Source organism: Hibiscus syriacus, unplaced genomic scaffold, assembly GCF_006381635.1.
Source record: "Hibiscus syriacus cultivar Baekdansim isolate YM2019G1 unplaced genomic scaffold, ASM638163v2 tig00110745_pilon, whole genome shotgun sequence".
Lineage (NCBI taxonomy): Eukaryota > Viridiplantae > Streptophyta > Magnoliopsida > Malvales > Malvaceae > Hibiscus > Hibiscus syriacus.
Genome location: NW_024062847.1, coordinates 1,406,937 through 1,479,025, shown reverse-complemented (window position 1 = coordinate 1,479,025; position 72,089 = coordinate 1,406,937). Strand labels below are relative to the sequence as shown.

The following is a 72,089-nucleotide window of genomic DNA, read 5'->3' as shown; positions in this document are numbered from 1 at the left end:
ACAATTACTAAGGATATAATTTTGCTTATTCACTCTATTTTATCGGAGAGAAAAATCGATGTTGGAAAGATTATTTATGCCAAAATGTGTGTTTGTGCCCAGAAGACGTTAGGTTATTTATACTTATGATTAAATATATAGTAATTTTGATTATTTCTAGATATAGGTGTGGTTGATTTGCTATATACCTTTGATAGCGTTGGTGTTACTGAGTAGCAGAATGTGTGCTGAAAAGCATAAACTAATCGAATTGTGTTGTTAATATTTTGAATCTTTAGTTAATGAAATTAATAAGTTCAAAAGGTCTTAATCAATTTTGATTGCATAAATTTAGCTGCTCTGTTCACGTAGAGTATGATGTTCAGAATATTTTCTCCATTGATTTGATAGTTAACTTAGCGCTTTCTGGATAGTTGTAGCATGAACTGGTGTTTCCTCTATTAATTTTACTATCTTTTACTTAACATCTTTTCATAAACAACATTTTTTATGCTTACAAACTCTAATGAAAATACCCTACTTCTTGTGGGTTCGACATTCGTAGCATTCATTTGCTATCACTTTATTACTTGATACCGACACGTGCACTTGCATAATTGCTATAGCATTTTCATAGCATCAAGTATAGATAACAAATTTTGCTTTGATGTTTTAAAAAATAACTCAATAATGATACCTCTAATGAGGGTATTGATACCCTACCATTAGTAAAAGTACTCCAATGAGTACGGATACCAAAAAGGGCTACGGGAATATGTGACTAAAATATGGTATATAAACCTTGTCCTTTGGTATCAATACCTAACAAACAATATTGATACTTTATGAATAGAGTACCATTACTACCTAGAAAAAACCCTAATATTAGTCATTTGAATTACTCTTACTGAGTTTACATGAGCAAGCTCTCGTTATAGAGCTAAACGCCTCACATTGTTATTAATCCAATTCGCAACTTAAACTATTACTCGTATAGGTTATTTCATTCCCCAAGGCCCATAAAGGTAATTTAGTAATTTCACCCCCAAGGGTTTTCTAGTAATTTACCCTATTCAAAAGTATATCGAATGTTTAAATATTGTGGAAAGAGTACTTAATAAATTTCTAGTCTTAACAATTTTTTTTGTGTGTTCTTAAGCTTTTCGTATCACTTATTATGACTTAGAGTATCCTGATTTTATCCATTGAGGGTATACCAGTCTTCAATACAAGTTTAATGAGAAATCACAAATATCATACGACATTTATTTAAAGTCTTACATTTTTAGAGATAATTTTGGTTCCTTATAGGGCACTTTTCACAACTAAGGTTAAATTGGTAATATTAGTCCTCTAAGGGCCTTTTAGTAACCTTTGTCACTCGAGTTAGATGCCCGATCTTGATTGATATTAAATTCCTCACTCTTGAGTTTATTTGACATCTTGAAGTTTCCAAACCACTTTTGGTATTGATACTAAACCTTTGGTATGGATACCAGTTCATCCGATATGGATACCAACTTACCCGATATGGATACTAGTTTATCCAGTATGGATACCGACCCACTACTCTCGATATAAAGAATTTGGTATTGATATCGAGACTATAGTATTGAGACTACAACCCTCAGTATTGATAATAAAGGACTGGTATAGATACCAGTTCATCCAGTATCGATACCGACACCTAGAAACCTAGTTTTCACCCAGAATATGAATAATATCGATATTGTTACCCAAAACATAATATTTTGCTTAGAAAACACCCTAATTTATATTAAACACTTGTTTTAGGGTCTAAGTTGGTTATTAAAGCTTATGAAAGTTATTAAGTGTCATTATACATCATTTTTACACCTATCTAACATAAAAAAGTCTATAACATCAAATCATGCACCCATCCCCCACATGTTTCACCATCCTCATACAAGCAAGTTATTCTAAATTTTATGTACTACAAGTATTAAGGGAGAGTTATAGCGTGTTACCTTAGCTACTAGGTATAAAAGAACCTCTCCAGCTTACGCAAGAATTAACTTTTCCTTTACTTAACTCTTTGGGGGTTCTTGGACCACTTTTTTTACCACCAAAAGCCAATATATGATTCCAACATGAAAAAAAGAATATTAGTTTTTAAACAATAATTAAAACACATGAAAATCAAATTAAAACTATGGGAGGATGTTTTTCGAGCTTAAACCCTCCTAAAACCTAAAATGGGTTCATGATCACCATTTAAGAAGATGGTTAGCTCATCTTAGAGCTTATAATTCAAAGATCGTGAATCTCAACTTAGATTTTTGAATGAGGCTAAGAAGATGGAGAAAGGTGTAAGCTTTTCTACTTTTCTAGCTTGAAAGAAAAAGAGATAGTGAAGAGGAAAGATAAAGAGGAATTGGAAGTGTTTGGGAAGAAAAAGAGAAAAGTGGTCTACCCAAACTCCACCAAACCCATGTGAAAATAAACAACAAATCCTCCCAAATCATCCATGTTTTTATTCAATGGGTAAATTACATTTTAAGTCCCTTTATTTTCCTTCTAAGCTTAAATATTTCATTTGTATCTTCCACAAGACTGATTTTACCTTATTAAATGAACCTTCATGCTATAATAAATCTATTAAATAAATTATTGAGTCAATATGAAACTAATATATTGGTATTAGGGGCCTTACATGTTATCTTAGTGTAAGTTTGTCTTTAAGTTGTTAATGAAGGTCAAGATGGAGAATGCCATTTTAGCGTCGACCCTATGGTTCTGTCTAAGCTAACTCAAGTTGAAGGTTGAATTGTTTCAAGATTCTCGTGAGTATTGTAGCTTGGTGGGAGTTCTTCTTTATGTCTTCCACACTTGTCTAGACATATTTTTTAGCATGAACAAGGTTGCATAGTATATGCATACTCCTCGAACTGGTCACATGGTGGTTGTAAATAGGATTTTGAGATATCTTATAGGAACATTGAATCACATTGTTGTTGTGTCTCCTACCTCAACTACATGAAGTTGCCAACATTTACAGATGTTGATTGGGGAGCCAATTTAGATGATAGACGATCAATCATAGGTCATTGTGTTTATTTAGGTGATAATTTGATTTCATGGGCCTCAAAGAAGCAGAAGTCCGTGTCGAGATCCATCATGGAAGCTGAGTATAAAAGTGTGGAAGACACTACAACCGAGGTAGTTTAGGTGAGTGCTTTGTTTCAGGATTTGGGTGCTGAGTAGCTTGGCGTTCCTAGGATCTGGTGTCATAATAGTAGTGCAGTGGCTATGACTGTTACCTAATTTATCATGCCAAATCCAAGCATGTTGAGCTAGATGTCCACTTTGTTCGAGAGAATGTGGTAACTAAGCAAGTGGTTGTCAATTATGTCCCTACAAGCCATCATATTACAAATGGTTTCACCAAACCCTTTGCAAGAGCTGTATTTAAGACATTTCATTCAAAAAGTTTGTTCTTAGTATTATCTAGGGGAGGAAAAATAGTAGGAGAATATTAGAGCTATTAAATGTGTGTGGTTGTTCATGTGGTTGTTGAACAGTTAAGTGGTTAGGGTAGGTTTTCTGTTATTGCAGGTTGTTGTAGTAAGGCTATATAATGATGTACTTTGCTGCTTGTATAATACATGTGATGAAATACACTTGTTAAAAAATTTCTATTAAACTCCTCTCTCTTTGATACTTAAAAAGTCATAACCGTGAATGGATCAAAAACTATTCAAAGTCTTATGTTTAACCAATGTTTACAAGATCTTTCAAACATTGTTTCTCTTGCTCAAAGAAAAGCAACTTGCAACAAGGGTGGCTCTAATAAAAAAAAAGACGAGTTAATGAAAGTATCAAATAATTCCATGATGTTAAATAAAGAGGTAGGAGATATCTTTTAAAAATCATCTTGGTTGACGTTGCCATTTTTTAATAAAGGCAACAAGGTTGAGGTTGAGGGAAATATCAAACAATTTATGGAGCGTATGTATGATGTTTGAGAAGGAAATGAGACAATCAAGAAGTGAAAGTGGTATTGAAAAAAATACAAGACATAAGATGTGGATTGTGGAAGATGAAGTAGAAAATGAAAGTATTTTTTTAAAGATTATGAGTGTTGTCATGAAAAATAGAAATGCATGTACAAAAATTATTAGTGGGGCACAAAAAGCGGCACCCAAAGGGGTAGAGGTTTTATTCAGTTTATAAACTAGGCTTAAATTTTGAAAATATACATAACAATTTTTTTTTGAAAAACACATGTGTTTGAGAATTATTTTAGGATTTAAGTTATTTTTTATAGTGCACTTGGAAATCGTCACAAGAAAATAACGAGTTCAATAGAATATAGTAAAAAATAAAACTCATCATATGAACTGAAAAAAATGTATATAACTCATCATGTCTTCATTAAGAGTTCCAATTATTTATTATATTTTATGGAACATGTCGTTCCCTCATGATGAGATTCACGATATTGTAGTAACTAGCCTAGATTTTAAAATAATTCTCAAACATTTCTATTTCTTAAAAAAAATCCTACCTAGATTATTTAGCAAACGTAGTCTTGTGAACTACTTGTATCAAGCTTTGAATATTAAAATTAGGTGGATTTGTTTTAGGAAATGTAAGATTACTTTCGGGAATATGATTCTCATAATATAACATTACTTGTAGTATTACTTGAATGTTACATTACCTTGTTTAGTTTATTTAACATGGATGTACGGTAACAATTTTTTGTTAATGAAATATATGATTACCTTAATATATATATATTATCAACTTGTCTTTATGATTATTTTTTTCTAATAAGTTAAAATTTCATATACTTGGAATAGATTTTACCAAAAATCTAAAGTAAATTTTTGGAAATGATAAAAATTAAAATACATAACAAAATTATTTATACTAGAACTATTATGAAAAAGAATAATTGTTTATGATAAATTTTATCATTGAAGCTTTTGCTAGTTCAGAGTAATTAAATTAATTTATGAAAATGATAAAATTAAAATACATAATATGCTAAAATTATTTATAAAATAAGGTTTAGAGATTTTTTTATTATAAACTATGCAATCACAAAATAAACAAAAATTTGCTACTATTATTGTCCTTGCTTAAAGAGACAACAACAGAGATAAAAAGACATTAAGGTCCAAAACAAAGATAGTAACATAATACCTAAAGAATCAAAGGGAATAATATTCTCATCCTAAACCTAAAAGCACGCTCCTGTTTGTAATATATTACTTCCTATTGGGAATCTTTCCAATCCAAACATAGGTATTAGATTCTGGAAAAGTTTTTTCTTCTTGTAATCATCTACTCCATCGTTCAAACAACCCCTTAAGGTTTCAGGTTCAAAAAACCCCTTAAGGTTTCAGGTTCAAATATTGTATATATAGGATATGAATGTTTATTGTCAAATCATTAAAAGTTTTGAACAAATACTATATTATATTCACCCCAAATTTAAAAAAAAAGATGATTTTTTCTTTCTTGCAACCAAAATCCAATTATTTGTATTTATTAATGTATCATTTGCAATCTGATGGCTTGTAGGGACATAATTGACAACCACTTGCTTAATTACCACCTTCTCTCAAACAAAGTGGACATCTATCTCAACATGCTTGGACTTGGCATGATAAATTGGGTTAACATTTATAGCCACTACACTACTATTGTGACACCAGATCACAGGAACACCAAGCTACTCAACACCCAAATCCTGAAACAAAGCACTCACCCAAACTGCCTCAGTTGTAGTGTCTACCACACTTCTATACTCAGCTTTCATGATGGATCTCGACACGGACTTCTTCTTCTTTGAGGCCCATGAAATCAAATTATCACCTAAATAAACACAATGACCTATGATCGATCGTCTAGCATCTAAATTGGCTCCCCAATCAACATCTGTAAATGTTGGCAACTTCATTGTAGTTGAGGTAGGAGACACAACAACAATGTGATTCAAGGTTCCTGCAAGATATCTCAAAATCCTTTTTACAACCACCATGTGACCAGTTCGAGGAATATGCATATATTGCACAACCCTGTTCATGCTAAAAAATATGTCTGGACGAGTGTGACAGACATAAAGAAGAACTCCCACCAAGCTACAATACTCACTAGAAGCTTGAAACAATTCAACCTTTAACTTGAGTTAGCTTAGACAGAACCATAGGGTCGACGCTAAAATGGCATTCTCCATCTCGACCTTCATTAACAACTTAAAGACAAACTTACACTAAGATAACATGTAAGGCCCCTAATACCAATCTAGTATTATTTGAATCTTTATCTTATGAAAATAATAATTATAGAAACCATCTGATAAGCTATGATAAAGGTTACTTTTGTTTGAGATTTAACTTTTTTTATTATTAAATGTTTAAAAATAACATTTTGATCATATATGTTATCTATTTATTATATTTTGATCGTTAAATACTTAACTCATGTTATATTGATGGTATCAAACATTAACAAAAAAAGGTTAGTTTCTAATTTGATACACGAACTTTCGATAAAATATTAATTTGACTGATAAACTCTCTCAATCTCTCTCTTAACCCACGTTATCATCGTTTACTATTAATGACACTCCGACTACCTTCTCTTACCATATATGATGGAACCAACAAAATTTATCTCTTCCCTGTTTTCTCCACTCTCTCAACTTATTTTTCTTCTTTCTTTTTGGTTCATTTCTTATAAGAACTACTCATTATCGTTATTTCACCCACTGCCGTTTAGTGTTTTTAATGGAAAAAAGAGGCTAATGCCAGTACATCATATCCTTATTCGATTATAAAGGGGGCCAAAGACATCTCTTACTAAACTGACAAGTATATCAGTCATAGGCGAATCAAAGAGCATAAGAGAATTTTCAATTGAAAGTGACATTTTAGCCATGAAATCGACGGATGTATTAGCTTCTCGTTGAACAAAGACGAAATCAACAGACCAAGCATTGGTGCAAGAAAGCTATAGATCGATCCAGGTAAAAAGGACTATCAGACGAAGGATGAGAGAGCAAACATCCGCATTATCAATTTGGATAATTATCTGCTCAAAAACATTTGACCAAGCAAGTTTAAAGCCCTTGTATATGATCCAAAGTTCGAAATGAATAAAGAAGAGAAACCAAAGAACTTGTTAAAAGTAGACATAAAGGTACCTGTGTGATAAAAAAGAACTCCACCAGCCGATCCATTGCATGAGGTATAAGAAACAACTCCATCACAATTGAGACTAACCAAACCAAGGGGTGGGGCTGCCATTGAATGACTTCCACATAGACTGCATGAGCCGTAAGTGAGACAATAGGTGGAGCATAAAAGTGTTTAGTCCATAACATGCTCAATCGTAGAACGGTGTCAAGATTAGTGTTGCAGGACTGAAAAATAAATTAATTCCGATGCTTCCAAATTTGCCACACATTGGAGACAAAGAGAATATTCTAATTAACTCCTAAATCAACGTAAAAATGGGAAGAAGATAAGTTATCATGGAACCAATCTGCGTGCATATAGGAGTAAACATGATCATTGAAAAAATGACGCATAGCGAGGCCCAAAGTTACCACTCCACTGAACAGTCACGAAGAATGTGAGTCGTAGATTCCTCGGAGCTACCATGTAGATAGAACACGAAGGGTCTTGGCTTAAACCACAGAGGTAATTGTTGTAGTTGGAGAGGATTTTATCCCTCCGAGCAGAATTGTCGTTTAGTGTTTTCTCCGACTAAGTATGATACCAAAATGTTTATTTTCTCCACTACAGCAAAACTGGCGTTTTACGGCTTTTTAAGCGCCGCAAAAAACACCTGCGGCGTTATGACAAACGCCGTAAAAAGTGCCGCTGAAAATAGCACCGCTAAAGTTCGCAGCTTTTTTTAACGGAAAACGCTACAATAGGTAACGATATAACGCCGCAATAGGTTCTGATATTTAACGGGTTTGTTCTAAAACGCTGTAATAGGTTTTGAAATTTAGCGGTGTTTTTGGATACAAACGCCGCTAAAGGTCTGGTATATAACAACATTTTTAGGATACAAACGCCGCTAAAGGTTTGGTATATAGAGGCGTTTTCAGTATATAAACACCGCTAAAGGTCTGGTTTATAGCGGCGTTTTTATAATACAAATGCCACTAAAGATCTGGTATATAGCGGAATTTTTAGGATACAAACGTCGCTAAAGGTCTGGTAGATAGCGGCATTTTTAGAATACAAACGCTGCTAAAGGTTGCTATATAGCGGCGTTTGTTAAAAAAATACTTTAATTGGTATTAATAATTTGCGGCGTTTTTTGATACAAACGTCGCTAAATGTATGATATATTGCGGCGTTTTTATTACAAACACCGCTAAATAACACAGAATTTAACAAATTAAAAAATATTGTCGACTACCCTAAATCTGTTTTTTCAACCTGTTCCATTATCCAACAAACATGACAACAATAACATCAAACTCTATATCTATAAAAATCAAGGTCAAATCCAAAATAATAAATAAAAGTTTTCATTAATGTAATATAAGTTCAGTTAAACACAGATCAATAACATTAACATAATGCTGATAACATAAAAGAGACTATGATGGTTGATTTTGAGGTTGATTTTTCTGTATGATATGCATCATATCATTGAGTCGTTTTTTAAACTCTTCACATATCTATTGATATGTTGCTTCTCTCTGTGCTTCCGCTACTTTTCTTGCTTCATTTTTCACTTTCAAGTTAGCCATTTGTTGATCCATCTCAGTCAACTTTTGTTTTAAACGACTAACTTCTAATTGGGAAGATTGAGACTGTGATGAACTGGATCCAAAATATTTGGTGGGAGTAACAAATAATCGTTGACAATGCACTCGACCATATCTTTCAAGACCCAAAACGTCATTAACAAGACCTTGACTCGAACCAGTCGTATAATACTCCACCCTTTTCTCCCTCAATTTATCCTAGTAATAAGGTGAATAATTAATTAAAATAAAACTGTCATGGTACAAATATAAATAAAGTCAGGTAAATTTAAAACATCTACCCAATAAGCATACCATAATTTCTGCAGCTTCAGTAGTCATAGGAGTGTCATCCTTCTTCGTATGTGTCATGTCGAATAATTGGATGCGACCAACTTTAGAACCAGATGTATTTTCCTACAATATACCATAATATAATTACCATGAGTTAGTATGTACATGGAATACAAAAAACAATGTCAATAATCTATAATATCTCCTCATTAGCTATACAAGAAAAACTCTTCGATCCAGCCGTGTGCGTAAACTTTTGATGTTGCCTGCTAGCAACACCAACATGCTCTCGATCCTACAATGTCAAACAACCACTTTTAATGATAATTTATCATTCCTTACAATTATTTCTGAAAAATATATCATACATGTCCTTTTTGTGAACTCCAAAATCTGACTGTATCTTCTCATTGGTACCTGAGCATTCCAGGTGGGACTGTTTGCAGCTTCTCTTCAAGGCTGAGATCATTCTTGAAGTATTTCTTCTTTAAGGAGCTCTTGTGGTCCCTCTATCTCTTCCCTAATGCTTGCTTCACATAATCGTCAGAGACCTCTAAAGAAAATTTCTCCTATACAGCAAATAAGTGTGCACCGTAAGTATACATTAGTATTAAATTTCTATAGAGTATATAGTAATAATGACATTATTACCTTAAAAAAATCCAACATTTTTGTTACTATTAGGCATTTCGCGCCATGACTCATAATTGATCGGCAACAGATTTGCATTACGTCCAACTATGACTAAGTAACCTGCTAGAAGACGTGCTTCTGGGCCAATAGGTTGACCGGCATCCTTTCTTGAAACTTTGACACGATTCCCAAGAGGAAGTTGATATAATTCCTTCAAAGTTGTACGTCTTCGAGTCTTGCGCGTTCCAGCATTTTCAACTATATAAGAAATTATTAAGTGTCAGTTTTGAAAATGAACAATGTAGCAAATAAAGTTTCAAAGATTACCTTGAATTTCTACTTCTTCTTCAATAGTTTTAGGAACTTCGGAAGAATTTGGTGCATTTGATTCATCGTTATTTCTTTCTTCATGGTCTTCAGAAGCTTGAATGACCCGCAAATCAGTTATTTTTCTCCTCGGCATGATATCTGTAATAAGCAAACATATGTAATAAAAAATGAATTAATTAATGAATATATTGAAAGACAACATCTTAAAGGTTATAACATTATAAATAAATAAATGAAGATATAAAATTGTATGACATTCTTATGTAATGTCAGTTGTCATAAATATCTTCATCAACGTCCTCCCGAACCCATTGAAATTGTGTTGTATTTATGATAGTTTCATCTAAGTTTTGTGGTAGTAGAGGTAAACATTCTGATCTTGTTTCAATTTCATCCCTACTTCTATCCCCGACGTTTATCAAGTCTCTGAGAGTATTTCGGATCACAACATACCAACCGTCATCCATTGGATCGTGATAATAAAATACTTGTTTCACTTGAGAAGAAAATACATATGGTTCATCCATCAAACGTTGACCCATATGAATTAATCGAGAGAAATTCACCTTTATAAACCCGAATTTATCTCTTTTTATGTATCTGTTTACATCAACCCAGTCACACCGAAACTAAATTAATGTTCTTTAGTTTTATCATTTATGTCTATATTACTAGGCCACGACTAAAATTTTAAAATTCAAGAATTATCGTGACTAAATTAATCATTGATACTAAATTAATCAAATCAATATTATATTAATTCATTACGCATCCTATGCATGAAGACATCTACCTTTAAAAACTATGTAGAAGTGCAACTAAAATAAGCCCTCATAACTCATATCTATGTCAAGAAAAAGAGGAACTGAGTATGTTGGATATCTGTGCGTTGTTATTGTTATAGACTAAGAAAAGTTTAATAGTAACCTGGGTTTCACGTTCAAGCGTATTGTCTTGAAGAACAAAGCAGTCACGCTGGTATCGTCAAGGGTCTTGTTTGTACTGCCAAAGAACAAAGTAAATGATGAAGTTGCATGCAAGGACTTGAGAAAGTAAAAGAAAATTCTTTCAACGCATGCCTTAAATGTTTGATCGTGTACTACTATTCAATAATTATTTAACTTTAACCAACTGGCGCAAAGCAAGGTTCAAACTTTACTGCAGACAGCATAAATATTTAATTTTAGTTCAAAATATAGCTGTGAATAAAATGATAATAGATGGTATACATGTTGTAATTCTAGATGACCAAGAAGTAAAATGATACCCCATTTTTATAATCCAAATCAAGATTCAAATATCTAATTCTGCAATATGTATCAGTATCATAAATACAGATAATATATGTGGTTTCGATTCTACAAAGCATAGTAATTTTAACAACTTAATCTAAATATTATTCGAATATTCAAAGACATATCAAATATCTAATGACATCCAAATCTACAATCCGAATTACACTTCCTTTGAAATTAAAGATTAACCAGAAACTTCGCTCGGATTAGAGAAACAAAATGAAAGTAAATGGGGATAAATTTTCCAATGTAATCAATGTTTTAGCGCAGTTCTAGCATTTCCTAGACAAGAAAGATTTAGAATCGTTATAAATCAATTAACCATGAAAAATAACATTCTAAATAACTAGCAATGGAATCATGCTCCCAAAGTACATGGTTCCATAATATTAAATGAATCTACACTATTCCTTTCTCAGATAAATTTGAAAGCTAAAGCTAAACAAAAGATTCAGATTTCACCAAAGAACCTAAAATTAGCGATCTCAAGTCCTATGTGCTTCATTTATCATGTGTACAAATTACTAATATTTGGTTTAACAAATTAAATGAAATAAAAGGGAAATCATAGTGATTGACAGGGCACTTAAGAATCAGAATTGTCCCGGAAACATTTGTCTCTTAAGATATCACAGCTATGGTAATATGAAAATGCAGACACATAAGCACAAACAGTATACAACTTAAGTTTATTAAGTTTTACAATATCAAACTTTCAGAAAAGGTTTTATGCATTGATTAAATTAAATCACAAGAATTTATTATATTCATGAACCATAATAAATGATGACTATTTTAGTTTAAGGTTTGAGTACCTGGATGAGCCAAAGCCTTCCAGTCACCGGCTGAGCAGACAACTTGTACGATGAAGGAGGCAATAGGAGGATTATCCCTTGTCATATTTGAAATTTCTGGGTATAATCTAACGTGCAACAATCTGTTTTTCTCCACAGATAAATGCCTTCATATCACAGAACAAAAACAAAAAACAAGATCAATCTTAATGAAAAAGAAACAAGTTTGTCTCCATAGCAATCAAAATTTCACTCAAACCCAGAATTTTGACAGGGTCATAAACGAAGGTTAAAGTTCAAATAATCAACCAAGAAACAAAATTTTCTACATGCTTATTAAAATTCAGATTCTTTAGTGCTTTAATGCATACATACGTACCATTCGTTCAGTACCAAAAAATACCTTGTTGAAAGATGAAACCCATGGCGTAATTACAAACGGTGATATGGATGAAAGCAGCAGGGGTTTTGTTTATGGATTGATGGTGGCGTGAGAGTCAACGGTGATGGCGCGACACTGGAACCGACGGCGTGAATGGTGGCCACTGCAAGGCCGATTGCGGCGTTTTGTTTGTGAGGGAGAGCGGAGGAAGATATGGAGGATAGATGGAGACGAGAATAGGGCTCAGGATTCGAATATCTAATTTGGGAATTTAATATCAATTTGCGGCGTTTGTAATCCAAACGCAGCTATAGTTATATTATATCGCGGTTTTCTATAAATGCCAGTATAGTCCATATTGCGGCATTTTTGTTTAAAAGTGCTCTAAAAGTACAAATATATTGCGGCGTTTTGTGAACAACCGCCACTATATCTTACACCTATTGCGGCGTTTATATAAAAATACCGCTAAAGTACTATTCTATGCCAGCGTTTGTTATAAACGCCACTACTGTCCAAATATTTTATGGCGTTTGTGTTTAAAAACGCTACTATATATTACAACTATTACGGCGTTTGTATAAAAACGTCGCTTTAGTACAATTTATTAGTGGCGTTTTTATACAAACGCCACTATAGATTAACTATATTACGGCCCTTTTAGATATAAACGCCACAAAAAGTTAATTATGTAGTCGCATTTTTGGATTCAAACGCCACTAAATACCTTTAAATAAATAAATATTTGATTTCTTCTATACATAAACTAAAATTAATAACATGTTTTTTATGTAATTAACAACAACAATACATTTTAATTAAGACATAACTGATGCATAAAACTACTTAACAAAAAATACATTATAATTTATAAACATGAATTAAAGTTATGCATAAACATTTTTCACCATATTACACCTATTATGGCGTCTGTACTTTAAAGTTATGCATAAACAGTCTTCACCATAAAATTAATACTTAACAACAGAATACATTAAAATTTAGAAACATTAAAGTTATGCATACAAAGTCTTCACCATATTGTTCACTTGAATTTATTCTTCACTGCTCATTCGTGGGAAAGGACATAAGAAAGTTGTTTTCCTTGTTTGACGATGCATCATTGCGTTTTTCCTCTGTGTAAACTATATATGGAGAAACTCTTCGTCCATTTCACCAAATAAATCTCGTACATCCGGTTCACCAAGAAGAGTCCTTACGCGCTGTAGTGCTTCACTTGAAACAGATAACAACCTTCCACCTACAGTATGAAACTTGATTGGACTATCAGTAGAGGCAGCGTCGTCTTCAATGAGGATAGATATTGCTTTTGAAATTGAAGATTCTTTCAACGCCATAAATTTAGCAATTTCGGTTCTAAACATCGGGTCTTTATCTACTTCTCTGTCATCGTTCTCAATAAGCTTTGAATATCCTACATGCGTGCGATCTATGAAATTTCAGAGTACAAAAAAAAATATAGTGGCATAAACTTTCAATGATTAATTATTACCTTTAATTAGGAGATCAGCCATGGAAGGGTATTTTGCAATATGAGGGCCTTTCAGGTCATCATCGACTTTCGACGGCAAGTTCGGACTGATAGCCTCCCAACGATAATTCGATCCATCGTCAGAGCAAAGACGCCACATGGACATTCCGACGATAATTTGTCTTACAGAATGAAACACCTGCTATTTGTACCACAACCATTTGTTCACGTTTTGAAAAGCTATTATTATCATATTCGAAAGCTATTATTTTTGTATTCGAAAGCAAAAAAACACAGCTCCCAAGTAGTAAACCAGTAAAACAATATGTATAGATATTCTTTTCCTATTCGAAAGATATTATTTTTCTCCATTACACCAGCTTTCTGGGTTTTCCCCATTTTCAGAATACCAACAAAAAAATGAAAAAGTTTTGTACTTAGAGAAGAGATCAAATCGTACAATTGTGAGATAATTGTTCGCCGCTGAGAGGACCGATTTGGTCGCCAAGACAAACAAAAGAGGACGCCGCTTGGAATCGAATGAGTGTTGTTATTGTACCAGAGAAATCCCTTGTAGGGAAGAAGTGTTGAAATGAATTTAGGGATCGGGTAGGAGAAAAGGGTAAAGCATATATTGACCCTTTGGCGGCATTTTTTAAACAAACGCCACTGTAGTAAACGTTTTTGTGGAGTTTTTTAAAAATGCCACTATAAACAACAAACGCCACTAAATTATTAATCTATTACAGAATTTTTTGCACAAACGCCGCTATAAACAAACCTATTACAGCGTTTGTTTGATAAAAGCCGCTAAATTAATTCTCTATTGCGTCGTTTGTTGGACAAACGCCACTATAAGCAACCCTGTTGCGGCATTTTTATACAAATGCCGCTAAATTACTACTCTATTGCGGCGTTTATTGAAAAAACGCCACTGTAAACAAATCTATTCTGGCGTTTTAGTTATAAACGCTGCTAAATTACCACTCTATTGCGGCGTTTGTTGAAAAACCACCGCTAAAGTATAATTTGGTGGCATTTGGATAGTAAACACAGCTACATGCTTAAATTTTATGGCATTTACCCTAAAAACGCCGCTAAAACGCTGCTATAGAACACTTTTGCTGTAGTGCTCAACCTCTTTATAATGCACGATTTATTATCTAAATAAAGAGTCATCAAAATTTACAAAACTCCACCTAAAACATAAAAGTCAACATGATCGATGTGTCATCATTAATCGTTTGATGGGCATCCATTCAAACTATGTTATTCTATATGATATATTTCATCATCTCGATATTCTATTTCATGATGAAAGACCATAAGATTTCTCTCTCCTTTTTCCTATATTTAGGTTTAGGGTAGGTTTGAGTTTCAAGTAAAACGGGTTATTTAGTTTTCTAGAATGGGTATTAATGATGGGTTTAGGATGTTTTTGGTTATGGTTCAGCAAATGATATACGATGAAAATTTTGATGATAGAAAATAGAGAGGGATTAAAAATAATGATGGTAGGTTGTCAATGGGATATTGATAATGGGGTGACATTTATAGGTTTATTGGTTGATTCATGGTGATACAAATTCAAATTCAAATTTCACAAATCAATTTCTATAAACTCAATAAACAAATAAATATTCAACACTAAAACAAATAATCAAAGAAAAATAATAAGAAAAAAAGGGAAAGAATAAGGCAAGCTTTGGCCTACCTTAGATTCAAAGGTATCTTTTGTAAAATTTCAATTATGAGTAACCCACGTTTGATGAGAAAAATAATATAGTTGATGTTAGCTTCAAAAAATAAGTTCCGAAGTTTATGTTTAGTTTTATGGACTTTCAAATGATTTTGAGGTAATACAATCCATAAAAAATGATGACATGAGAATTATTTTTATATTGTCATGGGGCAAAGGAAATGATTGTTGGTAATGCAAATGGCGCGACGAGATGGAGAAAGATGATAAAGACAAAATTGATATTTTTATTTAGAAGTTAGTGGATAAATTCAAACTAACCATTTTTGTTAACATAACGAATCATTAATGTAACAAGAGTTAACGACTTAGTGGTCAAAATCTAAAAAATATATCATGTAAGTAATTGAAATGTTGTTTTTCAAAATTTGGTGATCAAAATCAAAAGAACCCCAAACAAAAGTTATATCCATTATAGTTTACCTAAAAATATATGATAATGGGATAATAATTTGAAAAATCTAACATTCATAAATTATTATAATTGGTTTGCCCTATTTTAGCCACCATTTCAAGACAATATTCATAGTGGTAATTTGCATGAAACTTTAAAAACAATAATATTTTTAGAATAATTATTTCACAACTATTAGGTCCTACTTAAATAAACTTAATGTGTTTTTCCCTAGATTTTTCCCTCCAAGCCACTCACAATTTTTTTTTATTTTTGCTTGATTGACAGCAACTTTAACCTTAGTGCTCATTGTCGACTGCCAGTACTTCTTTTCATTTATTTTCTTATATTACAATTTACTTCCCTTTTGATTTTTAGTTTTTAATAACTCTTTCTTTATGTCATGTTTTCTTTTGCCTTTTGGCACATTTTCGGTCGTTTGACAGTTCTTTTTGTTTTTTTTATCTTTTTCTCAAGATTGAATTTGACGACTTCTCAATTGATCAAGATTATGCTTTTTTATTACCCTAATGATCTTCTCTATTTTAGACCATTGGATTAAATTAAGAAATGTGATTGCGTTCTGATGTTATAAATATTACTATAGCATTTAACGCAAATTCACATGTCATTTACTAAGTAGTAAAAGTGGATGCAAATGAATGTTTCAGATGTCAAACCCATAGAGACCGATGATTACAATCCTAGTTGTTTATAAATAAAAGTGTGAAAATATTATGATAGTAATGACGTGACAAAGATACTGAAAAATAGAATAAAGTGACAGGGAGTACAACATACGCAAATGAAACTATGGATCTACTGAACAAAAGATAAGGATGACAAGTTAAACATTTGTATACATTTAATAATGTTGTAACAATAGAGTCAATGTGTTAAGTATTACCCTAACATGTTGTTCTTCTCTCAAAGCATTCACCAACATCATAGAAAGAAAATATATATCTCAATATAACAATCTAAATAAGCCTACTTAGGATACTACAGCAAACAGACAACATAAATCATTATACATTACATGTTGTTCTCACAAACATTGAAGCTACACATGATGTTAATAATCTCTTAATGCATTTGTAACACCCCAAACATCGGGTCAATGATGAAAATGTAATAATTTAAATTTTAGTGGTTTTAGTTGAATAAATTGAAAAGTTCAAGGACTAATTTTGGAAATTTTGTTTAGGCTTAATAACAAAGATAGAAGAGTGAAAGGGCAAAGAGGTCTTTTGGCTGAAAATAGATTTAAAATTCATTTTAAATGAGATATTTTAAATATGGGAAAGGGGATAAGAAAGATTTATCCGGAAGCTTGGTTTCTTCTCCTTATCTTCTCGTGAAACTCCATTTAAAAGGTGAGTTGATTTCAAGCTGGTTGTTTCTTAAAATTTTGGTTTGGTTTTCAAGACTTAGGTGATATATAAGCTTAAGGAGAGCTTTAGGTTAATTAAAACTAAAAGATGAGTGAATTAATGATGAATTTGTAAAATGAGACTAAGAGATTTATTGATAGTGTTTGGCATTTGGATTTCTAATGATAATTTGACTTGTCAAGGGTCTAATTAACAGATGAAAGTATTAGAAAGGATTACGATCATGTTTGAAATTTTGTTGTGATCTTTAGTTCTAAGGTTCTAAGGAGAAATGTTGGGTATTATAAAGGAAAGTAGGGAGGTATGTTAACTAGGACTAAAGATGATGAGTTTGAGAGTATGAATGACATTAAAAGCATGAGATTTAGGTTGAGAGTGTGTAAAATTCGAAGTGAAGAAAGTGAAATCTGGGTAAGGGTATCGGTGCTGGAAGAACATTACCGATACTATAAGGGTAAATTGAAAGAATAATGTATGAATTTGATGAACAGTATCGATACTGATTGAATTAGTATCGGTACTGAAGTGGGTATCGATACTAGGAGTAAGGTATCGATACTATTGTTAAGAATGAAATTCCAGAATGGCAAAATGGTATCGATACCGAAATGTGTATCGGTACCATAAAAGAGTAGTATCGGTACTGTAGGAAGGGTATCGATACTAATGTGTCCGAAATTTAAAGGAGAGTTTTAGTTTTTTTTAAATACTAATTTGGTTATATGCTTATGTAAAGAGGTATTGATACTGGATATATCTACGTGTAGATTTGGATCATAAGAGTTTTGTTCAAAGCGTTATACTAAGTAATTTAGCAAAAGATAAAAAGATTTTGTTTTAGACTTCAGTGAGGCAAAGGTGAGGCAACTCATTTGATTTATATTATATTCGAGGGTGGCTTACGATAAGCCAACCTCAGATTTTTCGATCAAAAACCATTTTATTTCTTTCATACAATATTTTTATTTACAATGTTTTATTCAAGTTATATCTCTTAAGTATGTTTTGATGTTTATATGTACATGATTATGACAATGTGATATGTGATATATACTTATACAAAAATGCTCGATGTGAAAGTGCTTATGTGAACAAGACACATTTTAAATAAGGAAATGATAAATAATTATGTGGTTAAAAAGCCCAAGGTATATGTATGAGAATTAGAGGTACAGTTGGCATGCCTAGAGTCAATGGTTATATGTGGTCCTTCGGGACAAAACTATGGGGTCCTTCGGGACAATCTTATGTGGTCTGTTGGGACAAATATGTGGCACTTCGGTGCAATTTATGTGAGTAGTGGTGACTGCATTAGTTCACAACCTCAATGTACTCAAATATCTAGAGTTCTCAGTAGTATGCATTGGGCTATTAAAAACAAAGTGATATAACTGAACAAGGTCTAAGAGTATACTTTCTTGTTATGAATCTTAACTTTATTTCTTAAGAAATGTTTTCTATGAGATGAGTAAGAAATTATAGCTATAATGTTTTATTATACTCGTATTTTCCTCTCTAATTCAAGGACTTAGAGTGTGATAGTTTCACACATAGGTTTAAGAAAGCTGAGGATTAAAGCTAGGTGAGGACAGTATACTACAGCAAAAATCAGATCATAACAAATTGAATGGAGCTAGTGAAAATGAGGAGAATAAGGATTTTGAAGTTAAGCTCGATGGAAATTTGTATTACCATGGGAGGCTTGTTGTTCCTGATGATGAGGAGTTGAAAATGAATTGTTGTCAGAAGCTCATTATAGTTCATTGACTATGCACCCAGGCAGAAGCAAGACGTATATGGATCTTGAAAGTTGTTATTGGTGGCTAAGAATGAAAAAAAATATTACAGAATTTGTGTCCAAGTGTTTGGCGTATCAGCAAGTAAAACCTGAACAACAGGTTCCTTCAGGATTACTGTAACCGATCTCTATTCCTCAGGGGAAATGGGAAAATGTTACAATGGATTTTGTAATTGGGTTACCTTTTACTCCAAACAAAAGAGACTCAATTTGGGTGATAGTTGACCGATTGACTAAGTCAGCACATTTCATTCCTTCCGAACTGATTTCTCTATGGACAAGTAATTGAATTGTACATCAAATAGATTGTTTGACTTCATGGTGTGTCTGCTTCGTTAGTATCCGAATGAGATCCACGATTCACATCAAGATTTTGGAAAACATTACATGCAGCTTTAGGTACTAGATTGAACTTTAGTACAACTTTTACCCTCAGTCAGATGAATAATCTGAGATGACTATCCAAATCCTGGAAGATATGCTAAGGGCATGTGTTATTGAGTTTAAAGGATCTTGGGAGAAATATTTGCCTCTTACAGAATTTGTTTACAATAACAGCTACCAGTCAAGCATTAAGATGACTCCCTATGAAGCTTTATATGGGGAAAGTGTCATACACCATTAAATTTGTACGAGCTCAAGGATCAGGACATTCTTGGTCCTGACTTGATCAAGGAAGTAGAAGAGAAAGTTCAAGTAATTCAACATAATCTTAAAGTGGCAACCGATAGACATAAGATATATGTTTATTTAAAGATGAAAAAGATTGAGTTTGAAGTTGGAGATAAGGTATTTTTTAAAGTCTCTCCATGGAAGAAAGTGTTGCGTTTTAGCCGGAAAGGAAAACTTAGTCCTAGATTTATTGGGCCATACGAGATTGTTAAAAGAGTTGGATCGGTGGCATATCAATTAGCATTGCCACCAGAGATGTAAAAGATCCACAATGTCTTTCATGGGTCTATGCTCAGAAGATATAGATCAGATCCTTCACACGTCATAACATCGGATGAAATAGAAGTTCAATCTGACCAGACATACGAGGAAGAAACAATTTAGATTTTAGCATATGAAATCAAGCAGTTAAGGAACAAGACAATTACATTAGTTAAAGTTCTATGGAGGAATCATAAGGTAGAGGAAGCAACATGGGAGCATGAGGATGATATAAGTAGACAATTTCCTCACCTCTTTGTGCAGTGAAAATTCGAGGACGAATTTTCTTAAGGGGGAGATTTGTAACACCCAAACATCGGGTCAATGACAAAAATATAAGAATTTAAATTTAGTGGTTTAAGTTGAATAAATTGAAAAGTTCAATGACTAATTTTGGAAATTTTGTTTAGGGCTTATTAGAAAAGATGGAAAAGTGAAAGGGCAAAGAGGTCTTTTGGTTGGAAATGAATTTAAAATTCATTTTAAATGAGATATTTTAATTATGGGAAAGGGGATAAGAAAGATTTATCTGGAAGCTTGGTTTCTTCTCATTCTCTTCCCGTGAAACTCCATTTAAAAGGTGAGTTGATTTCAAGTTGGTTATTTCTTCAAATTTTGGTTTTATTTTGAAGACTTGGGAGATATATAAGCTTAAGGAAAGCTTTAGGTTGATTAAAACTAAAAGATGAGTGAATTAATGATGAATTTGTAAAATGGGTCTTTAAGGGATTTATTGATATAGTTTGGTATTTGGATTTTTAATGATAAATTTGACTTGTTAAGGGTCTAATTAAGGGATTAGAAGTATTAGAAAGGATTGATCATGTTTGAAGTTTTGGTGTGATATTTAGTTCTAAAGAGAAATTTTGGGTATTATAAAGGAAAGTAGGGAGGTATGTTAACTAGGATTAAGGATGATGAGTTTGAGAGTATGAATGAGGTTAAAAGCATGATCTTTAGGTGGAGAGTGTGTAAAATTTGAAGTGAAATAGGTGAAATTTGGGTAAGGGTATCGGTACTGAAAGAACAGTACCGATACTATAAGGGTAAATTGAAAGAATAACATATGAATTTGAGGAACAATATCAATACTGATTGAATTAGTATCGATACCAAGAGTAAGGTATCGATACTATTGTTAAGAATGAAATTCCATAATAGCAAAATGGTATCGATACCGAAGTGGGTATCGGTACCATAGAAGAGTAGTATCAGTACTGTATGAAGGGTATCGATACTAGTGCGTCTGAAATTTAAAGGATAGTTTTAGTTTTTTTTTAATATTAATTTGGTTATATACTTATGTAAAGAGGTATTGATATTCAATATATCTACGTGTAGATTTGGATCATAAGCATTTCGATCAAAGCATTATTCCAAAGTAATTTAGTGAAAGATAAAAGGATTTCATTTTAGACATCAGTGAGGCAAATGTGAGTGCAACTCATTTGATTTATTTTAGATTCAAGGGTGGCTTGTGATAAGCCAACCTCATAGTTTTCGATCGAAAACCATTTTATTTCTTTCATACAATATTTTTATTTATAATGTTTTATTCAAGTTATATCTCTTAAGTTATGTTTTGATGTTTATGTGTACATGATTATGACAATGTGATATGTTATATGTTATATATTCTTATACGAAAATGTTCGATGTGAAAGTGCTTATGTAAACAATACACACTTTGAATAAGGAAATGATAAATAATTATGTGGTTAAAAAGCCCAAGGTATATGTATGAGAATTAGAGGTATAGTTGGCATGCCAATAGTTGAGGGTTCTATGTGGTCCTTCAGGAAAAAGCTATTTGGTCCTTCAGGACAAAACTATGTGGTCATTCGGGATAATCTTATGTGGTCCGTCGGGACAAATATGTGGCACTTCGGTGCAATTTATGTGTGCAGTAGTGACACATTAGTGTAAAACCTCAATGTACTCAAATATCTAGAGTTCTCAGTAGTATACATTGGGCTATTAAAAACAAAGTGATATAACTGAACAAAGTCTAAGAGTATACTTTCTTGTTATGAATCTTAACTTGAATTCATACTAAATGTTTTCTATGAGATGAGCAAGAAAGGATAGTTATAATGTTTTATTATACTCGTATTTTCCTCACTAAGTCAACGACTTAGTGTGTGATTGTTTCATACGTAGGTTTGAAGAAAGCAGACGATTAAAGTTAGGTGAGAACAGTATACTACAGCAAAAGATCATATTAGAACAAATTGAATCGTAGGTTTCTTTTTTTTTTTAATTGTTGGCATGTATTATAAGCTTTAAATTGTAATGCTCTGATCTGTTTTGTAAGCATACACTTTTAAAAGTATGTAAATTATCGAATAATGTATTTTCATTTTGAAATTCTATAGAAATTTTATTGTAAGGGTTTCACGACTAAAAAAATTTAGAGTTTCAATGTTATATACATTTTTTTAGAGCAAATGTTTTGAAAAGTTAATGTGAGACCTCAGATTTGTATCCTGGTCGGGTACGGGTTAGGGGTGTTACAACATTATTGGGACATTCATATTTCTATAAAAACAAGTCAATATCTAGCAACATCAACTCAATTACTTAGCAAGTTAAACACTGTGCATTTCAACAAACATGTTTTAAACATAAAATCCAAATGAACAAATCATTCATAAATAAGCATTCAACTTAAATAAAAAGAACATTACACCTCTTAGATTTGGATTGAAAAGATAAGATTATGTCCAAATCGATCATTGACAATTGCTGCCACGGTTGTCCCTACTCCACCTTCGAATGTTGTTCTTCTCGATGGGTTCAAGCCTCCATGTCCGGTGGAGGAAAAGAAGAAAAATTGGAGATGAACAAGGTTGAAGAAGGGTGTGAAAAGTATGAAATGAGGTCATTTTTATAATCCCAAAGGTCAAAGTATCATCTAATAAAAATATGATTTTTCCTTTATTTTTCATCCATTTTACAACTAGAATGGGCAATTGTTCGATTCAGAAAAATTCTATAACTGCTTGTTGATTCATTAATTATATTAGAAATTACTCAATAATTTTGTCTTACATCGGCTCATAGCAACGTCTGCAAAATTAGATAATGTCACATCATTAGAGTAGCAAATTCTTAACAAAATATCATAGTTAGCCCAAGAAATACCAACTCACTCTTAATACGTAAAATATGCGAAATATACACTAAAATGATCTTAATGATGCTAAAGTTCAAGCTTAATCTAAGTAAAAAGGTCCTAAATAATATCTCTTTTAGAGAGTTATCACGTTCGTGAATAGTTCTCTCATGTTGCTTAACTCTGATATGCGATTTGTCAGTAGTTTTTAGTAGTTGTCATCCTCTTTTGTGGTTCATTGCTTAATGTAGTTAGATATATTCATATATACCTTTGTTCAAGTATTTTATTTGTAACACCCTAATCGAGTTTGACTTGGATACCGATGGATTAGAATGTCACAAGGGACCACCAAATCGCTAACCCAAATTTTTCTTGAAAACATTTAGATTTTTTTAACGTAAATCATTTCATAAAAAATAAAATGAAATAAAGTAAGAACAAAATAGTTAAGTTTAAAAAACCAGGGAGCTCCCAAAATAATCTCAAAATACAATGAAACGTCAACACATTCTGACTCGATTACACAAGGGTCTATAAACTAAATGCCTATTAAGAAAATCAAGACATACTTTGCAACTGTTGATATCTGAAATCAAATTGTCTGGCAATAACCTCTCGAATTCGACACTTACTAACCTGCGAATGGAAATAATTCTGAACGCTGAGCTACAAGCTAAGTGCCACATAAATGACTCCACTATATTACATGTATTTATTAGCCACGAATGCTTAACAAGTTAAATCATCCTGCAATAAAATGCATCAGGCATAAATCATGGCATAATATTGTGCATCAACACATTATATAAATGCATATTATGGGCTTGCCATTTAATCACGGAAGTGCCTTAACACTAACACTAAAGTGCTTCAGCACTGATACGGAAGGTCATACGCACTGATACTAAAGTACCTTAGCACTGAGGGAGAAAACTTAGATATCTTTATTCTTAATCTCAAATTGCATATGCTTACGCTCAAGTAACTCGAGTGTCTTTGATGTTTCTCGAGCAGCAAACAAAGGCTAATCTTATGCCACATTGATAATTGTTCTCGTTTTCAATAGTTTCAAATGATGTTCTCACTTGTAGTCTTATTAGAGAAGTCTTGATACCCTCATAACCTCTTTTTCAAGCTATTAAAATTAATAGAGTTTTCTACCCAAACCAGGACTATGGTACCGATATTGGGCCTGACAATATCGGTACTGGCCTTGTGGCATCGATACTACCCAAAGTACCTATACCAAAATCAGCTTCGATGTTTTGGAAAATTCCTCATTATCACACGAGTATCGATACTATCCCTTAGGGTATCAATACTACCTCGCTTATCAATACCCAAAATAGCTTCAATGTTTCAAAATAATTCTTAGTATCGATACTCCTATTGGGAGTATCGATACTCCTATGAGTACTGATGCCAAAAATGGGTACTAGAATTTACAAAGTGCCTTCATTATCGATATTGCTCATGTGAGTATCGATACCCACCCAGAAGTATCGATCCTAATTAATGAGTATCGATACTGCTAGCCAAAAATTCACTCTCCTTAAGGCTATACGAAGGGTAATATCGGTATTGTTCTTTGAGTATTAATACCCTTGCCCATAATTACCCTGTTTAGGCACGAAAATATTATCCAAAAACCTCTCACAAGCCTCTCTAAGGTTACCAAATGTTTCTTAAGTTTTATGGGATTTTATAGCATCATTTAACATAGTAGAAACAACAAAATGCACGTTTTCATCAAAACCCATAAAGACTCATTTTTATACCCATGAGCACAACAAGCAAGCAAACATATTTTAATAAAATATGGTAGAGGGAAGTTAGTTATGTGTTACCTTAACACCAACTGAAAGAAAAAGGCCCCTAAGATTACCCAAGTTGTTACGCCCTGAATTTCGGGTTGGGAGTTTTGGGTATATTCGATTTGGACCTTAGAATAAATTCCTTTAGCTCATAAAGAGTTTGACCCAAGTAGCATTTGATTTGGGCTTGAGATGAGCCCAAAAAACCATTAAAAAGGGTATTTTTAATCTTGATTCAAATATAGAGGGACTAGGATGTTAATCAACCCAATATTTCAAATCAAAGCTGAATTCTATTTATGAACCATGATATCACGTCTGGCAAGCCCTCATCTTTTTCATCCATTTGTTGTCTTCTTCCTATCATTTTCCTTATCTTCTTTCCCTCCAAAGATTATACAAAGATTTGAACTTTAAGATTTCCAAGTATCCTCTGAAGCAACCAAAGTAAGAAATATAATCTCCTCATTCCAAGTTTTAATTCAAGCCTCTAATAATAAGTTTTGGTTGAGTTAACAAAAGTGGGTTTTAGAGGGTTTTATGAAATTCGAAAATTTCAATCTATTTTTGTGGAGTTTTGTGTTGTAGGAGTCATTTCTAGTACTCCCTTAAATTATGAAATGAGTTAAGAACTCATTTTTCTTGGTTTTGATTAGTGTAAGAGAAGGGTGAGAGCTCAAAGGCAAGGGTCAAAGAGAAGCTAACTCTTGGGTGATTCAAGACATTTTTTAGTCACCTAAGCACAAGGTAACACAATTCTAACATGATCATACCACATGTAGGTCATTGTATGTGCATAGTTGGTATGTTAACCTCATGAAAGCATGTTAGAGTAAATCCATAGCATAATTCATATTTGATGTTTCTAAGCATGAAATATGACAACTTTTGACCTCTAAGACCTCAAATAAGACTCTAATAAGTTTTTCTAGTCTTAGGGGAGTGTATGGTTTTGTGATCAAAATAGAGCACTCATGTTCGTCAGTATCGGTAGTGGAAAAATAATACTGATTCTGTTTTTCGTGAAAGGAAAAAACCAAGCAACTTATAAGGGTAGTATCAGTACCCCTTCAAGGAGTATCAATACTCGGGGTCCAGTATCGATACTCAGAGGGCCAGTATTAATACTGAGGTATTATTGAAAACATCGAAGCCAAATTTGGTATAGATACTTATGGGAGATCGATATCCAAGGGTCAATATTGATACTCCCAATAGGGGAATCGATACCAATGTATTTTTCAAAACATCGAAGCTAAATTTGGTATCGATATTGTTGGCATAGTATCAATACCCATGGTGATTTTTGGGCAATTTTATTTTAATCAGTTGGGTGTTTGGGTTGAGGTACTTTTTTGTTCGTATAAACCACAAGTATTCAATACAAGTAAAAACAAACAAGTTAACTCAATTCTCTCCTAGAAATCAAGCAAGATATGATAACATAAGATTGACCTTTGTATGGTGCTCGGGAAATGGCTAGGACACATGAGTTACTCAAGCATTATGACGATCATCTTATATTTGTAAATATCTATATATTATCTGTTGGTATGCATACAATGCACGTAAATTATGGGTCGTACTGGCACTACAATAAAAGTGTTCTGTAGAGGCGTTTTTAGTGGCATTTTAAGGGAAAATGCCACAAAATTAAGCATGTAGCGGCGTTTACAAAACAAACGCCACAAAATGATACTTTAGCGACATTTTTTCAACAAACATCTTAATAGAGTGGTAATTTAGCAGCGTTTATAGCTCAAACGTCAGAATAGAGTTGTTTATAGTGGCGTTTTTTCAATAAATGCCACAATAGAGTAGTAATGTAGCGGTGTTTTTGTACAAACATCGTAATATGGTTATTTTATAGTGGCATTTGTTCAACAAACGACACTATAGAGAAGTAATTTAGCGACGTTTATCAAACAAACATCGTAATAGGGTTGTTTATAGTGGCGTTTATGCAAAAAATGTCATAATAGAGTAATATTTTAGTGGCGTTTGTAGCACAAATGCTGCAATATGTTGTTTATAGTGGCGTTTTTATAAAAATGTCACAAAAACATGTACTACAGTGGCGTTTGTTTAAAAAATGCCGTAAAAGGGTCAATATCTCACGATTCCAGGCGATGTCGTCTTCCCTATGTCCCGGCAACCAAATTGACCCTCTCACTAGCGAACAATTATCTCACGATTGCACGGTTTGATCCCTTCTCTCACTACTGAACTTTTTCATTTATTTTTTATTGGTATTCTGAAAATGGGGAAAACCCAGAAAGCTAACGTAATGGAGAAAAATAATAGCTTTCGAATAGGAAAAGAATATATACATATTGTTTTATTGGTTTACTACTTGGGAGAAGTGTTTTTTTGCTTTCTAATAGAAAAGTAATTTCTTTCGAATAAAAATATAATAGCTTCTGAAAACTTGAATATCTATACGAAGAGCAGGTGTTGCATTCAGAAAGAGAAACTATCGTCAGAATGTCCACGTGGCGTCTATTCTCTGACGATGGATCAAATTATCGTTGGGAGGCTATCAATCCGAACTTGCCGTCAAAACTCGAAGATGACCCTAAAGGCCCTCCTATTGCAAAATACCCTTCCATGGCCGATCTCCTAATTAAAGGTAATAATTAATCGTTGAAAGTTTATGCCAGTATATTTTTATTTTGTACTATTTCATAGATCGCAAGCATGTAGGATGTTCAAAGCTTATTGAGAACGATGATAGAGGAGTGGATAAAAACCCGATGTTTAGAACCGAAATTAGTAACTCTGTGGCATTGAAAGAATCTTCAATTGTAAAAGCAATATCTATCCTCAATGATACTCCAAGTAAACGTTTCTATCTTCTACTTAAAATTTTTTAATGTTTGCTTCAGTTCCAAAGCCACCTCCAATCAAGTTTCATACTGTAGGTGGAAGGTCGTTACCTGTTTCAAGTGAAGCACTGCAGCGCGCAATGAGTCTTCTTGGTGAACCGGATTTAGGGGATTTATTTGGTGAAATGGATGAAGAGTTTCTCCATATAGAGTTTACACGGAGGAAAAACTTAACGATGCGTTTTCAAACAAGGAAAACAGCTTTCTTACGTCCTTTCCCCAAGAATGAGCAATAAAGAATAAATTCTAGTAAACAATATGGTAAAGACTGTTTATGCATAACTTTAATGTTTCTAAATTTTAATATATTTTGTTGTTAAGTATTTTTATGCATAACTTTTGTATCCTAAAACTAAATGTATGGTTGTTGGTAATTAGATAAAATAACATGATAGTTACTTTAGTTTATGTGGAGCATAAATGAAATATTTAAAATCAAGTAAGGTTATAAAATAAAGGTCATTAGCGGCGTTTGTATCAATAAACGCCGCTATATACCTGACTTTTTGCAGCGTTTATATCAATAAATGCCGCAATATGTTTACTATATTGTGGCGTTTTATCAAGAAACGTTGCAAAATATTAGTACTTTTCCTGCGTTTTATACAAACATCGTAATAGGTGTAATCTATAGTGGCGTTTGAATAACAAACGCCGTAAAATATTTATATTTTAGTGGCGTTTTTGCACAAACGTCACAATAGGTCTAATCTATAGTGGCATTTTTTCAACAAACACCGCAAATATTTATACATTAGTGGCATTTTTGTACAAACGCTGCAATAGGTGTAATCTATAGTGGTGTTTGTTAAGTAAACGTCGTAATAGAGTTGCACTATAGAGGTGTTTTTCTACAAACGCTGCAATAGAGTTGAACAATAGTGGCTTTTTTTACCTAAACGCCGTGATATATCCGCACTATAGAAGCATTTTTTTGAAAATGTCGCGATATATCGGCACTATAAAGGCGTTTTTTTTAAACGCCGTAAACTTAGATAAAAAACCCCAAATTTTTATCTCCCTCTTCATTTTGCAGTTCACCGGTGAACCCTAACACCCCAAATGAAATTTCACCCACAAACTTAGATCAAAACCCCAAATTTCTTTCTATTCAACTCTCTCATTCTTCATTCTCCTTTGTTCGAGTCATCTTTCCTTTCTATTCAACACAGGTATCATCTCGCTCAATCTTTTGTCGAGAGAATTGAGCGGCAGCAGTCATCTTCCAAAGTCGCTCCTATAAGCATATAAAGAACCAAAAAGTAAGTCATCTTCAATGCTATTTTGAATGAATAAATCTTTGAGTGTTAGTTTAGCATTTTACTTTGTGCTTTTGAAATGCAGCAGTCAAATAGAGGCAAATTCCCCTTCATCTGTTTTATCGTTTTCCACTCCTCAAACCAAATAATGGATGCTGAAACCAGCTGCCCCAGACAAGAATAAAGGTAATGTCCAAGCCTTGTGGTGTCCAGTCCCAAAAGCAATGTCTTATGTGAACTTTACAATTTCTTTTTTCTTGGTTTGTACACTGTTAAAAAAATAAGATGATTCATAAACTGGTATCTTAGGAAAAAATGTAGTTTTTACTTTGAAATGAAATTTAAGACATAGTTTTTGTATGTATATTTTCCCTCCCTTTGTTGGTTGGTCTTACTGGCTAGTGAGTTGGATGATGCATACAGTGAAGGACACTCTGGGACTATCACAACTGGTGGGAGAAGGAAGAGGCAACAACCAGTTGCTTCGGGCCTCCCAACCCCAAGAGAAATCCTATACAATCTCAAGCGATCCAGGGGGTAAGTTCCATTTTATTGTATATGTAATATTCTCAATGACTTCTAGGAAAATGCCATACAATGTTGCTTTTAATGTTGTGAGATACTTTGACTAGATTCTGATAAATTTCCATTTTAATTAATTGAAAGGAATAAATACTGATTTGTTGTTTTATAGAATTCTCTTTTAAAAGAATTTTATTCTGAGTTTTTTAAAGTGCCAAGTCTGCCTTTGTGTAATAAACTTGCTTGTGTCGAGCCTTTAATTGGGTTGGCTGTTAATATTAAAATAAAAATGGGTTTATCAGCCCTTTTGAGGCTCATCTGTAGATCAGATCGTTCGGCTACCACTCTTCTCTCTTGGACTGGAAAATATATGTTTGGAATGAAAAGTGTCTCGAGACAAGCATTAGCTGTTAAATTGATTTGCTAAGCTTATTTCTTTTGTTTTTAAGGAGAAAACAATGAAATTTAAATATAGTATATGATATTATATTATAGCATATTATAATTTATTACATGTTATAAATATATATCTACGAATAAATTGAGTTGATTTTCAAATCAGTACTCCTCGATCCTCTCTAAAGAACTATATATCAGTACATTGTTTAGGATTCAAATAAAACAATTAAAGTTTCGGATTCAGTCATACTATTTAGCTGCATATGATGTGTTAGACGTGGAATTAATGGATTAAAAGTGGTAAAAAGGAAAAAAAAAACTTTTTGGTCCTATTTTTTAAACATTATTATTGATATTTACATGAAGCCGCTAATTGCAGAGTTGAAATAATTTTGGGAATTGGTCGAAACGTATGATGTGTTGACGAAGGAGAACTTTAATTTACGCGCGACTTTATTATGGACAATTAATGATTTTCCTGCTTATGCAAATTTATCTGGTTGGAGTAGAAAGGGTCGTTATGCTTGTCCTTGTTGTGATGCACAAACATGTTCAAAGTGGTTGGTTAATGGAAAGAAGTTCTCTTATATGGGACATCATCGGTGGTTACCTGATAATCATAGATTTAGATGTCAAAAAAATATGTTTGATGGTAATGCTCCTGACCAAACAACCGGGTCTGAAATATTCAGAATGTTAAAAAATATCAATTTTACTTATGGAAAGATGAATCAACCAAGTACTACACGATCAAAGAAAAAGGCAAAGCAGGTCAATGAAGAAGTTGAAGTTGACCAACAAAGTGATGATGAGTCTGATGAAGAGGATGATCCAAATGAGGTAGACTTATGGGAAAAAAAGGAGTATATTCTTTGAGTTGCCTTATTGTAAGAAGCAGATTTTGAGACATAATCTTGATGTAATGCATATTGAGAAGAATGTTTGCGAGAATATTATCAGGACCATTCTTAATGATGGTAGAAAATCTAAAGATAATCTTAAGAGTCGACATGACTTAGTGGACATGGGAATTCGTCATGATCGTCATCCGCAATTACATCTGAATGGAAGATATTTCTTTCTGCCTTCTATTTTTTCTCTTTCAAAGAAAGAAAAAAAAGTGTTTTGCGCGGTGTTGAAGGATATAAAGGTCCCAGATGGGTATGCATCAAACATTTTTTGATGTGTCAGTGTTAAAGATCAAAGACTTTATGGTTTAAAGTCACATGATTATCACATATTAATGCAATATTGACTGTCAGTTGTTGTTCGCGGTTGTATGTCGAGTAAGGTGACGTCTTGTATCATTAAACTTTCTAATATAATGAAAGCCATATGTGGGAAAGTTATGATGGTTGAAGAACTTGATAAACTACAAGATCGAGTCGCCTTGACTTTATGCAACTTGGAGAATTTATTTCCGCCTTCATTCTTCACAATTATGGTGCATCTACTAATTCATCTTCCTCACGAAGAAAGAGTTGGTGGACCAGTTTTCTATCGATGGATGTACCCTATAAAAAGGTGTTAATTGAATTATATGTTTCAAATTACTACTGATTATACCTTTTAATAAAATGTATTTATGTAGTATGTTGTTTTGTGTATAGGTTCTTGGGCAAGTTGAAGTCTTACTATCGTAATAAGTGTTATCCGGAAGGATCAATTGCTGAAGGGTATTTGGCAGAGGAATATATGACATTTTGCTCTAGATATTTGGAAGATGTTGAAACAAGATGGAATAGACCAAATCAAAATGATGTGGTAAGTACTAATGACTTACCTCAACATTATTTTGTTTAGAAGTTATGGTCAATCATTAGGGAAAGTTGAAATTGCACACTTAGATGACACGTCTTGGGTACAAGCACACTGATATGTTCTTTTCCATCATGATTCAATAGATCTCTTTCGTACTAAGTCTTTCGGACCCAATCCTAATGAAATCGCTTAATCTTTTATATTTATCATTTTTAACGACATAATATACTTTATAGTGAGTTTAAAGAAGACTTGAGATCTCGTGCACGCTCCCAAAGATTAGATCAGCGAGAGATACATAAGTTATTCACATAATCTTTTCACGAATGTTTAGGCCAGATGGTAAGCAACTAAATCATTCCACATACTTATAAATAATATATGTCTTGATTTTTATATCGAAATCAATGCAAATTAATCCACCATTCATGTGTAATAGGTTTGGAGTTGGAGAGAAGTTAGTGAAGATGTTAAATGGCTTTCTCAAGGTCTGAATAGAATAGTTAAAAGATATAATGCCTTCCTCATTAATGGGTTCAGGTTCCACACGAAATCTCGTGAAAGATTAAGGAGGACACAAAATTGTGGAGTCGTAGTCACTTCGTCAACTACAAGTTATGCTAGTGTCAGGGACAATAATCCGCAGGAGGGAGAGGTCGATTATTATGGAAATCTTACGGACATTATTGAGTTGGATTATTATGGAAAACGAAAGGTCGTATTGTTTCGGTGTGACTTGGTTGATGTCAACAGATGCATAAAAAGAGATAAATCCGGGTTTATAATGGTGAATTTCTCTCGATTAATTCACACTGGTCAATGATTGATGGATGAACCATATGTATTTTCTTTTCAAGTGAAACAAGTATTTTACTGTCACGATCCAATTGATGACGGTTGGTATGTTGTTCTCTGTAATACTCCCAGAGACTTGATAGACATCGGGGATGGAAGTAGAGATGACATTGAAACAAGATCAGACTGTTTACCTCTACTACCACAAAACTTAGATGAAACTATCACTAATACAACACAATTTCAATGGGTTCAGGAGGACATTGATGAAGATATTTATGACAACAAACATTACATAAGAATGTTGTACGATTTTATATCTTCATTTATTTATTTATAATGTTATAACTTTTAACATATTGTCTGTCAATATATTCGTTAATTAATTCATTTTCTTATTACAAATGTTTGTTTATTACAGATATCATGCTGAGGAGAAAATAAGTGATTTGCGGATTGTTCAAGGTTCTGAAAACCATGAACAAAGAAATAATGAGGAATCAAATGCAGCTGAGTCATCTGAAGTTCCTGAAACTGTTGAAGAAGATGTAGAAATTCAAGGCAAGCTTCGAAACTTTATTTATTAGTTTGTTCAATTTCAAAACTTACATTTAATAATTTCTTTTATAGTTGAAAATGCTAGAATGCGAAAGAGTAGAGGACATACAACGTTGAAGGAATTATACCAACTTCCTCCTGGGCACCGTGTCAAAGTTTCAAGAAATGATGTTGGTCAACCTATTGGCCCAGAAACACATCTTCTATCTGGTTGCTTAGGCATAGTTGGACGTAATACGAATCTTTATCGATCAATTATGAGTCATGGCGTGAAATGCCTAATAGTAACAAAAATCAGGCGTTAGATTTTGTTAAGGTAATAATGTCATTATAATAGATACTCTATAACAATTCAATACTAATTTATACTTACGTTGCCCACTTATTTGTTGTATAGGAGAAATTTTCTTTAGAGGTATCTGACGATTATGTGAAGCAAGCGTTAGGGAAGAGATGGAGAGATCACAAGAGCTCCTTAAAGAAGAAATACTTCAAGAATGATCTCAGCCTTGAAGAGAAGCTACAAACAGTCCCACCTGGAATGCTCAGGTACCAATGGGAAGATGCAGTTAGATTTTGGAGTTTACAAAAAGGACAGGTATGATGTATTTTTCAAAAATAATTTTAACGAATTATAAATCATCATTAAAATTGGTTGTTTGACATTGTATGACCGAGAGCATGTTGGTGTTGCTAGCAGGCAACAACAAAAGTTTACGCACACGGTTGGATCGAAGAGTTTGCTTGTATAGCTAATGAGGATGTATTATAGATTATTGACATAGTTTTTTATATTAATTGTACATACTAACTCATAGTAATTATATTATGGTACATTGTAGGAAAATACATCTGGTTCTAAAGTTGGTCGAATCCAACTCTTCGACATGACATATACGAAGAAGGATGGCACTCCTATGACTGCTAAAGCTGCAGAAATTATGGTATGTTTATTGGGTAGATGTTTTAAATTTACCTGAATTTATTTATATCTGTACCATGACATTTTATATTTTAATTAATTATTCACTTTATTAATAGGAAAAATTGAGGGAGAAAAGGGCGGAGTATCATGCTACTGCTTCGAGTCAAGGTCTTGTTAATGATGATGACATTGAAAACCAAGCTATTAATGACGTTTTGGGTCCTGAAAGATATGGTCGGGTGCGCTGTCAAGGATCATTCATTACTCCCACCAAAATATTTTGGATCCAGTTCATCACAGTACATGTCATTACAATCTCAATCTTCCCAATTTTAGTCGTTTAAAACAAAAGTTGGCTGAGATGGATCAACAAATAGCTAACATGAAAGCGAAAATGAAGCAAGGGAATCAAAGAGAGTAGCAGCGGAAGCAGCCAGAGCAGCAACGGAAGCAGAGAGAGAAGCAGCGGTAACACAGAGAGATGCAGCGGCATCACAGAGAGAAGTAGCATATCAGCAGAGATATGAAGAATTTGAAAAATGACTCAATGATATGATGCAGATGATACATAAAACGCAACCTCAGAATCCACCATCATAGTCTCATTTATGTTATCAACATTCTGTTAATGTTACTGAACCGTGTTTAACTGAACTTATATTACGTTAATGAAAACTTTTATTTATTATATCGGATTTGATGTTGCTTGTTATTAATATATAGAGTTTGATGTTTTTGATGTCATGTTTGTTGGATAATGGAATAGGTTGAAAAAACAGATTTGGGGTAATCGAAGATCATTTTTAAATTGGTTAAATTTTGTGTTATTTAGCGGTGTTTGTAACAAAAAATGCCACAATATACCATACATTTAGTGGCGTTTGTATCCTAAAAATGCCGTTATATACCAGACCTTTAGCGACGTTGTATCAGAAAAACGTCGCGAAATCTCAACACTTATTGCGGCGTTGTGAGAAAAATGTCGCTAAATCTCAACGCTTATTGCGGCGTTTGTCGTTTGTGATAAAAACGCCGCTAAATCTCAAAACGCCGCTAAATCTCAACCCTTATTACGGCATTTGTAGAAAAAAACTGCTAAACATCTAAACCTATTACGGCGTTTGTCTTACAAACGTCACTAAATATCAACACCTATTGCGGCGTTTGTTGAACAAACACCACTATATATCGTTACCTATTGTGGCATTTTTTGTTAACAAACGCCGCGAACTTTAGCGACTCTATTTTCAGTGGCGCTTTCTGCGGCGTTTGTCATAACGCTGCAGGTGTTTTTTACGGCGCTTAAAACGTCGCTATATGTAAAAAACGCCGCAAAAAGCCAGTTTTGTTGTAGTGTGGTATGAATTCTGATGCACGTAAATTTTGAAATTATACTTTATGCTCAACTTTCGATGTACGTAAATTTTGCTCCTCACCCCGACATCTCGAGTATCTGAGATAGACTAAGGGTTATAAGTTCTGATGCACTTAAATTTCGATTCTTACCCCGAAGCTATCACATTCTAGATAATGCTAGTGTGTTGTCTGAGATGCACGTAAATTCCTCCGACTACACCGCTTAGCCTATCTCATGTTTGTTATATACTTTTGCATGTTTATGGCTATGCACGTCGGCATGTTCATGTCATGAATGCATGTAGTATTGCATAGTTATTTTTGTGGAACTAATCTTGTGAGCTCATCGTATGAAATATGTTTCCATGCGCAGGTTAGTAGGGGATCGTTAAGGAGCCTATCACATTAGTACATTCCAGACCAGACGATTTGCAAAGTATGTCTCGAGTATTTGTAGAGGGCATGCATTCTATATGGACCTTATATTTTTCAGGTCATAACTCTATTTCTATTTGATTTAAACACTACGGTCATATATGTATGTATTCGAGAGACTTCCACATTTTATAAACTTCTATTTAAATTCTGCTGCTATTGTGATGAATGAATTTAGACGTTTATAAATATTTTGGAAAAGAAATGTTTGGGTTGACTTTTTCGGTGGATCCGTGTGGCATCATAATCCATGGATCTTCGGGTCGGACTGAATTACGGTGTTACACAAGAACTAACTTTTCTTTGCTCTTGGCCTTTGAGCTCTCTCCTAACTCTTTCACTAACCATAAGAAAATGAGGTGATTATAATCTTGTTTTAATACTCTAAGTGAGTAGAAACATGTTTCTAAACACTTATGAACAACTTAGAGACACACACAAGCCATAAAATCAAAATATCTCAAAAACCCCTATTTTGGTCACCATGGCCAAAACTCAAGATTTTGGGCTAGAATTGAAGTTTAAGGGAGGAGATTACCTTTCTTACCTTCACAAATCTGAACTATTTTGTAGAACAATAAAGCTTTCACCTTCAGGAGATTTGAAAAGAAAGAAAAGAATGAAGAAAAGATGATGGAGAATGAAGAAAAGATGATGGAGAATAAGACAAGGGAAGCCCCTTCCCAACATGTGACATATGGACAATTAAGGGGGACCAACTTTTGTTTTAAACTATGGGTAAATTGCTCCCTTGGTCCTTCTCATTTTGACCCTCATTCAAAAATATCCTTTTTAACACCTTATGGGCTTTCCCTCAAGCACAATCCTCTTCCTCTTTGGTCTAAATGTTTAAATTAGACATATTTAAGCACTCTAAGCCCAAGGTTAATACCCGAAACTACTAACCCGATTTTTTAGGTGTTACATTAGTTGGGTTTTTAACCTTTTCCTTATATGGTCATGTATAATCTAAAGTGGCTAATTTCTTGTGTTAATGATTATAGAAAAATATTCTAATTATGTGTTAGTTTACGATTATAGTCGTAAACATTCATTGTAATTCTAAGTATTTTTCTTTTAATAAAACTAGTGACTTTTATTAAAAAAATAATAAACTTAATATTTCTAGTAATATCAATTTCAATCCGAAATTGAAATGAGATATTTTTATATTTTTATATTAAATAACTTTTAAAACTTAAACAAATAATCTGATTATTAAATCAACCAAAAAAACAATCGAAAAAATTATACAATTTGTAATAATTTCGATTACAATCAGAAATGTTACGAAGAAAATAATATTTTAAATTTCAATCTAAGATATTATTATGTTCAGCTTAAAAATAAAATTTTTAATAAATTTTTTAATTATAAACAATTTATATCGTTTTTAACCTTATATCAGCAAATTATATTTTAATCTCTGGTGATTGAATTTGATTTTGGTATTGACATATTGCCATGGAAACATTCCACTATTAGCCATTGTCGGTGGTTGTCTGGTTCCATGACCATCTAAGGTCTCTGAATTGGGTCATGGTGCCAGGGCCTGGCCTTTCATAAGTCTGAATTGGGTCGGACCCCACTGCAATCAGCGCTTTCAAGAGCTCAACAATACCTCAAAATAAACCCCTTTTTAATCAGTCAACCGGCATTTCACCATAAATTTTTGTTCACTCTCATTAAGACACATCAATCGATTAGGAAAAGAAAACTATGGATTCAGACGAGGAGGATTTCGTATTCGTTGGTACACCCATTCAGCGGGAGGAAGAGATCACCAACCGTCGGAAAAAAGCCGCCGCTGAAGCCTCTGGTAACCTCCGCGCCCTTCCTCCCTGGGAGCAAGAGGTATAAATTTTCATCCTCCTTTTGCTTTTTTTTTTGGATGAAATTTTCTTGCTGAGATTATAAGTGAGAAATTTGAATTAGAACCTATCACAGGTTGAATTCTCCTTTTTTGGCCCTTAAGGCAGAAGTTGTGGCTTTCAGAAACTGTTTGGTTCCGTGAAACTTTTGGGGTAAATAAAATAAAAGAAATCAGGGCTGAAAGCCGATGGAACTTGGCTTATCTATTGCTACTAGTTTTTTTTAGGTTTCTTTGTATAAATTGGATCCTTGTCATTATCAAAGCGAATTGTTCCCTTTTAGATAGTATTTTAAGCTAAATTAGTTCCTTAACAGACTGGAAGCCTTTTATGGATTTCACATTCCTTTCAGTTGATTCTAAACAAACTATCTTGGAATTGATTTAAAACGAAGAGAACATTATTGTGTTTGTCTTGTGGTGTTATCCATAATTCTATAATTCTTTGACTTCCATTATATAATAATATAGATAAGGTATTATGTAATTATGTAAGTGTTTATTAGTTATACATGGTCAAAAGTCTTTCCTTCTATCATTTTTGAATTATAATTTTCCAGGTTAGAGATGAAGAAGGACGTAGAAGATTTCATGGTGCATTTACAGGTGGATTTTCTGCTGGTTACTTCAATACAGTGGGCACGAAAGAGGGTATATCTCTGTATTCATTTTATCTAGATTTCTACCATTCACTTGCAATGAAATCATCTAGCGTGCCCAATGGGTTTTTGAACTTATTTGCAGGTTGGGCCCCACAATCATTTACATCATCCCGGAAGAATAGAGCTGAAGTCAAACAGCAGAGCATTTTGAACTTTTTAGATGAAGATGAGAAAGCTGTATGTTCTGTTTAATTTTCCCACTTTTTATGATTTTCTTGAACGGCAGATAGGGGTGTTCCCGTGTCTGTTAGGTTTTTGACATGCTCTATTACAAAATTACATTTGGTTATGGTTGGTTATTTCCTTAATAATTTACAATCTAGTTTAAAGCATTTTTGAAAATTCTTGGTGCCTTTGCTAAATCTGAAATTCCAAACACTTTCGCGTGGCATCCAATAAAGTTTTAGACCTTCATGATTTTTAAGTTTAGCTATGGAAACATGCCTGTCCTATTAATTTTCAGCAATACTTATGCTTGAACTTTTATTTAGGATAATTTGTTATTTCACTGTGAAGAATTAATATGCATATACATATATTTGCATTGCTGGAGTTGCACGATTTCTTTATAATTCATATATGCCTGAGATTTAATGCATATTTGGCTGTATAATGCACCTACTTCTAGTATATCTTGCTTAAAAGTTTTTTCTCCTTATGTATTTTTATATCTCTGGCATGGTTTCATGGTTATCAATTTTCCCTGCTATATACTAAATTACTACTTAAACCTTACATATGTATCAAAAGAAGGGATGGTTAAATGCTAAAGCATCTTTCCAGTTCAGATATGTTTTAAAACATCCATTATGTGCATTCATTAGCCCAAAGTTTCTAATAGAGATATTTACATGATACTTTTTGATGCTTCATGATAAAACAGTTCGATTAGAATCATAACATAGTTTTTCCATATACAAGTCTTTGAAAGTAATTTTACTGCCTACTCAATGTGTTCACTGATTATTGTTATATGTGCCTCAGTATTTTTTGTCTTTTAAGACATTGTTGGTGTTTGAACAAGAATCAGTTTATTAATTATATCATCCTCTCATCTACATTTATAAAGATGATAAGGGTTTTATAAGATGTTTTCATTTTTCCTCTACCTGTTAGAACTATTATTATTATGATGATGATGATGATAATGATGATTTCGATGGTTTACGATAGTTCATGCTTTTGTATTTTAGGAATTGGAAGGTGCTTTGGGCACATCTTCACAGTTTGATACATTTGGATTTACAGCTGCTGAGTATGCTCGCAAACAAGCTGATAAGGAGCAAAAACAAAAGTATGTCAAATGTTTGAATATGCTCTTAAAGTACTGTTTGTTTTTTCCACAATCACGACTTTTTCTTTGGCTTCAAATAAAAGAGTTAATTTTTCATTTATTGAGTCCAACCCAACATCTCTTCTTGTTCCTTTCTGCTCATTTTGCCGAAGAAGACTTTTGAACTCATTTGGTTGGATATGAAAACATTGCATATGGTTACTATTATTCCTGACTTAAGGCAGCCAATGTCTTATACCACAATCATGTTCTTTGATATTGGTCTCTTGATGACATCTTTTTTCATTACCATAATCATTATTATCATTGTTCAACATCCTCACGACCACCTTAATCATATGTTATTCTTCTTCACCATGGACATGTAAGCTCATAAATTTGCATCTCATGGCATGTGCACTCATGCATCTGCAAATTGTTTGCTTTGCATCTACTTTGTACTTCCAGAAATATTTTCAATTATATACTAGCTTCTTATTTCTTTGTGTTTCCTATAGGCCATCTGCAATTCCTGGTCCTGTTCCCGATGAACTTGTCCTTCCAGCTTCTGAGTCTATAGGTTTGCTGTGATTTATTAATTTATAAATGCTTAGCTACAAAGTAGTTTATCCGAGAAATCAACAACTTAGAGCCTCATCTTATTTTCTGATTAGGTGTAAAATTGCTACTGAAGATGGGATGGCGACATGGCCGCACAATCAACGACTCGCGTGGTAGTTCATTATATGGTAATTTGGTCTATGGTCACATCGGTTTTATTCACTTTATCCGATTTCTAGCTCTTTTGGCAGAATTTATTTGAGAAGCTTTATTTTAAACCATCTGCTGCTTGGACTCAACAAAATGAGAACCAAACCCATATCTAGTTGTCGACACAACACAAAAAGGATAAGATAAGGGTACAGGATATGGGTTGGATTTGTTGGACTCTCGGTGACTCGGCGAGAAGAGATTAGGATAAAGTCTTGGTTTTCTAAATGGAAAGTAGTATATAAAGTATGAAAAAAGCATTGTTAATTAAATACACTCCAAAATATAGAAGTAGTTTTATATATAAAATATTCATGTATTTTAGATGTATTTAATATTTAAGTACATATAAAAGAGTCCTTGTACCTGTGTCCTCTCGATTCCTTTTGTGCATATTCCTGTGACTTGAGTTTAATTCAATTGACGAGTTAGACATCTAGATGCATACTTGAGTTCGAAACACGTACTTGGGTCCGAGCAACATAGGTTAAACATACAATTTGAATGTATGTATTTAGACCTACATTTTCTATGATAATATGATGAATTATTAGTTTCTTCAACGCTTGTTCTTTACTATTTTTCAATCTTAAGTTGTTGTCCTCTATCTTCACACCTCTTAAAAAGTAACTATATCGACTCTGACCTATTTATTGATGGAAACCTCGTCATGTACTTGTCGATTCCATTATGTTATATAGCCAAGATGGATGTTGTTATGCTTTTCTCTGTGTGAGGCTGCAGGTTATGTAAGTGGAAGGTTGTAGGAATTATAGAAATGAGTTGTTCCATTCCTTAAGAGCTTTTCTAATTATTCTTTTTGTTTCAATCCCTTATTTCAAGGGATTACATCTCATAGGATTAGTATCTTTCCTAACATAGAGTTTCCTAGTTTAGAGACATAATTTGTATATAAAGATGTAATATGTCCTACTGAAAAATATAAGAATAAAAATGACAGAGACTTACTCTATTTTCTATATGGTATCAAGTTAGAGCGATCAATCCAATTTCCGATTCTCTCTAAATCAATTTCTGTTTAACTCTATTTTTTTCTCTCCATGGCTAATTCGAATCCCTCAGCATCCGAAATCACTTCCCAGACCAGCCCCTCTCAATCTAATTTTCAGATTTCAGATTCCTGGTGTGAACATTGTAAGAAACCAGGCCATATGATAGATCAATGTTGGAAGCTGCACGGAAAATCAGCCGATTGGCAGCCCACACGGTCCAGGTTTCAAAAGGAGGCCCATTTGCCTCTCAAGATCCTTAAGCAGTTTTAGCAAGAAACAGATAGAGGAGCTACAATAGATTTTGAGCAGTATGACAACCCAGCCTACAAATGCGGCTTATACTTCTTTCTCTGTACAATGGATAATAGACTCGGGTGCATCAGATCATATGACAGGAAATATTGATCTCTTGGATGAATATAGTGAAAGCAGCTTACCAGCTTCTATCAAAATAGCAGATGGCTCTCTCACTACAGTCAAAGGGAGTGGTTCTGTTACATTAAACAAAAATCTACTACTTCAAGAATGGTAGCCTATCCCCTCAAGAATGGAGTCAAATGACGCAGTTCAGGAAGGAACTTTAGAGTATGCACAAGATTAACGAGCGCATATGGTTCCAGAAGTCAAGAACGAAGTGGATTAAGGACGGTGATAAGAATACGAGGTTCTTTCACCTTTGTGCTTCGAGCAGAAAAAAACTCAATTCCATCTCTTCCTTGAAAATTGATGGTAAGCAAACTTCGGACCCATATCAAATAAAGAATCATGTATCAGATTTTTTCATGGAGGCTTACAATAGTAAAGCAACGTCAAAAGTGGAGGATTTGAATCTTGATTTTTCAAAGTTATCACATGAACAAAGGGATCGTCTTGAGGTGCTCTTTTTGGAACAAGAAGTATGGGAGACAATCTCGTGTTCGGATAGCAATAAGGCGCCTGGTCCGGATGGGCTCACTATGGGTTTTTCAAGAAGTGCTGGCCTAGTCTAAATGAGTCGGTGATGAAATTCTTTAATGATTTCTATCAGCATAAGAAATGGGATCACAGAGTCAATCATTCCTTCATTACCTTAATTCCGAAGAAGTTAAACCCTGAGTGTTTGGAGGATTATAGACCGATCAGTCTCGTTGGAAGTCTTTACAAAATTCTCTCTGAAGTATTGTCAAAGAGACTCATTTCTTGCGTTAATGATATTGTAAGTTCTTCTCAGTTTGCTTTCATCCCTGGAAGACAGTTGTTAGATTGTACCTTTATTGCTAATATAGGTATTGATTATTGGAGGAAGAAAGGGCTAAAGGGGTTGTTTTCAAAGCCGACTTCCGTAGAGCCTACGACACAGTTGAATGGCCAATCCTGTTAAGAATCATGAGGGAGATAGGATTTGGCGAGAGATGGTGTTCGTGGATCTCGTATTGTTTATCTTCCGCGTCTATTTCTGTCATTCTGAATGGTACCCCACAAAGGAGATCCCGATGTCTAAAGGGTTAAGACAAGGATGTAGTCTATCACTATTGTTGTTCAATTTAGTTGGTGAGTTACTTCATTTGATGTTGATTAAAGCTGTGGATTTGGGCCTTTTCTATGGTTTCCCTATTGGTGTGTCAGAAAATCCTTGCCAATTATCACATCTTCAGTTCGCAGACGATCTAATCATCTTTTGCCGCGCTTCCCTCAGACAAATTAGAAATGTAAAAAGTCTTGAGAATTTTCAGCTTGATGGCTGGGCTTAATTTAAACCTATTGAAAAGTCATCTGTATGGATCAATATGGAAGAAGACGTTTTGAAAGATTGGGCACATCCATTGGGTGTTCTGTGGGTTCTTTCCCTACGGAATATTTAGGGTTACCATTTGGAGCAAAGAATAACTCAGATATTCTGTGGGATCTGGTTATCCAAAGGTTCAACAAAAAAATGGCAGATTGGAAAGCTAATTCACTATCCTTGGCTAGCAGATTGGTGCTACTAAAGTTGGTATTGTCTTCTCTCCCGATTTGTTTCCTATCTGTTTTTAAACTGCAAAGCAAAGTTAGTCAAAAGCTGAATTCGTTGATGGCTAGATTCTTGTGGGGTGATGGGTCAGAGAAAAATCAAATACATTGGGTGAATTGGAAAACGGTTTGTAGTCCGATTGAATATGAATGATTGGGGGTTTTGGATTTGAATCTAACTAATCGTGCTTTGTTGAGGAAATGGATATGGAAGTTTGCAAATGAGAAAGACTCCTTGTGGAAAAATTTGATTTGCAGCAAGCACAATGTAGACAATCTGTCTATGTTAGTTAGTAGGGTGTATTCTTCCCAAGACTCCTAGATATGGAAAGGAATAGTCAGCAGCTTCTTAAAGAATGATTCGGCTGGAGAGAGTTTGAGATCTCATTTAAGGCTCCAAGTGGGGAATGGTAAGTCAATATTCTTTTGGAATGATGTTTGGGTAGACAATACCCCTTTGAAAAATCAATTTCCTAGAATTTTTGCATTGTCTTTAAATAAATCGGGTAAGGTGGTTGATTTTGGAAGTTATCATTCTAATGGTTGGTCTTGAAATATTCGAACTAGAAGAGATTTGTGTGATTGGGAATTGGAACAATGGTTGGAATTAATGATTAAATTGAACAACATACAGTTGTTCGAGGCAATGGATGATTTTCTATCTTGGTCTGGGAAGGGGAATGGGTTGTTTTCGGTGAAATCTTGCAGAAATACTCTAGCTAAGGATCATGTTGAGAACTTTATTTTGAAATATCGTGAATGGTTGGGGTTGGTTCCTCCTAGAGTTGAAACTTTTCTTTGGCAAGTAACTCACCAAAAACTGGCAGTAAATTCAGAGTTGAAGAAAAGGGGGTGCCCTTATCTGATGGTGATCTTTATCCGCTTTGTAAACAGTATGAAGAGTCTACCCAACATCTATTTATTTTCTGCTCAGTGGCTTATGAGATTTGGAATAAGTTTTTCAGGTTTTGGGATATCTGTATAGCTTTGCCTTGTGATATTCCATCCCTTATTAGTTCTTGGCCTGATTTGATGGCAAATTCTACGATCTGGAAATTTTTCCCGGGAGTGGTTCTGTGATCTATTTGGAAAAATAGGAATTCAATTGTTTTCGAGAACCAGGTTCTGAACAGATCTTCTCTCTTCTTCATTGTAAGATTTAGATTAGCTAAGTGGTTTCAAGCAAAATTTCATCAAGTTTCGATCTCGGTTGACTCATTAATGGCTGATCCCTCTCTAGCAGACGGTCTTAATTGCTCAAAGGTTCAGAGTAGGGCTGTACAGAAATGGCTTCCTCCTCCTGCGGATTTCTACAAGTTCAATGTAGATGGTGCTGTTAGAAAAGATAGGATGTCTGGTGGCATTAGGGGTATTCTTAAAGATTCAAATTGTTCCACTCTAGCGTTGTTTTCAGAATGTGTTGGATCTAGCCCTTCTTCATTGGCAGAATTGAAAGCAATTAGGAAAGCAACTGAAATTTTCTTTTCCTCGATTTGGTCTACTGAAGGGAGATTGATTCTGAAAAGTGATTGCAAAACAGTTGTGGAATGGATCCAGACGCCTTCTTCTGCCCCTGTGTATTTTAGTAATCTAATTAAGGAGATCGAGTATTTTGTACTGTCTAGGGCATTGATAGTGAAGCTAATTTCTAAGGGTTGTAATTGGTATCTTTCCTAGGATTAGTATCTTTCCTAAGTTAGAGTTTCCTAATTTAGAGACATAATTTGTATATAAAGATGTAATATGTCCTACTGAAAAATATAAGAATAAAAATAACAGACTTACTCTGTTTTCTACAGAGGCATTTGTATTTGAGGGGATAAGTTTCTGGCTGAATATTCATATATTTATATTTATTGCAGATGCTCGTAGAGAAGCTAGAAAAGCTTTTCTAGCATTTGCTTCTGAGGACGTGAAGGTACCAAATCCTGCTGATGAGCCTGTTGAAGAACCTGAAAGCTTCACTGTGCAGCCTGCTGGCAATGATACTCGAGCTTCTCAAAGCTTACCTGTGAGACGTTCTCCTTGTTACCAGTATCATTACTCTTGCTTTGATCCTTATGACCCTTTACCTAACCATTAAAGTTGTTGATAATAATGTGTGTTTGTTTGGGGGGGGGAGGGGTTGTGTTATAACAAGCTCAAAAGCAGATTCTATTGTACCATTAATACTTCCTCCATTTGTGGGAATGCTGAAATAGTGGAAGGATATTTTATTTGTAATGTTGGAAGATATTTGTAGTGCTTTAGCTTGGTACGTATGAATCTATATCACAACTAGTATCTTCTTAAGCTTTGGAGGTTAAATTTGCTATCAATATGCTTGCTTTTGTGGGCTTGAATAAGAGATGATGCATGAGCTTCATTTATTTTATTCTCAAAGTTTAAGCTTATAATATTTATTAATTATTGGACATATGATAGATGACTAAGGCTGGGACTATTAAATATTTTTTGGGTTATTGGTTTAGGGTTTAAATCTATGGTTAGGTTTAAAACTTTATTTGGAAGAAAACCCAGTAATTTTAGAGCCTAATTAAATCCCTGGGTTTGCTTTTGAGCCAAGATTGGATGGGTTAGTGGTTGAGGAAGAGGAAATTAGTGTCAGGAAATAGAATTGGATGTGCTACAATGTACGAATGAGAATTTGCTGCATGCAATTTATGCTCGGCTGTGGCATGAAGTTGATGCTTTTCATGGCAAGATGCATGTGGACGAGAAAGATTGTGATATGTCAGAACCAATCTATGATGAATATCCCGAGGAAACTGAAGGAGAGTATGGTTTTTCATAGAGTGACGACAGCTAAAGCCTCATAAGAAGGGGAGGATTGGAAGTGAGTCAGAAATCTTTTTGATATCTCAAAGGACACAATGTCAAATGATGCTTGTGGAATAAAAAGAGCTGATTCAGTTTCTACAACTGAAATGGATTTTCTTGAGAGAGGATTCAATTTAGAACTCAAGAAAAAGCAGGAATACTTGAAGGCTAATAATAATGAGAAGATAATACAGTCTTTTAGAGATAACTACCTGCAAACAACATGAAAGTTGTTGATGTGAATTGAGTTCTAGTTTTTTTTTCTCAAGAAAGTCAGTTGCTAGTGGATGAAATTCATGAAAGAGGTTTGAATGAGGACTTTTTGTTTGAAGCTCATTTTCACTCTGAGACAACCGTGTGGTTTTTTTTTTCTCAAGAAAGTCAGTTGCTAGTGGATGAAATTCATGAAAGAGGTTTGAATGAGGACTTTTTGTTTGAAGCTCATTTTCACTCTGAGACAACACGTGTGGTTTTTAGGTGCCATAGAGAAATATCCATCTATATTGCTATTGAGGAACAGTGCTTCAACTCTTATGACTGTTTTTCAGCTTTCTTGCTCTACTTCAATTAGTCTGGTGTCAAGGATTCGAGTTGGCCTGAAAGTTGAGATTGGAGTTTTTTTTCTGTGATTGTTTTCATGGTCTTGGAAAATGTTGTTCAACCTAAGTTTCTAGGATTATTAAACATTTGCATCTCTTAGGAGACGGTGAAAACAGAGGTTATGGAAGACGTGCTCAATGTTAAAGAAGCTAGGTTTAGAAGGGGAATCAATATAATAGATTTTTTGTGACAAAGTTAGGTAAAACAGTTGGTTAAATCGTGGGTGGCTGGAGAGCTGAAAGTGGCTGATAAAAAATTATGCTGAAGTGGTGGTAGTTTTTGCGTCGAAGTTGAGTTTTCCAAGCCTGGGAGAATGGCGTAGGAGCTTTATTTATTTATAATATTTTATTATTTCAGTTTCATTTTATAATATTTATTAATTAATTGACATGATAGACAGATAAGGCTAGAACTATTAAATATTTTCAGTGTAATTAGTTATCTTTAGGGTTCAAATCTAGGATTAGGATTAAAACTTTATGCGCAAGAAAGCTTACTAACTTTAGTTGCAAGAATGGCAACCTATATAAATAAGCTGTAGGCTTTACAGCCAACATAATTATTCTTATTATTTTCTCGAGTAAATAGAAACTAGAGGTTTTTATAACCCTATGTTTTCTGAAGTTCCATCTTCTTACCCATTTGTTCAGTCCTAATTCTATTCATTTGCAACTGTTTTCCCCCATTAAACCACATCAAGAGAGAGAGAGAGAGAGAGAGAGATTGGTTTTTTGACGCCTTGAAATCAATTAAGTTATTTTTCTCTAATTTTTTTTTGATAGGAATGGAAGGCCTCGTTAAAAACCCCCTTCTTGATTAAAGGAGCTTAGGGGTAAGCTCCTTAATCAGCGGAAGGAGGAAAAGAGTGCCTTAAAAACTTTATTGATAATACAATCTTACATAATATTTAAACACTACACCACAATACATCCCATAAAACTTAACAACAATTTTCTAATAGACCGTCTCGCTGGACCAGAAAATCCAGTGACAGGGCTTTACAGTCAACCTATCCCTTTCTTAGCTAAGCTATCAGCCTCCCCATTGCTCGCTCTTGGAATCCACCTCACTGAATGAACTTTGCCATTTGAAAGTGTCAAAATCTGATTAACCAAAGACGAGTAGAAAACAGGAGCCAAAGCCGGTGATTTAATCCATTCCACTACCGACTTGCAATCACTCTCAACAATCAATCTCCCAACAGAAACCCAAACTGAAGCCAGAAAAATTTCAAAACCCCTTTTAATAACCTTTAATTCAGCTAGAGGAGTACCTTGGTCAACTTTCTCTGAAAAAGTCAAAAGTGTGCGACACTCCCAATCTCTCAATATACCTCCTATACCTCCACCCGAGCCTCCAAGCCTAACTGCTCCATCAACGTTCATCTTAAGAAAATCAACAGGGGGGAATCCAACGCAGGTTATGACCAACTTTTGCTAAAGTTAGAGAAAACCCATCTGCTAGAGATAGATTACCAATCAGCAAATCCTACTGAATATTAACCGTAGGAAACTTGGCTAAAACCATTTTGATAGCCTGAATCTAACTGTAAAGAACAGACATGCTGTCCAGGTTAGAACCTTCGAACACTATAGCATTCCTGGCTTTCCAGATTGACCAAAGATAACACCCGGAATAAACTTCCATATCGTCGACTTTCCCCTCAACTCACCCCAGGAACTAAACAAAGCAGGAGGGTCTTGAGGAAGAACAAGCGAAATATCCCAGAAGCTAGCTATTTTATTCCACAAATTCGAAGCAACAATACAGGAAATAAATAAGTGTTGAAATGTTTCCTCCTGAATCTTGCAAAAAGGACACTGTATATCTTCCCCTAAAGAAACTCCTCTCTTAACCAACTCAGCCTTAACTGCCAATTTCTGATGGCAAGTTGCCATAGAAAGCTTCCACTCTCGGTGGAGCAAAACCCTTCCAAACTCCTTGTAGCCACAAATCATTACTCCCGACCTCCGAGCCAAAGATTTTCCTGCATGATTTAACCGAAAACAATCCATCTCCGCTAGCAGACCAAGAAAGGGAGTCCTCCACCAGCTCTGACAGTTTGACATCCTTAAGTTTTGTCATCAAAGCCAACCACTGGTCCAATTCCCAATCACTCAGATTCCTTCTAGTTTGGACATTCCACTCCCAACCACTCGGTCCATAGCTGCCAAACTCAACAATCTCCCCCCCCTTTATTAATGGAAAGCACATAGATTCTAGGGTATGATCCATTCAAGCATGCTCCTGAATTCGGGGGTATGTGATTTCTTGAAGTACACTGTTTATTAACTATTTGTATCATTCTCAGAAGAATTATTTCTTACTGGATTTTTATTTCTTTTGTTTGCAAATGCTTTCAGAAAATAAGAGATTGGACTTGTCGAATGATAAGCAGCACAGGAGAGCTATGTCAATAAAAGATAGTCTCTTTGGTTCCAAGTGTAGGTTCTAATTTCTTACGAGCATGTCTTTTCAAGTCCTTGTGCTTGCATTTTTGTAGTGATTCACCTTTCTCCATATTTCCTTGCATGCATGAATTTTGTTTTAATAGAAGCTAATTCTACACCAGCAGGAAAAGCTGCTCCTGGATTCGGAATTGGTGCACTTGAAGAATATGACGCTGAAGATGAAGATATCTATGCTGCTGGTAAGTTCATTTTTTGTGAGCCTGCATTTGCCCCCCAGGAAAACCGGTCGTCAATGCTACCATATGAATAAATCAGTTATATTGGAATGTGGGAGTCAAGAACTCGTTTCTGTTTTCATTTTTCATTTTTTCCTTTTCAAATGAAGGGTTTGGAGTTGCATGCATTAATTGGAGATGTTTCTTCAGAATGTGCTATTACCTTCCTTATCTATATGTGCTTTTGTGTTCAAGACTATTCTGGAATCCTTGTGCTATAGCGAAAACTAATGTTACTCTAATTGGTGTTGTTGATATACCGACTCTGATTAGTCAGTATCCTCTTTGTCCGGGTTGTAGATACGATTAAAGTAGTTTTGCTGCTATTCATGGGGACTAATTGTATCATTAATTTTCCTATTCATCCTGAGGTTATTAGTTTAATATAAGTTTTAAGCTGAAGGTAGGGTTGCTATCTTAGGTTACGACTTTGAACAAACATGCATGGAAGAGGACGAAGAGCCATCAAGTTTGAGCATAGAGAGTAAACAACCATCAAGATTGACCATAGAGAGTAAACAAAAGGTGGTTGCAAGAGATGAGGGTGTTCTGCATGGTTTCAAATTTGCATCAGTTTCTGTCTGCCAGTTAGAAAGGTAATTGTTAAGTAGCTGATGCTGCATGCATGATGCCACATTTTTTTTTTTATAGGAAAGTAGGTCTCATAAAAAACCTCCTTCTTATAGCCCTTACCATGAGGTCAGAACCTACTAGGGAAGGAGGAATAGAGAACCTTAATATATTGATAATGTAAATTACATAAAACTAGAACCACTCCTTTAAGTACATAAAACTTAAGCACACTCTTATAACGCCTTGATGAAAACCTCCGACCCTACTAAAAAAGTGACCCACTACCCAATCCCCTCCTTTGCAAGCAAATCTGCCTCGCAATTACAGCTTCTCGGATCCACCTCACATGACCTCATACTCAGAAACCGCATCCGCAATATCCTGACAAAATTTAAAAGAAAAGGAGGAACTGACTCCTGATATTTCAACCACTCCACAGCTAACTTGCAATCAGATTCAATAATAAGCCTGAACGTGGGATTATGCAGGTCAAGGCTTAGGTCTGAAATTATTTGGAAATCTTGTAGGTGTTGTCAAGTGTGGTAGGTGAAATTGAGTTTTTGTAATGGTCTTGGTGCTTATGTCATTGATCTGTATATTGTTCACTTAAGAATTCTGCGGATAGTGCTGAAATACTTGGCAAATGGAAAATAGGACTATGTGAAAATAATGCTAATTAAACAGGAAAGAATTAGAAGGATAGGTGATGGATATTTTTAATAGCCTACTGGTGGATCTTATGTTTTCTTAAAGGTGTGAATTCTTCATTTATATCTATGCTAAGAAAAATAAATAAAGAACACGACATTAACATTGACATTAAATTAAATTTTATATTTTAAATGAAACTCATTATCATGTGTCCAAGTGCAAGCTATGTGACTTGGATTGCCCATGGGAAAACTATGGGTTTTCTTGTGGGGCTTATATGGATCTAGGCTACTTCAATAGGTAACTTTTGGGACGTGGTTCTTCAAAGTCCGTATCAATTGGTATTAGAGTCAACCATTATGTCTCCCTGTTGTGATTGTGCAGTGCTGGTGGTGTTGATATTGTAGTGTTTGCCCAGGGCTAGATTAAGCTAGCGCAAAGCCAGCCTGTGTGGGCACTAGGACTGCGGAGCGCGGTGGATTATGTGTCCAATTGCAAGGTATGGAACTTGGACCCCACATTGGAAAAATATGGGTTTCCTTGTGGGGGTTTATTTGGACCTAGGTTCTACTACATCAATAGTTAGCTTTTTCCGCATCACATTAATCGTATAATGAAATGTCAATAAAACCAAAAGAAATAAATATACTTGTGTAAATGATGATAGTACACATACTTGATGCGCATAATATGTACCATATAAATATTTACGTTGATCTGCTTATATCTTAACTTTTGTTTGAATCATTTATACTTACTCTTATCAATTCCATTTCCTTGCAATCCTGTTTTGCACAATTTGGACTTTGGAGATGAGAGATTTAAAAAAAAACTGTCATAGTTCTTTGTATTTTTCTTTAACATAATTTTTAATACCAGTTTGCAAATTGTTATTTAGGTTTGATCCTCCTGTAATTCCAAAGGATTTTGTTCCACACCACAAATTTCCTGGACCTCTTGAGACTCTGAAGAAGCTCGATGTTCCTGCTCCACCCGAGGTTCCTCCCCCAGATGATAGTAATCTGAAGCTCTAAATTGAGGGGGTTGCAAAATTAGTAGCTCGATGTGGTAAATTATTTAAAATCAAAAGAGTTGATTAAAATCATGTGGAGCTTCTGTAGCTCGATGACAAAATTAGTAGCTCGATGTGCCAAACGCAAACCCTTGAAATAGGCCAATTTCCACAGCTTTGGATAACATCATGTGAAGTAGTTCACTAACCACGTTAAACAAAAGAGGAGAAAGGCTACATCCTTGTCTTAAGCCTTTAGCTATTGGGAACTCCTCTGTAGGCGACCCATTGACTAAAACCGAGATTGACGCAGTGGAAATACAGTGTGAAATCCAAGAACACCACCTTTCACCGAAGCCCATGACATTCAAAAGCCTTAGAAGAATCTGCCAGTCAACTGTGTCATATGCTCTGTTAAAATCGACTTTAAAAACAACTCCTCTAAGCCCTTGTTTCCTCCAAAAATCAATGCCTTCATTTGCTAAACAAGCACAATCCAACAATTGTCTCCCCGGAATAAAAGCAAACTGAGTTGGGTTTACAATATCATTAACACATGAAGAAAGTCTCTTAGATAGAACTTTGGAAAGAATCTCATATAGGCTACCCACAAGGCTGATAGGTCTGTAATCTTCAATACACTCTGGATTACCTTTTTTAGGAATCAAGGTAATAAATGCATGATTTACCCCATGAACCCATTCCTTTCCTTTGTAAAAATCAGAAAAAACTCCATGATCTGGGCTTTCAGTTTCAGCCAGAATTTCTTATAAAATCCCATGGTAAAATCATCCGGGCCAGGAGCTTTAGAACTTTTAGAAGAAGCAATTGCTTGCCAAACTTCTTGCTCCGAAAATTCTGCCTCAAGACAATCTCTTTTAACTGCTGTCAATTGTTTAAAATCAAAATTAAAGCCTGTAACTTCCAGAGTTGATTTGTCATTATATGCCTTCTTAAAAAAATTGAAAACAGTTGCTTTTATCTGTTCTGGATCTAAAATAACTCCCCCTTCAGACTTCAATGAATGAATGGAATTGATTTTGTTTCTCCTCAATGCAGTAAGGTGGAAGAACCTTGTATTTCTATCTCCATCTTTAATCCATCTTGTTCTAGACTTCTGAAACCAGATCCTCTCTTCTATTCTCAACAGCCTCCATAACTCTTTTTTACACTCAATCAGCTGATTCCACTCCCCTGAAGACAAAATTCCACCTTGAGATTTTCTGTCCAAAGCACTGATTTTAAATTCCAGCTGCGAGATGGATTCACCTAGTCCTCTGTGACAACTAACAGGCCAGATTTTGATTTTATTTTTTGCAGCCTGTAACAACCTGAAAATACCCCCTCTATTCTTCTTTTTCTCTACTGACAGTGATTCTTCTACCAATTCATCAAAACCTTGTTCTTCTAAAAGAAAATTAAAGAACCTAAAGGGTTTAGGCCCCCAATTAATAGAAACATCCTCCAACAAAACTGGATTGTGATCTGAAATCGACTTTGGAAGAAGACTTTGAGTAACATTGGGAAAACTGTAAAGAAATCTGGCACAAATTTGGAACCGGTCCAGTCTCACCCAAGTTGAAGATTCTCTATTATTGCACCACGTGTAAGCACCTCCTGACAAAGGCAAATCAATGAGATTCGCTTGTTGCACAAAGGATCTAAGAATATCGATTGAATTCCAATTTTGTGATTTCCCTTGCTTTTCATCCGTATCAATATACGCATTGAAATCTCCCCCAATACATACTGGTAAATTCTGAGAAATTACAAATTGCAGCAGCTCCCCATAAAACTCTTCCTTTTCTGATTCGATAGAAGGCCCATACACATTTATAAAAACAAATTCCATTTGCCCATTCATCAATTTCCCCATTACTGCCAAAAACCTACTGTGAACATGCTGGTGAAAGACGTGAACCACACTTTCGTTCCACATGGTGATCAACCCCTCCCCCCCGACGATCCTTGAGCTGGAGACACCAGTACTCCCTTTAGCAAATTACCCCCTATCCTCCTAATAATCGACACATGTACTTGATCGAACTTTGATTCTTGAATGAATAGAAAAACTGGTTTCAACTTCCTTGTCTTTCAACTGCTACAGATTTTTCTCTTCTTCCAAGGCCCCTTATGTTCCACGATAATATACTTAAATTATTCATAAGAGATAATAAACATCCAAACAACAAAATACCAAAACTGCAGACAGCACATCCTGACCACCAGTCAAGACTCCCTTACTACCTCTGAATGTTGTTCCAGACTTAATATTTTTTCAATGAAAACCTCCTTCTCTTCGTTAAAAGAAATCCCTAACATTTGACAAACTTGCCAAGTAGCTAACGCTTCCTCCAACAACTTCGAAAAAGAGAATGAAGTAGCTGTATAGATATTAACCCCGTCAATGACTTCAGAGATTAAATATCTTTTCTTCCTTCTAAATTCTTTACTTGACCCTGAAGTGGAAGAAGCTACTGCCACATTTTCTGAGAATTGACTACGGACTAAAGGAGCCGAAGATGAATCCTGTAAATTGGCAGAACAAAAGATATCCTTGACCTGTTCACCTCCACTGAAAATTGGAGACATTTTCTGATAAATAGTGAGCTCAGCGGCATTCTTTTTCTGAATCAGATTACCCTCTGCATAAGTGACAACATCTTTCAAACCCGAGCACTGCCATATACGTCTATTCCTTGTTCTTCTGTATACCCTTGCATAACAAGATTTACCTCTCCTACCATCGAGAACACTTCTTAAAGACAAACATTTAGAAACAGGAAATCCCAGCTTCCACTTCTTAGTACTCTTAACATTATTTTCACAAACTTCTTCGTGTGTCGGATTTCCTCCTGCTTGCTTTCCAGGGACATGAAGCTGAATTGCCTGAACACCCTCAGTAATATCCTCAGAAAAGATGTCTCTTTCATCATCAAATGATTTAGGAGGAGACCAAACATTTGGATGAAATTCTGTCCCATCCCAATTTAATTTCACAGCAGGCCCAGCTGGAATTAATTTAGTAACTGGGGAATAAGACTCCCAATTAGAGTCTGAATGGGCTGAACTACTTTGATCCACCACCTTTCTCAGCCCAATACCCGCAAAATCCCTTTTAGGACTTGAACAAAATTCAAAATTGTCTGACATCCCATTAATGTCGGATTGTGTGAGGGAATCTTTTTCCAGAAAATGTTCCCCACTACCCACCATCATCCCACTATCTTGACTTTTGTGAACGCACATGTCCCACTTTGACCCAACTCCTTCAGCTGACAACCCCCTATCTCGACTATTTTGAAGCCACGTGTCAACTTTTGACCTAAACCCTTCTGCTGAGTCCTCCCAATTGTCTTCTTCCTTCTCTGTATTTCCACCATTGTCACTGCTGTTGCCATATGCAGAATTCTGCCTCATGGCACCAAAAGCTTCTGGAATAGATTTAGAGCTAGATCCAACATTTATTTTAACTTTAAACGATCTTCCATAAGATCCTACAATAACAGATTCTTGTACATCAAAAGGGCTTGCAACCCTTAACAGCATTCTGGCCGAAGAGAGGTCATCTCTATTTCTTGTTTCCTCCATTATACTAACGACTTTTCCCCACTTACCTCCAAGCTTCTCCAGAAAAGGTACGCTCCAGCTAAGAAGCGGTAAACCAACTAACTCGACCAAGCAATAGGCCAAAGGGACTCCATCTTCACTCAACAAAGGATCTACCCAATCAAACCAGCAGTGGAATTTCTCTCTAAGACTTGACCACGCCTTTAAAAACTCATCATTTGTATTGAACATAATAATACTTGCATTTCTAACATATCCCCACCTTACTATCTTAACCTGGAAACCCTCCTTTGCCAAAGCTCTCACCACCATATCAGGTTGAAAGGGATCTTTAATAACCTCTGTTAAGGAGTTTTTCACCCAGCAAAAATCTTCTGATGGGATGTGCATATCCCATACATTTCTCACTCCATTTGCTATATTCTGGCCACCCCTATTCTCCATTCGATGTTGATCCAAATTCCTACTGTTAGCCACACTCACAACCTCCTTGTACGTTCTGCCATCTCTCAGACTTGGTGATTTCTCCAAAACAGCCTGCTGTCTACCATTAGCCTCTCCATCTGGCTTAAATCCTTCCAGCTGAGATCCTTTTGCATTTGCTGCTCTTTTCCTGCCCCTCTTGTACTTTGCAACTCCCACTGTGACTCTCTTCCCATCAATAAGCGTTCCGTTGACATTCTGAACTGCTCTTCTACAACCTTCCTCCGCATATTGCACAAAAGCAAACGTGGATGACTTATAATTCGGTTTACTCATAAAACTTGGAATAAAGACCCTCACTATTCTTCCATAATGAATGAAAATCTCTCTTAACTCACCTCTAGTAACTCTCAAAGTAAGATTTCCAACAAAAACAGTCCATTCCTCACCGGAAAATGAACAACCAAAAGCACTCGCTCTCCTTCTCTCTCTATTTTTCTCACTCATGTTTTTTAATTCTATTAGAGATATTGTTGTGCAACCTTGTGCCACTGCCTAGAGGTATATTTAAGGTGGTGACTTTTTAGTTACTTAATCTTTATGCAGGATTTTGGCATATCAATAAATTTAACAGGAAGTTAAAGATATCCATGCTGAGGATTTGGCGACAAAGAAAATGTATCCAAAAAGGGAGGAGTTCCAATGGCGACCTTCACCTGTTTTATGCAAGCGCTTTGATCTCATTGATCCTTTTATGGGGAAGGTAGTCTTAGATTCTTGCTTCTCTTCTGCTGTTTTCTTTTCATAAAATGGAGTTAATAGGAACAGTTTATGAAGATGTTATGATGTATGAACATGTTTGTGCATATAAACATGTGTGTGGCTCTCCATCTGCCCACCCATCCAAACTGAAATTTGTTGTGAGAAACCTTTGCTGGTTTTACTTAGTTTCTTAGAGGTTTGCTCTGATTACTGTTCTCTCTTAGAAATGAGGGAATTAGTGCAAAATTTTAAATATATTAATTGTAATTTCTGTTCTAAAAATATAATATTTATGTTTGCAGCCACCACCAGCTCCGCGCATGAGAAGTAAGATTGATTCTCTACTTTTCATTCCAGATTCTGTTAAAGGTGCTAAACCGGAAGAAGATACTGCTACAAATAGAGAGGTTCCTGCTGCTCAAACTGGTGCTCAAATGACAATTGAAGATGTAGCTGAAAAGGAAATTGAAATTGTAGCTGAAAATGTTGAAAGGCCTGTTGATCTCTATAAGGTATTCTTTGTTCAGTTGAAATCTATTTGTGATTTGATTTGTATTCAATTCAAAGTCGGTGTATGCATCTCTTTTTGATTATACTGTCAGTTAATTGTCTCTTGTTGTAGCCCTTGCTCCATGTGACAAACTAGATATTACAACTAGAAATGGTTAACCTCAGAATTTGTAATGAACTTATTTCTGCAGCTGACCTCATTTTCTCAACTTTCTTTTTAGAGTTAATCATTGAGGCTTTATACTGTTAGTTGCGGGCTACGATGTTCTTTGCGACTATTTTGTACAGTTAGTTTCACGCGGAAATTCCTTTGTTACAGTCTCCAAAAATTATATTTTAGGTTTTTAGTTTGGAGCTCTTCAATTTTGGTCACTTTTGTTGCAATTAGTGTTCAGAAAAGCTAGCAGGATTCTAATATACCGCTTTCTGTGTTCTTATTTGAGTTTAAAGAGTTAGTGTTGTCTCTTGTACGAACTTGTTTTGCTGAATAGTTATTGTTTTCCTTTTCCATTTTAACACTTTTTTGTATCTTGCATTCGTAATTGAACTTTATGTTACAAGGACATCCTTGATTGGTTGCTGAAGATGGTTGTAGGCTATGTGATAGATAAGGATAATTAATTAGTATTTTAATATAACACTAACTCTTAGAAAGTTAGATAAAGATAACTACCAAGTAGTTTAGTTTAAATTAACTCTTAGAAAGTTAGATAGATAAGGATAACTACTAAGTAGTTTAGTTTAAATTAAATACTTGTTCTCACCTACTATATATACTTATTAAACTTGTAATCTATTGTTATTGGAATATACGACAGTGAAGTTTTTCACTTTTTCTTACCTTTGTCATTTAATTTATTTCATCACCCAATTCCTTTTACTTCACTTTACATTAGCCCTATTTTCAATATGGTATCAGTTAGGTGACTGATCTTTTTCCTAAATCTAGCCTATTTTTTTCTTTTTACCCTAAATATAGCCGTCAATCATGAATTCCGCCACTTCTTCATCGGAGGCCACTTCGGAATTCCTCGTTAATTCGCCCCATTCAAACCTTTCTGATGTTTCTTCAACCTCTATCACTCATTCCCAATCAGTACCTGCAGGTAGAATTCTTTCTGCTACTTTGACTAATACATCCACCACTCCTACTTGGATTGTGGATTCTGGTGCAAGTGATCATATGACAGGTAATCTTCGGCTTTTTCACACTTTTCATGCCGACTCGTCTATCTCTCATATTCGAACAGCTGATGGTTCTCTATCTGGTGTTGCCGGTCATAGGTCTATTCGAATAAATCAGGACATCTTGTTATCTCATGTTCTTTATGTTCCCAATCTCACTTACAATCTCATCTCCATTAGCAAGTTGTCTGCCGATTTATGTTGTACCACGAAATTTAACTCTGATTTTTTTGAATTTCAGGATTCCAGCTCGGGGAAAGTGATTGGCAGTGCTAGGCTTTGTGGGGGTCTTTACCTACTTCCAGCAACTTTATTTTCCCACCCATCTACTTCCTTCAATGTTATACAACAATTTCCTTTACTTGAACCTTCAACCGATGTTATGTTATTGCATTTTTCGTTTAGGACATCCCAATTTCTTTTATCTTGCAAAATTGTTTCCACATTTGTTTGTCAATAAAAGTCCAAAATCCTTTTCTTGTGACATTTGTCCACTTGCTAAACAAATTAAGATTGTTTATCTACCTTCTCCATATAAACCATCCAAACCATTTACCATGATTCATAGTGATACTTGGGGACCATCTCGGGTCGCATCTTTACATGGGTTTGGTGGTTTATTTCATTTATTGATGATCAGACTCGTACTACCTGGACCTTTCTCATGAAAACCAAATCTGAAGCTTGTGAAATATTTAAACGGTTCCATAAGATGGTTGAAACTCAATTTCAGCATTCAATCCAAATGTTTCATTCTGACAATGGTAGTGAGTATTTTGCCAATGTTTTGGGTTCTTTCTATCAGGAAACCGGGATTGTTCATCTTACTTCGTGTGTCAATTCTCCTCAACAAAATGAGATTGCTGAGCGAAAAAACAGACATCTTCTTGAGGTTACTCGGTCTCTACTTTTTTCCACAAATGTTCCTAACTATTTTTGGAGGAAGCCCTTTTAACTGTCACTTATTTGATTAACCGTCTCTCTAGTAAACCATTACAATTTAAGTGTCCGAGAGATGTTTTTCTTCAGTTTTTTCCCAATTTTAAACCGATGACTTATTTTTACCCCTTAGAGTTTTTGGTTGTATTGTGTTCGTTCATAACAATGTTCCTTCCAGGTCCAAATTAGATCATCGATCATTTCGGTGTGTGTTTCTGGGTTATTCATAGACTCAAAAGGGTTTTCGGTGTTATTATCCTCGTACAAAGAAATTCTTTATTACTATGGATGTTACATTCTTTGAAAAAACACCTTTTTTCCTTAAAACTACTATTCAGGGGGAGTCATATAATGAATATCAATTTGTTGACTCACAACAATTGTCATTTGATTTGTAGCCAGCTCTTTTTGATCAACCAGCACCGTCAAACCAGTTAAACCAGTCGAATAAGCCTATAAAATCGTTATAGCTAGACCAAACAACACTACCGAACCCAGAAAACATATCCTTGCCAAACCAGTCCACCGAAACACATTTACCTCGGCATGATCAGCATATCACTTCGCCTCAAATACCTCAATCCGAGTTACAGATTTACAAGAGACGACAAAAACCAATTTCTAAATCAATCCCCGAACCTAATTCCGAGTCTCCCACACAGCATGAACACTATCATGAACCGGAACCGAACGAAAATCCTTTGGGGAATGAAGAAGGTAATCAGAGTTCTTCCACTGCATTAAATGCTTTAATTGATGATAATGACTTGTCGATTGCTCAAAGGAAAGGAGTAAGAAAATGCAGAAATTATCCAATTGAGATATTTGTTGCATACGGAAAGCTAACGCCTTGTTTTAAGAACTTTACAGTAAGTGTAGATAGCATTACTATTCCAGATACGGTGGAAGAAGCATTGAAAGATCTCAAGTGGAAAAATGTAGTAGAAGAGGAATTAAAAGCACTGGAAAATAACAATACTTGGATTATAGTAGATATTCCGAAAGATAAAAAACCAGTCGGCTGCAAATGGGTATTCACGGTAAAATACAAAGTTGATGGTAGCATTGAAAGATATAAGGCGAGATTAGTGGCGAAAGGATTCACTCAATATTTTGGAGTTGATTATCATGAAACGTTTGCTCCAGTAGCAAAACTAAAACACTGTGAGAGTGTTACTGTCATTAGCAGTTAATGAGAATTGGGTGCTTCATCAGTTAGACATCAAAAACGCATTTCTAAACGGAAACTTGGAGGAGGAAGTATATATGCGAATTCCACCGGGTGTGAAGAGTAATACAAGTAAAGCATGTAGATTATTAAAGTCCTTTTATGGACTTAAGCAATCTCCAAGAGTCTGGTTTGACAGATTTACAAAGGTGATTATTCAGGATGGTTACAAGCAATGTCAGTCTGATCACACTTTATTTGTCAAAACAGCTTCAAACAACAAAAAGACAATTTTGATTGTCTATGTGGATGATATCATTCTAACAGGTGATGATTGTATGGAGATAGAAAGATTAAAAAAGCTACTGGCGAAGGAGTTCGAAAGCAAAGACTTGGGAACTTTACGATATTTTTTAGGCATGGAGGTTGCAAGGTCAAAAGAAGGAATAGTGATCAATCGAAGGAAATATATTCTTGATCTACTATCAGAAACTGGAATGAAGGGATGTAAGCCGGCAGAAACACTCATGGAAGCAAATCTTAAGCTAAGGAGAGAAGAATTGGGAAGTCTTGTGAACAAAGAACAATATCAAAGGCTAGTTGGTAAACTAATTTATTTATTACTTAGTAGACCTGATATTGCGTTCCCTGTCAGTATAGTGAGTCAATATATGAATGATCCAAGAGAAGAACATTTAGAGGCGGTGGATAGAATTCTAAGATATTTGAAAATGACACCAGGACATGAGTTAATTTTTAGAAAAAGTGAAGATAGAACAGTAAGAATTTTTTCGGATTCAAGCTGGGCAGGTGAATTAACGGATAGAAGATCTACAACTGGTTATTGTTCATTTATTTGGGGAAATCTGGTTACTTGGAGAAGTAAAAAACAGGCGGTGGCGTCTCGAAGTAGTGCAGAAGCAGAATTTAGAGCAATGGCACTTGGAATTTGCGAAGGAATTTGGCTTCAAAGAATGTTAACTGAGTTGGGGTTATGTGCCAACAAATGGTTTGAACTTCAAAGTGACAGTAAATCTGCAATAAGTATTACAAAGAATCCAGTTCATCATGACCGAACGAAGCATGTGGAGATTGACAGACATTTCATCTCTGAAAAGGTGAATGGTGGAACGGTGAAACTCAATTATGTTTCAACGAAGAATCAGTTAGCAGATATTCTCACCAAAGCACTTCCAAGAATTACCTTTGATGAGATTATATCTAAGTTGGGTCTTTCCAACATTTACTCCCCAACTTGAGGGGGAGTGTAGGTTATGTGATAGATAAGGATAATTAATTAGTATTTTAATATAACACTAACTCTTAGAAAGTTAGATAAAGATAACTACTAAGTAGTTTAGTTTAAATTAACACTTAGAAAGTTAGATAGATAAGGATAACTACTAAGTAGTTTAGTTTAAATTAAATACTTGTTCTCACTGTAGGAATTATAGAAATATATGATTATGTAAATATTCTTTAATTAAGGGATTCTGTAAATATTCTACAATCCCTTATTTTAAGGGATCATATCTCCTAGGATTAGTATTTTTCATTTCTTAGAGTTTCCTACTTTAGAGAGATGATTTGTATATAAATATGTAATCTGTCCTATTGAAAAGAATAAGAAATTACAGAGAAATACTCTGATTTCTACATGGTATCAGCTTAGGTTACGGTTTCTTTCCAACCTAGACGATGTCCACAACTTCTTCTCCTACTCCGGAGATCACTTCAAATCCAGAAAATTTTTCTGGTTCTGCTGCTCAATCAAAAGGTAATCTGGTTATGAAAGAGCCAGAAGGTAAACCTCATGCTACAGTTTTTTTCTCCTCCCAGTCGTCCCCTAATTGGATTCTCGATTCTGGTGCTACGGATCATATGACTGGTAATAAGGATTTGTTTTGCAATTTTTTTCCAAACTTTGGTAAAGCTGTCAAAACGGCTGATGATTCTTTGTGCAAAATAGGGCATGACACTGTTATTCTCAATGACCAGATTGTACTTAAAAATGTCCTCTTCGTACCAAATCTGGCTTGCAATCTCGTTTCCATTAGTAAACTTTCCATCGACTTGCACTGCTCTGCAATTTTTAATGATATTGATTGTACTTTGCAGACACTGAACTCGAAAAAGATGATTGGTAAGGCCAGCTTGCAGAATGGTCTCTACATTCTTCCTGCCTCTACTAAAACCAAAATCTCGAAATATTTCACCGCTTTAGAAAAAATGATAATGTTATGTTAATGGCACTATCGTTTAGGTCATCCTAGTTTTCATTATCTTGCAAAAGTTTTTCTTGCTCTATTCATTCATAAAAGGCCAAATTCTTTTTCTTGCAAAGTTTGTTCTCTTGCCAAACATACTAAATCAACTTATTCTCCTTCTACATATAAGCATTCTCACCCTTTTGCTTTGATCCACAATGATATTTGGGGCCCTTCTCGGGTGAAGAATGCTGATAATTGTAAGTGGTTTATCACTTTCATTGATGATCACAGTAGGATAACTTGGATTTATTTGCTAAAAGATAAATCTGAAACTGCTGGTGTTTTTACCCAATTTTATAACATGGTTCTCACTCAATTTGGGTCTAAAATTCAGCTCTTTAAATCTGATAATGGCAGTGAATTTTTTGCTAAGTCTTTGGGTGCGTTTTTCAGGGAAAAAGGCATAGTTCAGATTAGTTCTTGTGTTGACACCCCGCAACAAAACGGTATTGCCGAAAGAAAAAATAGACACCTCCTTGAAGTTACTCGTTCTCTTTTATTTACCACTAATGTTCCAAAATATTTGTGGGGGAAAGCCTTATTAACTGCCACATATTTAATCAATCGAATGCCTAGTAAGGTTTTACAATTTCAAACACATCAATCTATATTTTTGCAATACGTTTCCCATTTTAAACCTATCTCCTCCATTCTTCCACTTTAAATATTTGGTTGTATTGTTTTTATCCAAAACATTGCTCCTAATAAGTCCAAGTTAGATCCTAAATCATTAAAGTGTGTATTGGTTGGGTATTCTTCACTTAAGAAGGGTTATAAATGCTATCATCCTCATTGAAAACGATATTTTACCACTATGGATATAACATTTTATGAGCAAGATCCCTATTTCACTCAGGCTGAAATTCAGGGGGAGACATGGAAGGATTTTCAGCCACATCAGGTATCTCCTCCTACTCTTCATTCTCAACCTTCAGAATTGCCACCAATTTTGTCCTTACCTACAGATTTCTCACCTGTAACTACTCTTATTGATCTACCGGTAGTACCTATCACTACTTCACCCATACCCACTTTAAATACCCTTCCTGAAAATACACCTACTCCCATTCAGAATATTCCACAAACAACACCAATCAAACAGCTCCGTTTCTATACAAGGAAAAGAAAACATATTCCTGAGGTTGTTTTGCAATCTGATGCTTGCCGAGAATTAGATTTAGGTCCAGCTGCCGAAATAGAAGAAGAAATCAGTAAGTCCACTTCCTCTACTCTAGATAACTTCCCTATTGCTATTAGAAAAGGGGTTAGACAGTGCACCAAGCATCCTATTGAAAAATTTGCTGGTTATAATTCATTGATGTCGTCTTTTCAAGCATTTACAGCAAACTTGGATAAAGAACAGGTTCCCACAAGCATAGCTGAAGCTCTAAAGGATTCAAAATGGAGAAGGGCTGCTGAAGAGGAAATTTGTGCACTGAAGAAAAATGCTACTTGGACTGTTACGAACCTTCCTCAAGGAAAAAAGGTTGTTGGCTGTAAATGGATCTTTACTGTAAAATATAACTCCAATGGTAGCATCCAACGATACAAAGCGAGACTAGTGGCCAGAGGTTTTACACAAACATATGAGATAGATTTCACATAAACTTTTTCACTTGTGGCGAAGCTGAATACTGCTCGAGTACTCCTAAGTTTGGCTGTAAATTGCGATTGGAAATTATACCAACTTGATGTAAAAAATGCTTTTCTTAATGGCAAGCTAGAAGAAGAAGTCTATATGAAGTTGCCACCTGGCTTAAAGTCTGTTGAAGGAAGTAACAAGGTGTGCAAGCTCAACAAGTCTCTATACGGGTTAAAACAATCACCCAGAGCTTGGTTCGAGAGGTTCACTAAAGTCATCCTAAAAAACGACTACAAGCAATCCCTCGCTGATCATACACTTTTCATCAAGGTAACTTCTACAAATAAGAAAACTATTCTTATTGTATACGTGGACGACATAATTCTTACCGGAGATGATGAAGAAGAGATTTGCAATTTGAAGAAGTTGTTAAATAAGGAATTCGAAACCAAGGACTTGGGAAAGCTAAGGTATTTCCTAGGAATGGAGGTGGCAAGGTCAAAAAGACTTGTGATCAACCAAAGAAAATATGTACTTGATTTACTCAAAGAAACTGGTTTTCTTGGTTGTAAGCCGAATGATACACCAATGGAGGCAAGCTTGAAATTTAACAAAGAAGATGAGTCCTTAGTAGACAAAGAGAAATTTCAAAGATTAGTTGGGAAACTAATTTATTTATCTTTGACAATGCCAGATATAGCATTTCCTGTAAATGTGATAAGTCAACACATGACTAATCCTACTGAAGAGCATATGGCAGCAGCAAATAAAATTCTCAAGTACTTGAAGAAAACTCTAGGACACGGTTTAATGTTTAAGAAGACACAAGACAGAACTGTTAAGATCTTTATAGATTCTAGTTGGGCCGGAGACCTTACTGAAAGGAGATCCACTAGTGGCTATTGCACATTTGTTTGGGGAAACCTTACAACTTGGAGAAGTAAGAAACAATCTGTCATTTCAAGAAGTAGTGCTGAAGCTGAATTTAGAGCACTAGCATTGGGAATATGCGAAGGAATTTGGCTACTTAAATTATTGAAAGAACTTGTCAGTAATCAAGAGGATCACTTTGAAGTTTTGTGTGATAATCAATCTGCTATTCAAATTGCCAAGAACCCAGTTCAACATGATCGGACAAAGCATGTTGAGATTGATAGGCATTTTATTGTTGATCAAGTTAACAAAAAGACAACCACACTTTCATACATTCCTTCAGAAGAACAAGTTGTAGACATTCTTACTAAGGCTTTGCCAAAGCCTGTTTTCAATAAATTCCTATTCGAGTTGGGATTATACAATGTATATTCTCCAGCTTGAGGGGGAGTGTAGGAATTATAGAAATATATGATTATGTAAATATCCTTTAATTAAGGGATTCTGTAAATATTCTACAATCCCTTATTTTAAGGGATCATATCTCCTAGGATTAGTATTTTTCCTTTCTTAGAGTTTTTTACTTTAGAGAGATAATTTGTATATAAATATGTAATATGTCCTATTGAAAAGAATAAGAAATTACAGAGAATTACTCTGATTTCTACACTCACCTACTATATATACTTATTAAACTTGTAATCTATTGTTATTGGAATATACGACAGTGGAGTTTTTCACTTTTTCACTTTTTCTTACCTTTGTCATTTAATTTATTTCATCACCCAATTCCTTTTACTTCACTTTACATTAGCCCTATTTTCAATAATGGTTAGATAAATTGCTGCCTGCTCATCATTGACACCTTGTTTACTGTTTAGTTATCTTCTAAATCATGAAGCCTTGATTTACCTGAGTGGAAGTTGGCTCTTGGGCTGCTATTATTTTGGATGTATGTTTTGTTTGTAACACTAGAGCATGTGCATGTCCTTCCTGTATTCCCGTAATGCTTTTCATGTCTGCATGTGGCTGACAATTGGCAGGTGTATTCATACATACAGAATCTTTAATATCTTGATAAAGTTTGAAATGACCAGACCGCCTACTTATTCTGTTGCACCGATCTTCGTTCTATGCAGGCAATTTTTTCTGATGATTCTGATGATGATGTAGAGGACTCAAACACCAAAAAAGTGGGATCCGGAGAAGAAGACTGAAGTTGCAACTACAGCACTGAACCGTTTGATAGCGGGCGACTTTCTAGAATCCCTTGGGAAAGAACTGGGCTTCAAGGTCCCCCTTGACATGCCCTACTCAACTAATAAAGTCAACGCTCCTCGGATAGAAACACCAAACAGTGATTCTGGAAATCCTAAACTCAGCACTGGAACTTTTCTAAACCCTGGAAACAAAACTGCTCAAGACAGTGAATTACCAAAAAAAATCCGTTCCTTCCAGGTTTGTGGGATATAGTAGCAAGGATACTGTTGGTTTATCTGAGAGTAGAGTCGACAAAGATAAGTTTGTTGAAGAGGATAAGAAATTCAAATCACCCTCCAGCCGTAAGAGAAATTGGAGCAGCAGTTCCTCATCAGAAGATGAAAGGAGTAGAAAACATTCAAAACGAGATTGTTATAGAAGCAGCGACTCATATAGCAATCCATCCAGTGATGATCATGAACACTACCGTTCTAGGTCAAAAGGAAAAGGGGAAAGATCATCCAAGGGAAAGAGTAGTTCCAGCAGAAAACACTCAAAACATCATAAACACCGAAGCCGGGACTCTCCCAGCAGGTCCCATCGTGGTTCGGAGAGGGAACATTCAGAAGCCAGGAAAGAGAAAAGAAAACGGAGAAATCAAGCCTCTGTAAATTTGTTTCCATACAGAAATTTCCGGAGGTATAGCTTCATGGACCCTGAACACCCAAAATTTGACTGATCATCAATTTGATTGATGTTTTGGGGAAAAGGTCTCACCAAGAAATGATGGTAGAGATCCTTGACCAGTATGGTGCTTATTTCGGGCTTCCCTTTTGTGTCCAGATGTTGTGACTGAGCTACGATCCGTGGAGGCATACAATTTATGGACTTTTAGAAATGATGATGATGATGATGCATGGAAGGCATCTTTTCGGTTCTACTTTTGAATTGCTGCGTCCCTAGTAATAAATCTATGAACCATTTGCTAGTATTAGCATGCATGCATTATTTGTAGTTTCACCTCCTCCTAGACCTAGGTTAGTCATCATGAAGATTATTATCCTAAGGTACACTGGATTTTAGTTTTGAGGGATCATTTCCTGTGAACGGAGACGTTTTATGATTGCATCCCAAGTGGTGGTTATTTGCTTCCCTCTCCCTGGCTAGGTATTTAAATGGACCCCAATTAAATCCCTCGGTTCATTTGGGTTTTGTGGGTGTTGGTGTTTCACAGCCAACAACTGTCCCTAAATATTCTTTTCATATTCAAATCGAGTCTTCAGTCATTGTGAAGTCAGCTTTAGGCTAGATGCCAGTATACATCAATATAGTGATTTTTATAGCATAAAATAGAATATTCAAATATTTAATCTTGTGTTGCTTATTTGGGCTAAACACTATCTCAATTGTTTGAACAGTATTAGGATTGTTTTGGTAAGACTCAAACGAATGAATGTTACAATGATCTGGGCGGGAGGCGCAGTGGGGCGATGAAGGTAGCGTCCGCCTGGGTTGGGACAAGGTGATATATGGGAGGCGGCCAGAGGCTCTTGAGCTTTTCAGTTTTTTTTTTAGGAAAATAGGAAAAACTAGATTAAATAGGAAGAAGAAGATAGATAGTGAGAACAGGAAAAGTAGAACGACAGGACATGAGAGAGAGGCAGAAAACTCTCATTTGTTACATTTTTATCATTTCAACCCTAGCCCTAACACATAAAAGTACTTATAAATCGACTCAGATTTGTATGCGACTCTAATATTTATTTATTATAACAAGCCCATAACTTCTTTCATTGTTTACATGCTTTTTTTAGTTCTAAAAGTTTATTGTTATTATATATTATTTTTATGTTCTTTTAATTAATTAGTTTAGTAGTAATATATATATATAATTAATTTTAAAATAGTAAAATATTAAATTTATTAATATCTATTTAATAAATTTTATTAAATATAAAAGTTAATTTTTATAATAATTTAGAGTTATATGGAGATTTTAAACTGATAATAAAATTAATTTATATCATTTAAAAAATAAATAAAATAATAGTTTTAAAGATTAAAATAATTGTTATTCGCTCCAAGAGAGTCAAGTTTGTGTGATTATGTTTGTCCTATAAAGTATTTGTGTGTTGTCAAAGTGTTTGTTTGATTTATATTATATAATACAAATGGTGCGTCTCGCATACGAAAAGTGCATTCGGGCATCTTGCGCTTAAGTTTCGGGGACTTTTGCGTTTGCGCCCTTAAAAACCAAGACAATGATAATGATATGTATATTCAATCATTTTCAGTAGTTACTGGTATTTGACAAAGTAAAACAAAGTATATATTAAAAATGGAAGTGTTTTAAATAATCTTTCTCCTGGTCACCAAGTATATAAATAACTCGTATCAGTATTATCATTTTCTCTAATTACTAGTATTTGACAAAGTAAAACAAAGTATATATTAAAAATGGAAGTCTTTTAAATTAGTGCTCTATTTTTTGAAATTCACATTAAACCCACGCAAGATAGTAGATGTTACAATCATTCATATAATATGGGATAGTTAATTGAATTAGAAAATCTAAATGTCTTCAAGACAAAACATAGAAATTTGAACTTTGCATCTAATATTTTCCGGGACCTTCTTTTTTATCGTTAAGTCAATAACTCTTCCACGATTGTTTTGTTTGGAAATATAATAATAATAATAATAATAATAATAATAATAATTATTATTATTATTATTATTATTATTATTATTATTATTATTATTATCCCATTTTTAATGTTTTTATGTATATATTTTTTAAGTATTCATTTCAACATAGTAAATTTTATACTGTTAACTAATAAAATTTTCTTAAATTATATATTTTAGAAAACACATGTTAAGGATGAAATAAATTGGGTTGGGAGGATTGTCCACAGTGATCCAAATTAACCGATTAATAAATCGAACACCGATGGTTATATAAAAAAACATTAAAAAAATATGACAATCAATACTAAATCTCTACTAAATGAACCAAAATGAATGCATTTATGTTATATTGTACAACTAAAGCTGTGATTAAGATCATTTGAATTTCAAACCGGAGGTGCATGGGGATGAGTATCTTTACTTTTATCATCTCCAAAAGACATAACTTTAGCACCCATCTCCACCCCCTCACCAGCCATACAACGTCGACATTTGAGCTTCAACCAACCCAAACATCCTCCATGCTTGATCGTATCCAACGGTGTCACTGCCACCACCGCCCGACGTCTGATACAAATCCTACCAATAATGCAAGAAAGGACAGCAAGAAACGTCAGAACCGAGATAACTGCAGAGAAAGGTCTGAAAGACCCCGACGTTGATGGAGCACTGCTTCCAGCTGCTGCTTGCGCTTGAAAGGGTATCGATGAAAGCGAAGATGCCATTGTAATTGTTTGTATAACATAAGCAAGAAATGACGAAGGCTTACAAGGCCATTTATTTAAGAGTGAAGAGAATACTCCGAAGAAAAGCTATGGATTTGAACAACTTTAACCGGCCATAAAGAGAGAAAAACTCGAATCCCACATGGAAAGGGAGCTTGCTTGCGTCAGAAAGGCATGGTTCTGGTATACTTTGAAAAGTCTACCAGTGCTCTACTTTTCGATTTGCTTCTCATTGTTAACTTCTATAGTTTTTAATATATATACTTAAAATTAATTATATTTTTTATTAAGCTAAGGTGATTATAAAAAGTATCAATTCTAAATACTCTCAATCATTTGATAATGAATGTTCAATTATCATATTGCAGTCGTTGGTGCTCGAACCCATGACCTCTAGAAACAACAAGATTCCTTTAACCACTGAGGTAAGTTAGTTTATGAAAAATTAAAAATATTTCAAATTCAGATTTTGGGTTAATATACATTTTAGTACCAATATAATTATTTTGAAACTATTATTTATAATAGTTTTTTAAATAGAAATCCTAAGAATTAAATAATTATATATTTTATAATATATTGAATAATAGTAATATAGTATAATGTTAAATATTTTTATTAAAACGATAAATTGTAATACCCTAAAATTTTGAATAGTGATTAAAATGAAAATTTTGAAAGTTTAGTGACCAAAGTATAAATTTGTGAAAGTTTAGGGACCGAAAATGATAATTTTCCTGAAAAGAAATTTTATCCCGTAAATGAATAGTTTACCCCCAAGAATGACATTTTTGTGTTACTTGGATTTTTCGTTTGAAGTTTGTATAAAGGCTATAAAGCTATAAAGTTCGAGAAAAATTCGAATAATCAGATCGAATCAGATTTTTGAGAAACTTTGAAGCATGATAGGGAAAGATTAATAATGTCATCTACATATTTTTAAATTAGTAGAATTTAACATGGACCATTGGATTTAAGTTGATTTTCCATGTTAAATCGGGACCGTTAGATTAAAATGGTAAGATTGTAATTTTTGGAAAGTATAAGAGTAAAGTTGGAAAAGAAGAATATATTTGTTCATATTTGTCTTGATGATGTAAGTATGATCATATGATTATGTAGCATTGTAATTTCCAATAGATTGTAAGGGTAAAAAGGTCTTTTAGCATTAAATGAATTTTTAATTCATTTTAATTAGTTTAAAGCCAAGTGTAGTAAGATATGTTAAAGGAATTTTCAAGACATCTTCTTCTTCAGTTATCTCTCCATTGTTGTGATCTACCCTATAGTTAAGAAAAAAATTTATTTTTCATTTTGAAGCAAATTCTTTAGGTTTTTAGATAACAACATGAAATAGAAAATTTAATCTACATGAAATTCTCTATCATTTGATGTAATTTGTTCATGCTTTCCTTTTTTGAATCCTTAGTTTCATGATTATGGTGGATGAAGGGGAAGTTGGATTTTTATTCTTTAAGGTTAGATTTTGATGTAGTTGATGTTATAGAGTCTTTTTCATGCTTGTATAATGATTGGAAACAATTAGAAATGGTCGAATCAAAGTTTGGTTAATTAGGGTTTTTATGTAAAGATTGAATATGAATTGAAATTGATATGGAATTGACTGAGATTGCATGGAAATGATGTTTAGAGCTTGAATTCATGCTTGAATCAAGTTGAAAATTTTGCCTAAATTGACCTTTGATATTCGGCTAAGGTAGGAAAATTAGGGAAAAATTTCCCTAAGGCTAGAAATAATGTAAAAATGATTTTGCAAGCTTTAGAATGTTGTTTGGACCAATATGGAAGTTTGTAAAGTTACGGGGACCAATTCACATAGTATGGAAAATATGGGATTGAAATGGAAATTGTTCAAAAGTTGATTTACCATGCTTGAATTAATGTTAGAATGTTTAATTATGTTATAGAATCTTGAATTGGAGTTAAATCGAAAGGGGACCATTTTGAATAATTTTGAAATGTTTAGACGAATTCTAAAAGAATTCATATTAGTGATTGAAATGTGAAATTTGGAAATGTCTTGTGGACTAGTGATAACTATGGATATTAAAGGACTTGAAGGGTCATTTTGAAGTATTAAAAATAATGTTGAGGTTGTGAAAATGAACTAGTATTGAATCAATATCGAAAACACTTTTATGAATTTATTTCTAATATGCGCTTATGTTAGTATGATACTAACATATAATTTTAAATTAGTACA

General features: G+C 34.4%; 2 protein-coding genes and 1 pseudogene across 2 annotated transcripts; 1 reads left to right on the top strand and 2 right to left on the bottom strand.

Moving 5' to 3' along the window:
- Nucleotides 1-5,683: 5,683 nt before the first annotated feature.
- LOC120139413 (uncharacterized mitochondrial protein AtMg00810-like) lies at nt 5,684-10,112 on the bottom strand. The gene is made up of 2 exons (XM_039154639.1): nt 9,977-10,112; nt 5,684-5,955 (listed from the first exon to the last, which is right to left on the bottom strand). The coding sequence occupies exons 1-2, from the start codon at nt 10,110-10,112 to the stop codon at nt 5,684-5,686; spliced, it is 408 nt and encodes a 135-aa protein (XP_039010570.1).
- A 27,615-nt stretch (nt 10,113-37,727) lies between these two features.
- On the top strand, nt 37,728-68,170 carry LOC120139412 (annotated as a pseudogene).
- A 1,356-nt stretch (nt 68,171-69,526) lies between these two features.
- Nucleotides 69,527-69,865, bottom strand: LOC120139411. The gene has a single exon (XM_039154638.1). The coding sequence runs from the start codon at nt 69,863-69,865 to the stop codon at nt 69,527-69,529; it is 339 nt and encodes a 112-aa protein (XP_039010569.1).
- Nucleotides 69,866-72,089: the final 2,224 nt, after the last annotated feature.

Excerpts from the sequence above, each read along its gene's own strand:
- LOC120139413 (XM_039154639.1), bottom strand. The coding sequence starts at position 10,112 with ATGCCGAGGAGAAAAATAACTGATTTGCGGGTCATTCAAGCTTCTGAA. Across the intron at positions 5,956-9,976 it reads AGAAGAAGTAGAAATTCAAG|GAACCTTGAATCACATTGTT; the intron begins GTAATCTTTGAA and ends GATATCTTGCAG.
- LOC120139411 (XM_039154638.1), bottom strand. The coding sequence starts at position 69,865 with ATGGCATCTTCGCTTTCATCGATACCCTTTCAAGCGCAAGCAGCAGCT.